Source organism: Sphaeramia orbicularis, chromosome 18, assembly GCF_902148855.1.
Source record: "Sphaeramia orbicularis chromosome 18, fSphaOr1.1, whole genome shotgun sequence".
In the NCBI taxonomy this organism is placed as follows: Eukaryota; Metazoa; Chordata; class Actinopteri; order Kurtiformes; family Apogonidae; genus Sphaeramia; species Sphaeramia orbicularis.
In genome coordinates, this window is record NC_043974.1 from 43917635 (window position 1) to 43989723 (window position 72089).

The following is a 72089-nucleotide window of genomic DNA, read 5'->3' on the forward strand; positions in this document are numbered from 1 at the left end:
AGAGAAGAAGAGAAAAGAGACGACTAAACTAAAATTAATACTAAAACTAAACTAAAATGAAGCATTTACAAAAAAAATGAAAACTAATAAATACTAGCAAACCTGCTCTAAAAACTAATTAAAACTAACTGAATTAGAGAAAAAAAGTCAAAACTAAATAAAACTAAACTAGAATGAAAAATCTAAAACTGTTCTACCTTTGGTCCACTGCGGTTGTTTTAAAGTTGCTTTACAAATAAAGTTGGATTGGATTTCCATGAGCTCATATTCTTTGTGTTGGAGTTGGTTTTTCTCTGCTGGGAGCTATGTCGTATATGTTAGCTAACTATTTCGAAGCTAACATTGACATTAGCCTTTATTTGTGCAAAGGGAATGTAAGATTGGCTTCAGGCTTTTTTTTTCAGTTTAAACATGGGCTTAAAGATGTTTTTGTTGAGAACAAATGAGAGTCCTTTTCTGAAATCTGTTCTTGGAGTTTGTTGTTTCAACATGATATCATGAATTACGTAAATATACACGCCACTTTTAAATGGCATGTTATCTGTACGCATTATAAACTTTCCATGTGCATGTTCATACTGCGTCAAATGCCACACAATTAACTGTTAGATTTAGGATTAGGATTAGGTTTAGGATTAGGTTTAGGTTTAGGTTTAGGATTAGGGTTAGGTTTAGGGTTAGGTTTAGGGTTAGCGGTTACGGATATGTACACCAGAGATTTTGGCGTAAATTGACACACAATCAAATGTCGTTGAATAACACATCAAAGGATGAAAATGCTTATGTATAAGACGCCAAATGCCATAAGAACTGGCGTGACATACAATGCGATTTCATGACATCAGCAAACTCCATTTCTAGCTAACTTTAGTTGTACACTGTCTTCGTAACTTTACTTATAAAGTTTCGATTACTGGTGAAACATTAGCAGTGCTCTTGGTATTTATAATTTCTAAATTAACAGCGGTTAATGTCACAATGTGGCTGCTGTAGAAGAGCAGAAACGGAGGATTAGGATTATCAAATAAAAATAACTCAAGTCTATGGACAACTAAGACTATCGTTGTCTTAAATAGATTTCACTAATATCAATAAACGATTCCCTCCGAGCACAAAGACGCTCAAAAACAAATTTTACATAAGCTAATGTTACGTAGCTTTACTGAACCTTGAAGAAGCGCTTTGTGACATTAAAATTATTATTTTCAAAAGCTCTGGGCCTGAAGCAGATGATTATATAAATAAAGTATGATGTAAATTTAGATCTGAAAAGCAAAGTAAATGTTCATTTTACAGGAAATGTGTATTACAAAGGATTTCATTGTATCTGTAATAATAAATTTGGTCACATAAGGACACCGTACAGAAAATAATAAAAACAGTGTCGATATGAAAAAAAAGAGAAATAGTATATACATAAAACAATTACATACTGTGACTAAAAGTTACGGGAATAAAGGATTTAAGTTGATTTATGGATCGTATCAATGGCCAGTGTTTATTTGTAATACTTTTATGTGTGAGTTAGTGATTATAAAATAAATTCAGCTCAGTTTATTGAAGTAATTTACAGAATGAGTGACAGTTTTACATGATATCTAGGTCAGAGTTCACCGTGTTCTTTTTTTTTTTATCATTTCATTGTTGGTAAAGGTTCCAGGGACATACTGGAATGATTTTTATTTTTATTTTTTTACTGGATTTCATAAATAAACTGGAACAAAGTCCATGTTGTAGAATTGTTACATCAGTAAATACCGATGACATCTGATTTACAGTGGTTTGGAAAAAGGGAAGTGTTTGGGCACGAATACTTCCGAGAATAGAAGCTCTTAAATATTAGTGGCATTTTTATTTCCTATATGTGTTTGTTCTGAGGTCAAAGGTCGTGGCTTTGTCGTTAAATCTGCTTCTGTGAGTCTTGGGTTCATTACAGTTAAAATAACGCTCCGGTCTGAGGCCTTTATTACTCATTGCTTTACTTTTTGCTGTGAAAACAAAGCTAATCTCATCTACAGACTCTTCATTGTCCTGTTGGGAGTATTTTCTTCACAGTTTGAGCCAAACTCTGTGATTTCATTCCCTAAAATCCCCAGAATCCCCCCCTCCTCCCACCCTGACCCGCTGTGATTATTGAAGGTTTTGTGATTCGCTGTTGGACTGTTCTTCATTCTTCAGCCGCTTGTTTTTCTTCAGTCCTTCTGCTCTCAACACCGCCTTTGTTTTCCCATAATGCCCTGTAATAACGTCCCCGTGGGTTTCAGTCGTACTCGGGTTAATGGACGCCGTTAGTTTGTGATGGTCATGGTGTGTTTCAGCCACGCCCACTGTTTATGTCATGGTCTGATTGTTTGTTTGTTTGTTAGAATAGAATAGAATAGAATAGAATAGAATAGAATAGAATAGAATAGAATAGAATAGAATAGAATAGAATGCCTTTATTGTCATTATACATACTGTATGTACAACGAAATTCAAAGAGACAACTCACTAGTGTTACGTAGCGCAAAACAGTTTAACAGAAAGAAAAGTGTAAATATATAAACAGAATAAAAACAAGCATGTCACTAACCAAGAAACACTACAGATAATATATATTGCACTTTGACCCTGTCTGGACACTGAGGATATACGTTAAATATAAGTTAGTTTCTTTATTTCAAATATAACATTAAAACCGAACAACAAAAAAGATTCATTTAAAAAGAAAGGAAAACATTCAAAAAGGAACGGGATGAAGTTTAATTTATAATCTCCCGCACCCTCCCCCCATCCTTCTACTTACCCTAATGCTGCGTTCAAGGCCACCTGTAACTCCTGTTTTTCCAACCTTCTACTGGTGAAAATGCACTGGAATGTCAGTCAAACCTGTGACTTCCCACCCCTGAACTTGTACTAGATCCATGTACTCCCAGTTCTGAGCTCTGACATTTCGTAGCCTATGGAACAACAATGGCAGCCTCCATGGATGTGGTGTTTACACCAATTATTTATTGTTACCTCCGCCAGGAGGTACTGTGATCACTTTGCTTTGTGTGTTTGTTTGTTTGTTTGTTAACAACTTTACACGAAAACTCTTCCACCCATCTTTCCCAAATCTTCCCCACAGATAGGCCTAGGCCCTGGGACCAACCCATTACATTTTGGGCCAAGTAGGCCAAAGTTCAAGGTCACAGCAAGGTCACAACATCTACAATTTTCCTATCTGTCATCATTGAGCAATTTTTGAAAATTCATAAAAAATTCAAAACAACTCCGATTAGCCTCCAATTTGATCCACCTGTGGCTTAGAACAATATCTTGTATCTGGAACTAAATTGTCCACATCCACTGTGGAATGTGGACTCTGTGGACATTTACATTTAACATTGAAAATCCCATTTATGACACATTTTTCATTAGAACTCAACAAATACTGATTGGAATTGAATCTAATTGGACAGACACATGACTGGTACCAAGCTTCAACTGTTTCTGCTGTGTGGAACAACCTGGAAACTGTTGAATTTAAAAGGAAATAGTCGATCCACACATGCAGACCGTTCGGGGTGCTTGGTGGAGGTTTGCGTTCTCTGAACACTTGTTATTATTATGGAAATATGCAAAGTTTTGTGCAGACAGCGAGTCATTTATTAATGTTAGCTAACACCAGTTTAAGCTAACAGGACTTTAGCGACTGTAAAAACATGAAAATACATCACACACACAGGAAAATTAAAGCAATTATGATACAGGGTGCAAATATTGTGCCCTGATGTGGTTGTATTGTTGCCCAAAATGGAAAAGGAACATTCTCAGTAAAGCCACTAGATGGCGCTAGGTCGTACTGGGTTTACAGGTAGTGCATCAGGTGATCACGTGATAGACAAAAACAGGAAGTGAAAGGTTTTTGCTCAGGTTGGTTCACCTGGTTGGTCTGTTTTGTAAATGCTGGAGTCAAGGGATGATTTGAATCTCGGAACGAAGTGAGTCGCGCATTTATCTGTCGGCCATCTTTTACGACTCGCTATGCTAACCTCGCTAGGACAAATCACTGTTGTATGAGTCAAATTATGTAGAAGTACAGAGACGTTAGCTGCAAGGAGTATCTTTCTAACAAGCAGATGTGATTTCAAGACTCTTTTTTTCAATTCTCTTTTTTTTTTTAGGATTTTCCGTGGTTCATATGTTTATTCACAGAACAATTCATCATTCTTATCCATTCATCTGAAAATTACAACTGAATCACACAGCGATACGACCATGACTCGTATACATGCGACATGTATGTATTGTATTTATAGAAACTACTAGTTGTGGGATATATTAAAAAAAACTATTGAGATAATCATATATGATATAACCTGTGTCCACTTGTATGTCGTGTTTATATGAGTTTATATTTAATACAGATGTAGCGGATTATGATGAAGAATTATATATATGATGAAATTATGAGACATTCAAGTCTGTTTTTTTTCTATAACACACTGTTTTTAGCATTTATTCCATATAATAATTAGAATTAATGGCCAGATATTGAAAGTTAAGTTCTTCCTCAAAAAAAAAAAAAAAAAAAAGGTGCAAAAGAAGTGCCCAAAAACCCATATTCGGACACTTTTATTGCAGAGACCACCTAAATAAAAGTGGTCCTGTATTAATGGTGGTGGTTAAAGGGTTAAATGTTTAATAATAGCTCCGTCTTTGCGTCATCTGCAGATGCTGGGCCTAAAAGTGCAGCGGCAGCATCTGTTCGCTGCTGACGCTGTTGTCGCCGGGGGCGGGGCCACGCCTCAGATGGTCCATGATGTCATCGGGGCCCAGAATAGTTCCAGTGTGTCTGAGGCGGCGCTGACGTTCACGACTTAACTGTTATTGGGCCGAACCCAGCAGAAACAGGGGCCCTACTGTTCCCCCCACGTCAGACCCACACCCACCCACATCCACACATGGAACCGTTTAAACGCCTTCCTGAAGCCCGCGGCGCCCTCGAGTACACGCTGGAGCCGATCTGGACCCAGAGCCCAGGTTTACAGATGGTTCTGATGGTTCTGATCCAGACCCAGCTGGTTTTACAGGTAGAACCAGGACACGGAGGCCAGTGTTGGAGCCAAAACACTGAGTCTGACGCAGGTTTATGTGGGTTTTTACAAACGCCCCAGATTTAGACGTTTGCAAATCAGGTCAAAACATTTGTCATTCTGCTCACAAACTCACATTGGATTGAATTAGATTAGGTTAGATTATAATAGATTGGACTGGACTGGACTGGACTGGACTGAACGGGACTCGATTGGATTGGACTGGACTGGACTGGACTGGTCTGCACTGGATTGGACTGGACTGGGCTGGATTGGACTGGATTAGACTGGACTGGATGAGATTGGACTGGATTGGACTGGATTGGACTGGATTGGACTGGATTAGATTGGACTGCACTGGATTGGACTGGACTGGACTGGACTGCACTGGATTGGACTGGACTGGACTGGACTGGATTGGATTGGATTGGACTGGATTGGACTGGACTGGATTGGATTGGACTGGATTGGACTGGACTGAACTGGATTGGACTGGACTGGATTGGACTGGATTTGACTGGACTGGATTGGACTGGACTGGAATGGACTGGACTCGACTGGAATGGACTAGACTGGACTGGACTGGATTTGACTGGACTGGACTGGACTAGACTGGACTAGACTGGACTGGACTAGACTGGACTGGACTGGACTAGACTGGACTGGACTGGATTTGACTGGACTGGATTGGACTGCAGTAGGTATAGGTATATGTATAGTTTAATTATCACAGGATAAAAATAAAGTGATAACAGTAATAGTAATCATAGCAACGTAATAATAATAGTAGTAATAATAATAATAATAATAATAATAATAATAATAATAAACTGTAGAAGAACTAAATTACAAGAATTACAAGAAAACAAACATGGCACAGTGGAATAAACAACATAAACAACATTGAACCATTTCTATCAGTGTAATTCTGTTGTACTGCAGTTTATTTAGTCTTATTTACAACCGTTCACTGTAAATCCCTCCAAATCACATCAGTTTTTCAATCATCATGTGCAGTTATATTATAAAAGTGTAAAAGACACTACAAGAGGAAAATGTCTGAAATGAAAAAGTTCTCAACAATTAAACAATTAAAATTTCAAATATTGAATGAAAATATATGAATATTGAATTGAATTGAATGGAACTGAATCGAATTGAACTGAATTGCATGAACTCAAATATGGAATAACGTCACAAATATTAATCTGATATTGACTCTTTCTGGTAAATACTGATGTTAGTGAGTCTATATATGGAAAACAATCCTCAAAACGAACATATTATATAATAATCATGATGTTCTCTGACAGATTTGATCAATATTTCCATCAGTTTTCAGTCAGTTTTAATGTTAAAACCATCTTGTATGTTTTCAGGTTGATTCATGTGTCATTAATGTGATTAAATTCATGAGCCTCAGGAATACAAATAAAATATTAAAGTCTGTTTTGAATCATTCACTATATGAATTTTGCTTTATTTAAAAATTAACAAAATGTCACCAAAAAAAAAAAGCTGGAAATTAAGTCTTAAAGGATCAAATTAGACATTGTTTACTCCAGTAGAAAATACTACAAAAGGAAAATGTCAGAAATGAAAAAGTTCTGGACAATTAAACCATTAAATTCTAAAGTATTAGATGAAAAATAATGACTATTGACTCCAATCCAAAGTTTTAGCACTTTAGGGACATGAAACGGAACATTTTTATTTTATATAACTCAGAAAACTGAATTACATGAACTCAGATATGAAATAACGTCAAAAATATCCATATTCTAATGACTCTTTTTGGTAAATGCTGATGTTAGTGAGTCTATATATAGAAAACAATCCTCAAAACGAACACATAATAATTGTGGCGTTCTGAATTTTGAGTTTTATTTAATATGTAACTAAAATGTCACAAAAACAGCAGGAAAATAAGTGTTAAAGGATCAAATTAGACATTTTTTACTCCAGTAGAAAATACAACAAAAGGAAAATGTTTGAAATGAAAAAAAAACTGGACAATTAAACCATTAAAATTTAAAATATTAGACTGAAAATAATGAATATTGAGTCCAATCCAATGTTTTAGTGCTTTAATGGACATGGAACAGAATATTTTTTATAGTTTAATATTATTATTATTATTATTATTATTATTATTATTATTATTATTTTAATGTCTTTTTAATCTATTCTTGTAGTTTTAGTCTATAATTTTGCTTTTAATCTTCTGTACGACACTGTTTTTAATTATACTGCTGCTTTATATCTTTAATCCATTCTTGTCTTTTAGTTTATTTTGTTTTATTTTTTATTATTATCATTTTTTTTTTTTTTTTTTTAATTTTGGTTTTCCCCTGTAAGTTGCTTTGGAAAATTATTATTGTTATTATTGTTATTATTATTATTATTATTATTATTATTATTATTATTCCAGATATCTGAAGACCCCCACCCACTCCCGTACCTGACTGTAAACTTTTCTTCTCCTGTGAACACCTCCCCCTCTTCTTCATCCTCCTCTTCATCCTCCTCATCCTCAGCCACCGCTCCGACGCCAATAATTGCGCGCGTCCCCGCCCCTGTCGAGCCCGCGCCCCCTCCGTTTATAACCGTCGTCCCACGGGTTGTGAATCAGTTCAGACCCACGCGTCACACGGATCCAGAGGAGCGTGAATCAGGCGGAGGAGGAGCCGCGCGTTGACGCACATCCACGGCGTATTTCCACAGGAGGAGACGCGGACGGAGCTGCGTGGACCGGCTCAGGGGTTTTACGCACGAACGCTTTTTATTAGAGGACGCGAAAAAGTCTCACCTGAGGTCCAAACGGCGGTCCAGCCTGTGGTCCAAAAGGAGGTCCAAAAGGAGGTCCGAAAAGGAGGTCCAAAAAGGAGGTCCAAAAAGGAGGTCCAAAAGGAGGTCCAAAAGGAGGTGCACGAGGAGGACGCCGGGTGCATGAGACAGGTAAGACGCACCGAATCACCGTCTAAAATGACCTTATTTAACATTTAATGCACTTTTATGTTTATTTTACTGGTTCCTCTGTATATTTTTTTACATATATTTATTCTTCGGTAGGTTTGGCAAAGAATTCGGCATCAAAAACCAACTGCATTTTTGCGTTTTTCATTCGACTTAAAATGCGTTTAATGTGACGCAAGAAGGGTCTACAACAGGTGAAACAAGTATCCGATTAAATTATGTTGGAATGAATCTTTCAGAGGTTAAAAAATAACCTGTTGGATGCAAACTTTATGGATTTTGACAAACATTGTGAATGAAAGTTGTGTCAGGAGACCTGTACTGTTGGACTATGTGCGGATCTGCACTCAAGAATGCACAAATTTAATCTTTATCTGGCTTCTTTAATATTTTATTCGTTGAAAAGCATATGTTTGAGGTATTGTTGGTGATGTCTAGTCTATGTTTGTGAATTCGGCTGGGAAAAAAAATTGCTGAGATGTTTTCAGACTGATAAATAGTACTGCAAAGTTGGTTGCGAATGCATTTTAATGTGATGCAAAAAGGTCTAGATCAGGTGACTCAAGTGTGTCTGGTTTAATTATGTTGGAATGAATCTTTCAGAGGCTAAAAATAACCTGTTGGATGCAAACTTTATGGATTTTTGACAAATATTGTGAATGAAAGTTGAGCCAGTGGACCTGTACTGTTTGACTATGTGCAGATCTGCACTCAAGAATGCACAAATTTAATCTTTATCTGGCTTCTTTAATATTTTATTTGTTGAAAAGCATATGTTTTAGGTATTGTTGGTGATCTCTAGTCTATGTTGTTAATTTGGCTTGGAAAAAAAAAAATGCTGAGATGTTTTCAAACTGATAAATAGTGCTGCAAAGTCGGTTGCAAATGTGTTTTACTGTGGCCCAAAAAGGTGTAGATCAGGTAAATCAAGTGTATCTGGTTTAATTATATGTTGGAATTAATCCCTTAAAGGCTAAAACAACTTATTAGATGCAAATTTTACAAATGTTTGACAAATATTGTGACTGAAACATGAGCCATAAGACCTCTAGTGTTTGACTGTGTGCGGATTTTCACTCAAGAAAGCGCAAATTTAATGTTTACTTTGCATTTTCGTTCATTTATTCGTTGACAATCATATGTTTGAGGTGTTATTAGTAATATGTAGTTTCTGCTTGTTAATTCGGCATCAAAAAATGAATGCTGAGGTGTTTCAAGACGGACAAATAATGCTGCAAAGTTGACCAGGAATGTGTTGGATGTGGTGCAAAGTGTCTGATTTCATTGTGTTGAAATTAAACCTTCAGAGGCTTAAATAACCCTTGAGTCGGCAAATTTAGAGCAGGTTTGGCAAATGTTGTGAACTAAATATGAACCAAAAATGCCTCTGTTGTCTTACATTATAGTGGGACGTCGTCTTAAATGATAAGTGAATCCTTCAAAAGTGAAAAAAACGTCACTTTATTGAGTTTTTCTTAAATATATGATGTTTTTTTAAGCGTCTTAATGATCTGATTCCCTCTAGTGTGAGTCTCTATGCTGATATTCAGTCTAAAGTGTGCTAATTTAATGTGAATTTCAGGGTTTTTTAATGTTATTTGTTGCATTGTGTGGTTTTGGTTATGATTTCTAGTTAGACTAGTTTTAAAGGAGTTTTAAAATAGACTAGAAATACATTTAATGTGTTTCCTTATTATTTGATGCTTTCTTTGATGAAATATTTTTAAAAAAGCTACAATCAAGCACTTTTTTTTTTAGCATTTTAACAAACATTTCAGTGAATTTTGTAACTGATTCTGTCTAAAGTATTAACATAATCCCAGTTTTTTCATCATCTCATGTTAATTTTTTAGTTTTCAATGGAATATGAGAATGTTTAATGCGGTGCAAACAGGACTAAAGCAGGTCAAGGCCTTTCTTTCGTTGTATGTGAGGCTTCTGTAAATGACAAATGCATCTGTCATAGATTAAAATAAGCAGTTGGTGGATTTTACTTGTGCTTTTCTACAAATTAACTGATTTAACCAAACAGATGAGACATTTAATCAGCGTTTCAGGACCACATTGAACAGAATGAACTGGATCTGAAGGGACTTTACACCAGTCAATGTTTAATCAGATGTCAGAGGGTGGAAAGTTTGACGGCGTACATAATGTTAGCCTCAGAGTATAATTACCCAAATCATGCACTATATGGACAAAAGTATGTGGACATGTTGAATTCAGGTGTTTGTTTTCTAACAGGGGTCTGGGATACAAAACAACAATGACAAATGACATAATGTAGTTTTATATTGAAATAAATATGATACTGATTATTAATATTGATGTTTCTGTGTCAAATCATCTTACAGTTGTAGACATGATGTGTCCCAATATTTTTGTCCATATAGTTTAGAAACATAAATATTTTTCATTGATTTGTTAATTTGGTGGATTATTTGGTTAATTTTTGTTAATTTATTGATTATTTTGGTCTTTTCACTCATTTTCTTGATTATGTTGTCCATTTTTGGTTCATTTTTTTGATTATCTTGTTCATTTTGTTAATTATTTTGGTTATTTTTGGTTATTAGGAAGAAAAACCTCCCAGTAAACTTTAAAGAAATATTGATGTATATATTTTGTATCTCAAATCCTCATGAACAGGACCTCTTACAGCTGTAGACATGATGTGTCCCAATAGTTTTGTCCAGATAGTTTAGAAACATCAATATTTTCATTGATCTGTTCATTTTGTTGATTATTTGTTTTTGTTTTTTTTGTTTTGTTTTGTTTTTTTTTTTAATTTATTGATTATTTTTGGTCTTTTCGCTCATTTTCTTGATTATTTTGTCCATTTGTGGTTAATTTTTTTGTTTTCTTGTTCATTTTGTTAATTATTTTGGTTATTTTTTATTATTAGGAAGAAAAACCTCCCATTAAACTTTAAGTATCTATCTATCGATCTATCTAAAAAACCTCCCATTAAACTTTAAAGAAATATTGATGTGTATGTCGAGGCCCAAAACGGAATCTGGCCCGATTCAGAATCGGGCCGGCCCAGAATGGAATCCTGCTGCTATAATGTTATTTTTATACCATGTTTAATGCAAATGATCTAAATTATGACAAAAATCAATACATGGAATTTGCAAATATGTGAAAACAAAATGAAACAAACAACATTTTAATTGTAAACTATAATACACTTTATTTACAAATAGAACCTAGTGGTACTCCCCACCAATATATGGTACAGTGAAATCGACTGAAATTGACAATAGTTACTCAAGGTATGTAAGACTGAAAATGTAAAATTATGACAAATTATGGAATTATGGATCATTTGCGTTAAACATGGTATAAAAATAACATTATAGCAGCAGGATTCCATTCTAGGCCGGCCTAGAATAGAATTCCATTCTGGGCCGGCCCGATTCTGAATGGGGCCAGATTCCGTTTTGGGCCTCGACATATATATTTTTGTATCTCAAATCCTCATGAACAGGACATTTTACAGCTGTAGACATGTGTCCCAGTATTTTTGTCCATTTAGTTTATAAACATCAATATTTCCCTAAAGTTTAATGGGAGATGTGAAGAAAGTAGATGTTAGTTGTGGTAGAAAATAATTTCAGTCAGAGCAGGAAAAATATTTTAGAAATTTAGAGGACGAACATTTAAAATCATAGTCATGGATTAAATAAAATGTTGAGAGAAAAAAAAACAAACATCTGAGGCATTTTGGAAGCAAAGATAACATTTTAAACCAAACTAACAATGCAGTGATGTTTATCTCAATATAAAACTATATTCTGACATTAGTCATTATTGTTTCTTATCTCAGACCCCTGTTAGAAAAGAAACATCTGAATTCAACGTGTCCACATACTTTTGTCCATTTGTGCATGAGTTAGGCACTTATGCTAGGAGGCTAATGTTTAAATTATTGAGTCAAATCTTGTGCTCATTGGCAGGAAATGGAAGGTTTGACAGTAACCCGGGCTGAAAATCCACCTGTTGGAAGTGAAAGTGGAGTGTTTGCATGTTTGTGGACCACACATGTGCTCTGTTGTGCATCTGTGCGATGTCACACACCGGTCAAAGAACGCCATTGTTTGAAGAAAAAATATTTTGGTGGGAATGCGAAGCTGCTTCCTGCGCTAACAATGGCCGACGACGCGGAACAGTCGGCGGTTCTGGGCTTCTGAGGAGGGATCGAGGATGTTGAAAGAATGGGCCAAAAAAAAGAGAAAGGGGGAAAAAATAAAGCGCGACACAATGGAGAACGGGCGCTAGTGAGGGTTCGGAGGATGGGACACAATGGGAGGCCAGAGGACGCCGTTGCATAAGAGGCCAGTTAACAAGGTCACAACGTTCTATAAAACTCCCAGAAAACCCGGTGATTAGAGGGCGACGTGGACCAAAAACACCCACATCAGCGTCTGAATCAGTGGATTTCTGCACAGATAAGAAACCACTGCGCGTCTGTGAGCTGTAGAGGGCAAAATGAAGGCGTCAACGTCCATTAAATGGGTCAAAAATGGAAGTAATTTCATGTAAAGTTAATCAAATACAACACGGCGACTTGTAACTTGTTCAGTGTGAACAGAAATGCAACAAACATCTTCATTGGATGCACTGATCTGCAATTTTTACAATGATTCATTGATGTCAACGATATTTAACAAGTGTTGCTATTGGCTCTGATGGTTGATATTCAGAAACAGAAGTACGTAAATGCATACAAGGATAAAATAGAAAATGTAAGAAAAAAGGAACTCTATACATATAAACTCTATTTATATAAGGACATGGTGTCTGTATAGTATAATAGTAGACTATAATGGCTCATTGAAACAATGATTAAAGGGCAACATGGACCAAAAACACCCACATTTAACTTTTAAATCAGTCAGTTTCTGCACAGAAAAAATGCACTTTAAGTAGATTTCATTCACTGTAAGTCTGTGAGCTGTAGATGTAAAAATAAAGGCGTAAACGTCCATTAAATGGGTCAAAAATGGAAGTAATTTCATGTGTAGTTAACCAAATGCAACACATCGACTTGTAAATTGTTCATTGTGAATATAAATGCGATAAACATCTCCGTTAGATGCATTGATCTGCAATTTTCATGTTGATTAATCGACATCAACGATATTTAACAAGTGTTGCTATTGGCTCCAATAGTTGATATTCAGAACCAGAACCATAAATACGTACAAGGAACTCTTTACCGGTCGATGTTGTGTCTGTAATACATTCTAAATACATGATTATAATAGAAAATATCAGAAAAAAATAAACCCTAAACTCTATTTCCAGAAGGACATGGTGTCAGTTTAATATAAAATTGGACTCACCAGATAAACCTTGCTGCTCAGTCCTGTATCTATGTTTGATATTCACACTTGTATTTATTTACCTGGTTTCATGGAAGTCCTGTTTTCAGCTCCTTTGTTCAGATATCTAAACCGATCACCAGCTCTAGTTACTGAGAACGTGTGCTGGTTTAAGTTTAAGGCTGACTTTGTTCCAGTTTATCGTCGTGTTCAGTGAAAGTTCACAGTAAATATTTAATGCCGGCGTCTGTAGTAAATGAATGTTCGTCACTGAAATGCGTCACTTTTGCAACTGATCCTGTTTGGAAGCATCTGTTCTTTTCCACGCTGCAGAACAAGCTGTGCTGACAGTGTTGTTTATGTTTTTTTTTTTCTTCAAGGACACACTGGTGGAACTGAATAAAAACTGGAACAACTACCTTTGATTCTTTGAAATCCAGGGTTTTCAGAGCAGTTTTATGAGACGACTAGGGCTGTGTGTTAGAAAGAATCTGGCAATACGATACAAATCACAATACTAGGATCACGATACGAGATATCACAATACTGTTAAAAAGGCTGTTTTTTATTTAAATGATTATTTCCTTGAAGAATTGAATTACACCAGTAATCTGCACAAATACTAAACACATTTTTATTTGATCGCAACAGGATCTAATGCCATATCACAAAATGTTCCGTGTTCAAACTGAAATTCTGTTTTACAGACATTACAGTTTCAGATCCTGTTCAAATGTTCTTTCTGTGATTACTCACCTGAATCTCTTGCATTACGGTGAACAATATCGACGTGCCATCCACCAGAAACAAACCATGTGTTTACGTTCAGAGCCGGGAGGGAACTCGGGCGTCTTTGGAATTTTTTGTCGCGACGTGAATTGTGGCAAACCTCCCTGCAGCCTTAAATGTGTAACAAATAATCATGTTTCATACAGACACACCGGCCTGTAACACAACAAATGTATTTAACTGTGTTCATTGATTAAAAATCGACACGTTTTAGAGCGTTTTGAAAGCTGTCCTATTAGCATGTTGGTAAGCAGGCTGTGACAATGGAATGCTAGCGGCTACCATGTTAGCTTGCCGCCAGCAAAGGCAGCGTGAGCCTCCATTTCCCACAATGCACATCGTGACAAAAAATTCTGAAGATGCCCGAGTTCCCTCCCGGCTCTGGATGTAAACACATGGGTTTGTTTCTGGTGGATGGCATGTTAAAATTGTTCACCGAAATGCAAGAGATTCAGGTGAGTAATCACAGGAAGACTTACAGATTCATGATACTGAGGATATGACTGAGGTTTGACAGATTTGATGAAAAATTGGTAAATGAAAGTGTCCCGCACCTTTTAATAAAAGTGTTAAATAATAAAAAAGAAAAAAAACAAAACAAAAATGAACCTCCACCATATCTGCATTTGAATAAATATCTAAAAATATTGATGCAGTACTTTTTAATATCGATACAGTATTGTGAAATGAAATATCGTGATATACTGCAGAACCGATATTTTCTTACACCCCTAGAGATGACTCCTTTGTCTTTGTTCGTCTGTTTCTTTGAATTATTGATGACTGTTCCTCTAACGTCAGCGTCCTTATCTTCGTTCTTTCAGATGCAACAGCGCTCCATTCCCAGAGGATCGGACTTCCATCCCAACATGTCTCTGGGAACCTTCCACCTCATGCAGACCCTTAAAAACTCACCGGCGGCATTTCGGCGTCGCTTCCGTCGCGACCGTACCGAGTCCCTATCCCACGGCGACCCACTGTTCAAGGTCCACTACCTGGGAACCGAGAAGATCTTCTCTCTGGACCGAGAACAGGCCCAGGACGCCATCAACCACCTCCTGGACGGTATCGCTAACGGGAAGAAGCTGAGCAAAGACCACGCCCTGGTGGTCCGGCCCAGGTACGTGGAGGTCAAGGAGCTGAGTACGGGTCGGCAGCTGACCAAGACCTACCTGCAGGACATCGCCTACTGCGCCGCCGATGCCAACCGGCCCAACGTCTTCCTGTACATCTGCAAACACCACGGGCAGCAGCTGCAGTGCCGGGTGTTCTGGTGCAGCCGGGCCGAACGGGCCAGGGACATGACGGCCTGTTTGGCGCATTCCTTCCAGAAGGCGTTGAGCGACTGGCAGCAGGACGGTTCGGCCACGCTGCAGCCCGACAACAAGAACAAACGGATGGACGAGTCCAACAACGGCCTGGCCAACGCCAAGAGTTCCACACTACCGGCAAGTCTGGGAAAAGGTGAGAAGAACCGACAGAACCGCTGAACCCATTACATTTACACCAGTACTGGGTTTCAATAACGGTTTTATTGAGATATTTTTTTTTAATTCGTGGAGACTGGGCTCTGTAGTTTGAACAGGATCATCTCCTGGTTTTTAGAGCTGCAACCAATTAATCGATTAGGTGCTTGAAGTGAATGCAAAAATTCACGATTCGATTAGTCGACTAGAAGTGATTGAAGGGAAATATTCTATTGCAGTTTTTCTGAATTGAAGCTTCTTTGTGCGTCACAATAAGCGTCCGTGTGAAACACAACAGTGGAACCAATGTTTAACAGCAGAGAAATGAAGGAAACAAAGCTTGGATTCAGGAGAATTGTGGTTGAATGATTGTTTTTGGATCACTTTGAGTCGATTAATCGGTTGCAGCTCTACTGGTTTTCATAGTTTTACACATGTCTCCACCTGTTGTATTTTTGTTAGGAGTCATTTCTTATTGTTTATTTGGATCTTAGGCCATCGCTATTCTTCCTGGTGTCCACACCCATCACAGATGTCTTTACACTGCAATACACAAATTATCAAAAACACCCACACACAAAACGACCAAACAACACAATTAACTAAAAACCATTCATTACAATTTCCAAACAAAAACCACATACATGCTATACAGGACCTAGCTCAATTAACAGTACCTCCCGATGTCTTCAGTGTTAAACTTATTTATTTAGTTCTGTTATGTCTGAACATGTGGAAAAACTGTTAAAATCGTAGAAAATATGAGGTGAAGACCATAGCAGGAAGTTTAATTCTGTCGTAACTACGTATCATGTACGATCTCTGAAATAAATCCGATAATGAACTGAAACCAGGGTTTATGGATTATCGTATTTCTGAAGTGCATGTAAACACATCAGATCTGATTATTACAATGATTTGATTATAACCGTTATTGGATTAGTATCGTCATGGAAACAGGCTCAGTATCTAATTTCTAGCATCATCGGGTTATTATTATTATTATTATTATTATTATTATTATTATTGCTGTGTCATTGTGTAGAACTGCAGCTCCTTATGTTTTCTCTTCCTCTGGATGCTTCATTTATTCACATACAACACACACTGTTCCCTTTATGCATGAAATATGTTATGAATAACCCATAAAAACCCAGTGGTACTTTTGTGGCAGTTCCCACACTGCAAATTTAACTCTTTAAGTGCCAGACAGTTAAGGGGCTAATAAGCCTTAAAAGTGCCACAGAATTTGGCCGTTTTTCAGTATTTCGCGTCGTTTTCATAATATTTGAAGAATCCTGCAGGAAACCACTCGGTAACATCCGACCGATTGCTGATTAGATCCAAAACGCACCGGACGCAGCCGATTCATTATTGATCGTAATTTGCATAATTAATAATAATAATAATAATAATAATAATCTTTATTTATATAGCACTTTTCATACATTAAAAACTGTAGCACAAAGTGCTTTACATATCAGTTTAAAAATCAGTACCGCCCCCCACCCACACCCACCCACTCACCCGCACACACACACACACACACATATACATGTAAACCCACAAGCTCACACATACTTAAGAAGACTGACTGAGCACGGGTAGACCAGAACAAAAATGTACAAGTAAAAGTAAAACATCAATTTAGGAGGCGCTGTCTCAGGGAGCCATCCGCACCAGGAGGCAGCCGCCGACCCCGGCACCAGCAACACAGCCCCGCATCCCAACTAGTGGGAGAGGGCCAACTGGGACCCTCACCCACCAGAAAGGAGCGGACCCCAGTGAGAGAAGGCGCCACAGCCCCCGGAGTCCACAGCCGCCCCCCGGCATGGAGGGCTCCCTCTGATGAAACACCAGAGAATAAGAAACATTAAAAAGATATAAAAATATTATTCGGTCGCGTGACCTCAAATTCCCGTCTGCTTGGTCTCAAAAGGGGGACACAGAAAGAACGTCATCGAAATGTGAGAAAGAAATGGGGGTGGATGGTTTGTTTGTACACAAATGTGGCGTGTTCTCCAAAGCCGATCTGATCGGCCCGTGGCACTTTACAGGTTGTTTTCGTAAAGCCGATTTAATCGGCCCATGGCACTGAAAGTGTTAAAAAACAAACAAACTTGGATATAGAAAGGTTAGATAATTTATCTTGTTTTAAGAGTTAATTTCTTATTTTAAGTGTTCTTACATCTGTAGACATGTTTATTTCTAGCTTTAACAATTTGAATTCAAAAAATCTTGTTTTCAGTACCTTTTTCCTCAGATTTAATATTTTATCTTGTTTTCAGACACCCCTTTTTTGCATTGCAAATGAATTTTCGCTCCATTTAACTTTTCTTAAGTTATTTATCACCATTTATTATAATATTATCCTCTGCATTTTGCATTTTTCAGGGTAAATCCTGTATTTTTCTATATTTAATTCACTTATCATGTAGATGTTCATTAAAGCTCAGAGTAAATTCAAAGTTTATTATATCAAAGCTGAAGAAAAAGTGACTTTCAGCCAAATATATCAATAATTACTAAAACTACCTTTTTACGCTGATGACGATGTCACTTATGTTCATATACATAAGTATTTATTTGTGTCATTTCCTTTTTCATTAGTCATATATGAATTGTATCCTTCAATTGCACTTATTTTTCTTAATAAATTTCAGGTTCTTAACATGTTTTCAAGGATAGTTTGTAGATGTAAATATTTTTATCGTGTAATTTTACTGTTTCACACTAAAACCAATCTGATCCATTACTGGTCTGAATGTGGAACCTGACCTAAAATGGTCTATATTTTTATGATTAGTTCCAGATTTATTCATTTATTATGTTGTACTCACTTCTTTTGCTGTTTCCTCCACAGTTCGCTGGAAGAAGAGGGGTTCGGTGTCTCGGAGCCCCCTCAGGACCGTCACCAGGAGGGGCTCATCCTCCGACAGCTGGAACTGAACCTCCGCCGGACCCCCGTTCATCCGACGACCAAACCTCGACGACTGCATTTGAGGAAGTGGAACCATGACGACCTGTGGGAGGGTGTGGACATGACCAGCGAGTGGCTGCGATTGGACGGTTTTTGGACGATGCCGGGTCGCGTTGACTTTTGCGATGGAAGTGTCCGATGCGGTGCGAGACCCCGCTGGTGACCAGTTCCAACCATATGAGGACTGGACTGGTTTAAACCCACGGCCAAGAGCTCGGTCTGACCGACTAAACGGACAAACAACTGGAAAAGTGTTGATTTTCAAAGGTCATTTTTATTTAACTGACATTTGCTAAAGCTCTTGATCATTTTTTTTACATTTTCTTTTAACCCTGTGGCACAAACATGTTTGTCGTTGCTGTTTTTTTTTTTTTTTTTTTTTTTTTTTACATGAATGGATATTTGTAATGTTTCCAGAACTTTATTGACATTGTACATGTTCTATCCTTAAGGTGCATGAATAGTTCCAAATAATACCAGCGCGTCTTTTCGGAAGTGAATTAAAATGGAAGTTGACCAATAATGGATTTTTACAGGCGGATCGTATCGATTGTTGGGTTCATTGAGCAATATCACCCAGAAAACTGTTGAAAGTTGACTATTGACATGTAAAACTGAACACCTAAGTCAACATAATAAATTAATTAATCAATAAATAAACAGCAGAAATCTGGGTGATTCTAGGTGCGAATTTTTTTTTTTTTTTTTTTTTTACAACTTTTAAGGCATAGTTCTGATGATGCTAATGGTTTTTATCATGAAGTCGACCTATTGTGGATTTTTACAGGCCGATCGTATCGATTGTTAGGTTCATTGAGCGATATCACCCAGAACACTGTTGAAAGTTGACTAGTAAAGTGTAAAAATGAACACTTAAGTCGACATCAAGTCAATCAGTAAATAAACAGCAAAAATCTGGGTGATTCTAGGTGCGAATTGTTGTTTTTTACTACTTTTAAGGCAAAGTTCTGGCGACGCTAATGGTTTTTATCATGAAGTTGACAAAAGGTGGATTTTTACAGGCGGATTGATTCCGATTGTTGGGTTCATTGAGCAATATCACCAAGAAAACTGTTGAAAGTTGACAATTGAAGTGTAAAACTGAACACCTAAGTCAACGTAATAAACTAATCAATCAAATCTGGGTGATTCTAAGTGCAAATTTTTTTGCAATTATTTTTTACTACTTTTAAGGCAAAGTTCTGGTGATGCTAATGGTTTTTATCATGAAGTCAACCAATAGTGGATTTTTACAGGCCGATTGTATGCGATTGTTGGGTTTATTGAGTGATATCACCCAGAAAACTGAAAGTTGACTATTGAGGTGTAAAAATGAACACTTAAGGCAACATTAAATCAGTCAATAAATAAACAGTAAAAATCTGGGTGCGATTTTTACTCCTTTCAATGCCAAGTTCTGCTGATGCTAACGGTTGTTTTTCGTTTCATCCTGGTGCTGAATCTGTAAAACTCAACATCTCAAAAGGTCATTTATGTCCATGAATTATAACCAACATGCGCCTGAATTAGAAATGAAAAAACCCAGTGTCAACAGAATCCCACCCCAGGAAAAACAACCCCCGACTGTCCACGGCGGCATTTGCATTTATGTGGAAAGCCTTTGGGGTGGGGGGTGGGAGTGTTTGCATCCGAACACTGGGAACGCTGTGTTCCCGTGCGGAGCCTCGATGTGGAATGTGTGTCCGTGCACCTGCATTCCGACCGGGGGGGAAATTTGAGCCCCAGACTGGTCTTAAAGGCCCCGAAACCGACCGTGACTCTGCATATTCAACAGCCTCGGCGCCAAATGATACGATGTGGTTGGACCCTGAGCCCGGCCTTCCCTCTGCGCCCTTTTTTCAACGTACCCTGGTGCATTAAAGTGACACTTCTAGGCTCAGATATGTGCAGTGTTGCATAACGCGCTCTCATGACGGCGATTAAGGTGTTAAGGTTTACACATGTTTCAGACAGAGGATGGTTCGGACCTTTTGCCTCTATGCACCATCACTCCTCAGTTAGTGTTTTTTTTTTTTTTTAATTTTTTAAATTTTTTTTGGACCAAAACTAAGCTAACAGTTGCCTGTGGTTTGGACTGATGTGCCACTAGGTTTTTATCTGTTCGTTTTGTCTTTTTTTTTTTTATGTTCGTGTCTTTCATCCCAAACTTCGATCTCAAAACGAGGTTTGCTCCGACATTTTATCACTGTACTGTTTCGTCATTATGTGCATATTTAATTATGTATTTTATGAACTATTAAAGCTTTTTCTATGACATGTTTGTTGGCTTTTCTCTGTATTTCAGACTCAGTCATGATAAATGGCTTTCATTTCCAGGTTTTCAGATGTTATATTTGGCCGGAGTGAACCAGCGACAGCGTCTCTGAACATGGAGTGGGAGTGGGAGTGGATTCGGGGGTGGCCCAGAGGTCCTGGGATTTTTTTAATCTGTCATGTGACTGGTTTCCCACAGCAGTTCTGCAGTGTCGTCACATTTTTAATGCATGTGACTCCAATAAAGTGTAGGAGGTAAGAGCTGTAGATGGTATGGACCAGGGGTGGACAACCTGGGGCTCAATGTGGCTTTGACAAAAAAATGTATGGAAATGAATTTTTTTTATTTTTTTTAAACCCATAAAGACCCAGTGTGACTTTTGTGGCAGTTCCCAAGTGAATTTTTGTCTATATTTAACCTTTCCTAGGTGATTTATCACCATTTATTATAATATTATCCTCTGCATTTATAATTTCAATCAATCAAACTTTATTTCTATTGAACTTTTCATGCATGGTACATGTAGCACAAAGTGCTTCACAACAAAACCCCCCACTGTTCTGCAGTTGTAAATAAAAATACAAGCAACAAAGTAAAGTTTATGGTAAGAGTTGAATTAGAAGCTAGACTAAACAGAAGTTTTGAGTTTACTTTTAAAAATATGAACACTGGCAGCGGACGTCAGGTCCTCAGGTCGACTGTTCCATAGTCTGGGGCCATAAAAGCTGAATGAGGCCTCACCCGGAGTCTTAGTGTGGACTCTAGGAACAGTTAAGAGATGAGGACCTGAGGGTCCGAGAGGGCTCATATGTTAAAAGCAAATCAGATAAATAAATAGGGCTAAGACCATTAAGACTTTTAAAAACCAATAAAAGCACTTTAAAATCTGGAAAAATTTAAATTTTTTCCAGTGACAGTCCTCTATTTCTCATATTTAATTGACTGACCATAAAGGTGTTCATAAAAGCTGAGAGTAAAGTCAGAAGATATTTGATCAAAACAATAAAGGTGACTTTTTCAGTAAAATATATCATTAACCCTATAATGCCAAATGTATCATATCTGATACATGAGATTTGAAGCCCTCTACATGATAAGTGTGATATTTTTTGTCATGAAAAACCTGATGTAAACAATTAAAAACATGCAATACACAGATAATCCACCAGAGGCCTTTCCAGTGACACTACAAGACTGTCATTAATGAGGAGGGAGGAAGAACTGGGACCATTTAGAAAAAGAATTAACTATTTGTTAAACATGTTTGTGTTATTATGTTTTTGTTTGTTCAGAAATAATATCTGAGCACTGAGACCTGATGGATCAAATATGATAGAAAATTGAAACTCATACATAGAAGTTGATATTTGAAAAAAAATTTGAGTTGGTTGTTCAGAAGGACCAATAACGGCTCCAGTTTCAAAGAACTGGAATTTTCTGTCAATGATTTAATGGCTCAGGCTTTACCGGGTTAATAAATAAATAAATAAATAAATAAATAACTCATTGGCTCTGGTCAGATTGGCTTTTAGAACCATAATTAACCCTGTTAAACCTGACCCATCAAAAACTACCCTCAAAATTATTTTGGGGGGAATTGAGATGTTTATTCGACCTTTTAACAATATCCAAACAAAACATTTTGCGACACTGGGCGTTTTTATAAAGCACCTTATATACCCGCAGTATCAAATTTGATACACACGTTTTTAACACAATATAATTGTACTATAAAGAATCAGTTAAAACTCAGAGCAGTGAGTGAGACCGGCTCGCGATAAAAATAGACAGTTTGGGTTTTTTTTCATTGTTTTCATTTTTTTTATTGTTCTGACACATTTAAGATCATACTGAGCTAAACTGACTTTATCACTGTTGACGTTCCTGAACTCATCCCAGGCCCCAGGGGTCGGTTGGACCCTTTGGTGGTCGGTTTTGGTCCACGGGCCGTATGTTTGACCCCCTGGTGTAGACTGTGTGTTCAGTCTGTGCATGAACACTCATGAAAACTCAGGTTTTACTTTAAAACACATGAACAACTCATTAAAATACAGGCTGTTCACTGTGTTTTTCCCATAATGCACCAGTCCAGGTGGGTGTGGTCATTCCTCTCCGGCCGAGTCCTGGTCAGCTGGACTCGTGGTCAGTCTGGACGTTTCTCTGCCTCGCTGAAGCTCCAGGAGCGACCGGACATGGAGACGGCGCAGAGGCTTCAGCTCCTCCACCACTGAAACAACAACATAAACAAAAACAATCAGAAACAGAAGCTGATTCTGATTCTAATTCAGGATCTGGTTCTGGTTCTGGTTCTTATTCTGGTTCTGATTGGAGGCTGGAGCTTCCACATGTGTCCAAACAGCGCCCCCTGCTGGACTAACCCTGGTCTCCCTCTGGGTTCAGGTGAATTAATCAGATCCAGATGAGGAACATGTGTGAGTCTGAAGGATCTGCAGGATCTGCAGGTTCAGTGTTGGATCAGATCTACGTTTTTAACAGTGTTTGACTGGAATATGACCAGAGTCAACGATGGGTGAGTAGTTTATGTTTAAAAACCTAAAAACTGTTCAGATGGTTCATGGTTTCAGCTGAGGTTTATATGGAGTATCTGGGTTATGTGGTCCATGTGGTTTCTGTGGTCCATGTGGTTTCTGTGGTTTATCTGGTTTCTGTGGTCCATGTGGTTTCTGTGGTCCATGTGGTTTCTGTGGTTGATGTGGTTTCTGTGGTCCATGTGGTTTCTGTGGTCTATGTGGTTTCTGTGGTCCATGTGGTTTCTGTGGTCCATGTGGTTTCTGTGGTCCATGTGGTTTCTGTGGTCCATGTGGTTTCTGTGGTCTATGTGGTTTCTGTGGTCCATGTGGTTTCTGTGGTCCATGTGGTTTATCTGGTTGATGTGGTCTATGTGGTTTCTGTGGTCTATGTGGTTTCTGTGGTCCATGTGGTTTCTGTGGTTTATCTGGTTTCTGTGGTCCATGTGGTTTCTGTGGTCTATGTGGTTTCTGTGGTCCATGTGGTTTATCTGGTTGATGTGGTCTATGTGGTTTCTGTGGTCTATGTGGTTTCTGTGGTCCATGTGGTTTCTGTGGTTTATCTGGTTTCTGTGGTCCATGTGGTTTATCTGGTTGATGTGGTCCATGTGGTTTCTGTGGTCCATGTGGTTTCTGTGGTCCATGTGGTTTCTGTGGTCCATGTGGTTTATCTGGTTGATGTGGTCTATGTGGTTTCTGTGGTCCATGTGGTTTCTGTGGTTTATCTGGTTTCTGTGGTCCATGTGGTTTCTGTGGTCCATGTGGTTTCTGTGGTCTATGTGGTTTCTGTGGTCCATGTGGTTTCTGTGGTCCATGTGGTTTATCTGGTTGATGTGGTCCATGTGGTTTCTGTGGTCCATGTGGTTTCTGTGGTCCATGTGGTTTCTGTGGTTTATCTGGTTTCTGTGGTCCATGTGGTTTATCTGGTTGATGTGGTCCATGTGGTTTCTGTGGTCCATGTGGTTTCTGTGGTTTATCTGGTTTCTGTGGTCTATGTGGTTTCTGTGGTCTATGTGGTTTCTGTGGTCCATGTGGTTTCTGTGGTCCATGTGGTTTCTGTGGTTTATCTGGTTTCTGTGGTCCATGTGGTTTATCTGGTTGATGTGGTCTATGTGGTTTCTGTGGTCCATGTGGTTTCTGTGGTCCATGTGGTTTCTGTGGTCCATGTGGTTTATCTGGTTGATGTGGTCCATGTGGTTTCTGTGGTCCATGTGGTTTCTGTGGTCCATGTGGTTTCTGTGGTTTATCTGGTTTCTGTGGTCCATGTGGTTTCTGTGGTTTATCTGGTTTCTGTGGTCCATGTGGTTTATCTGGTTTCTGTGGTCTATGTGGTTTCTGTGGTCTATGTGGTTTCTGTGGTCCATGTGGTTTCTGTGGTCCATGTGGTTTCTGTGGTCTATGTGGTTTCTGTGGTCCATGTGGTTTCTGTGGTCTATGTGGTTTCTGTGGTCTATGTGGTTTCTGTGGTCCATGTGGTTTCTGTGGTCCATGTGGTTTCTGTGGTCCATGTGGTTTCCTTGGTCCATGTGGTTTCTGTGGTTTATCTGGTTTCTGTGGTCTATGTGGTTTCTGTGGTCTATGTGGTTTCTGTGGTCCATGTGGTTTCTGTGGTCCATGTGGTTTCTGTGGTCCATGTGGTTTCTGTGGTCCATGTGGTTTCTGTGGTTTATCTGGTTTCTGTGGTCCATGTGGTTTATCTGGTTGATGTGGTCCATGTGGTTTCTGTGGTCCATGTGGTTTCTGTGGTCCATGTGGTTTCTGTGGTCCATGTGGTTTGTGAGCCCCTCCTGTGGGCTGTTGTGGGTTCATTCAGGTCTTTTGTGGTTGTTTGGAATCACACTGGACAGATTTAAACCTTATTTACTGAACATACTGTATATAACTTATGAAGGCAGTTCACATTATTTATTTTCATTTTTACTCAGTTTATTTCTAATATATTTTGTGATTTAAAAACAACTTTATGCTTCACATGTTTCAGTGAACATGTGTGAATGTAACTGTTGTGTAAATATGAGGAAAAAATCTGGAAAAAACACACATGCACAAAAATGTAATTTTAAAATAAAGGGTTTTGACTGATTTAGTGAAGGCTAGTTTGTAGATGTAAACATTTTCATCATGTAATTTTACTTTTTTCACTTTAAAACATGAAGAAACATTTGTAGTTGTTATTTATAGGTTATTATGTTATTATTTTACTTTAAATCATATTGGTCTAAATGTGGAACCTGAATTAAAATAATTTTAACATCATTTATTGTTCATATATAAAGTGCCATTTTTCATTCTATGGACTGGATTGCAGGGCCGTCTTAACAGTATTATGGGCCCCTGGGCAAAGCAGTCTACGGGGCCCCACCTACTGACAGGAATAAAAATGTAGAGGGTCGATAAAATCAAACATGTTTATTTGATATTTTATGGTTAATGCAAGTATGATTGTTTTCATGTAAATAATTGAATCGATAATTTAGATTAGGTAAATTAAACATATGTTAGTTACTAAACTTAATTAAAATATAATGTTTAAGTAAAAATTATAGATTGTTTGGAAAAACTCTGGTACAAAATAAAAAAAATCTGAAGAGTGACTGAAAAATTTCTTACAAAATAATTGTAAAATGATTGAAAAATTATAGTGCAAAATAAAACAAATCTATATTTAAAAAAAACATGGAAAAATTGGAGTACAGAATAAATTAAAAAAAAAAATCGGAAAATAATCGGAAAAAGCAGGAAAGAACTTAAATGAGCAACTAGTGAAGTAGCTGTGTGCCTTTAATGGGTATGTATCATATATGATACAAGCGTCACTGAAGGGTTAAATACACAGATTAGCCTGGGGCCCTTTTGGTGGTTTTCAGTTTTCATTTGTTTGACACCATTGCTGTTATGGTTTAGTTTGTTCATTCTTGATCTTATTCTCCATTCACATCATTAACTGAAAACTCGTCTAATATTTTAGAATTCGACACATGATCAGTTAAAATTCCAGGAATATTTTTAAGGTAAATCCACGACATGAACCTTTAATTCACTTCTGTTTAGTTTGATTCCACCTGTGCCCTAGCGTACCTTTGTCGTAGTGCATCTCGTCGCGGTTTCCGTAAACCACGTACGTCTCCAGGAAGTTGAGCAGCGCCCCGGTGACCAGGAAGCGGTCTGGGAGGGGAAGACTTTTAACGTAACGCATGTCCAGGGCGAAGGGGTTGGACGGCGAGGGGACGGTGCAGAGACACACCAGCTCACTGACCACGTCCCAAACACGGATCCCTGCGAAAAACCAGGGGGGTCAGTAGTGTGGTTCAGAAAATCCAGCTTCATTGTAGTAACCGAGGCACCTTCTCAATTTGTTTGTTTCAATGAAACGTGTATCTACGCAAAATTTCTAAGTGATAGGGTGAAAAGGAGGCAGTGCTGAAGATGTCATCTTTCCTCTAACCATCCTACCTCGTCTTCTCCACAGTTCTTGAGTTTAGATCATTCACTACGGCATCCACACGACAAACTAATGACATTTATTTGATTGGCTATGCTGACAGAGAGACTATTACAAGATACAATTACCGACTGTAAAGTAAGTACTGCAGCGTTTCCACACCATTTGAAGGAGAGCAAATCCATCCGAAGTGCCAGTGATGAGACAGTTGACGAGCTCTTGGCTGTGTGGCAAAATGCATCTATTCCGACAACTCTGAAGAAACATGCCACTGAAAAGCTGGAGAAAGTACATGACAACTGGCTGAAAAACAAACATCTGTCAGTATGAGTGTACGCATTGTCGGTTTAGCCCTCTAAATATAAATATTTTATTTTAATTGTTTCCTTTTTTGTTTTGGATAATACAACTTAGCAAATGGTTATTTAATGTAGTTTGAGTCAGATTGAGGCTCTTAGTTAATCATCTGAGAGAAAAGTTCTCTAAAATTGTGATTATTTTTTATCACAATATGACAATATTGAAAATACATTGTGAGGTTGACCTATCTTGAGCACTGCCATTCACTGAATATATCAACCTAAAACTTTGCAAAATAAAATAAAGTGACATTTGGAACAATTTGGGAAGGTGCCTAGACTTCTTTCATTGAATTTATTTTTTTCTCAAATTATTGGACCACCCTAGTTATGATGTTATTTCATGTTTCCCATAATGTTGGAATATTTATTTCTGCTCTTTATATTTTTTACACTAAAGCAGACACATCTGTGGTTGTTTCCTCATGTTGTTATTATTACAGTATTTGACTTCAGATCGTACGTCTGAACCTGCCATCGTGGTGCGTTCAGGTCCAGTTCCCCTCAGGGTGTTTCCATGGCGACTAAAGCCCGTCCACATCTGCGTCTGATTGAACTGATGGAAAACTGTGTCGTTGCATAACCGGAGCGCGTCCCGTTTGGATTCCGTGCGTCGTTTCCGTACCTCGCGTTTGCCAGTCGGAGATGGACTTGAGTTTCATGGGCGTGTCCTTCACCAGCGAATCAGTGCCTCCGATGTTGACCAGACGCTCGTGGTTGGAGCGAATCCAGGCGTAGGGACGTCCATATTTAACGTATCCGGCCAATAGGAACAGAGTACAGTTCACCTCCTGAGGTCAGAGGTCACATGGAGGGGGTTAGTTTAAAGGTACAATGTGTATTCTTTGTTTATATTTTTGTTTTGTTTTATTTCTTTTGTCTTTCTTTATGCTAATGCTGTAATGAGGTGAGATTTATTTAATTTAATTTATTTTATTTTTTTCTATTTTCATTGTGCATCTCCAAAAGTACAATACAAAAAAAAAGAAAGAAATTCACATTTTATGATTCAAGATTTTGTGACACAAAGTATAAACACCCCCCCCCAGAACCAGTGGTGACCCCCCCCCCCCCCCCCATACCAACCCAACCTGGATCTGAAAATATGAAAACCACTAATAAAAACAAATACACACATAAAAACAAATACACACATAAAAACAAATACACACATATAGATGAGAGAGAACATAATTTACAGATGAGTTTAATTTTATAAGCACCATGAGGTTTTCTAATTATCACCTGCACAAGTAGTTTCTTTACTGATCCTACTGTTGGATTTGTTGTTGTGTGCAAAATAAATAAATAAATAAATAAATAAATAAATAAAGGTTAAAGGTCAAGAAGTAACTCCTACTGTCAGTTTCACCTTTTTCAATCAGTTTTAATTGATTAACCCTTTAACCCCTGATGTGTCTGTGGTGAGCGTTCTGAGTGTAGGATTTGTTTTAAATATTCCTACAAATTCAACTGTTTACTTCAGTTTACTGGTAACGTTTCCAGTTGTGCTGATAGAATAGACCTGGTTCTTTCTATAGACATCTGAGCATGCTCAGTTCACCCCCCACCACCTGTGGAATGGGGGGCAAAACACAGAGTTTTTCTTTTTTTTGTTTTTAACACCGGTTTCCTTGTGGTTTTTTGTTGTTACTGTTGTTTCCAATGTTGTGGTGATTTTTTTTCCTTCATTTATCTTTTTTTTTTTTTTTTTTTTTTTACTGTGTTTCAACCATGGAACTACAACTGTAAACTTTTGTGACCATAAAGAGGCAAATTTTTGGGGAAACACAAAATTTATGAGATTATAAAATCATACATTTCAGATAATTTTCACAGTGTTGTAAATTAATTGTAATGGGTAAATTTATGAAGAAAAAACATACAAACATATGTTATAAAAGGCAAAATTTAAGTGGAAAAAAAGGGTTATTTCTTAACATGTTGTGAATTTCAAATTTACATGAAAAACCTTGAGGTCGAGAAAATGACAAATATGAGAATCAGAAACTGGGAAGAAAAACTCTATGACTTTGAACCTGATCAGTCACAGGTGAAACCTTTGACTGCTCACGTCTGTAACTTCTGTCTGAGCTGAACCCTGAAACGCTGTCGCACACAAACACGTTCACTCATATTTTCTGTTACTTCTATAGTTTTACTGGGTTTAAGGTCTTACTGGGACGGCGATCTCTCGTTCACTGGGAGACGCTGGGAGGAGGTGGTCCTCAGTACTGGACTGCCTGAAACCAGACACAGAACCAGGTCAGAGGGTTTAACAGACCTGTGTGGACCCACATAGACCCACATGGACCCACGTAGACCCTGATACCACTGAACTCCACACTGACTGACCCCCCAGACCAGTGCAGACCCACATGGACCCATGTAGACTCACCTGGGAGGCTGGGGCTGGGTCTTGCTGGAGGTCTGGTTCTTCCTGGGGCTCGGGGGCTCTTGTCGGGCCGGGTCTGGGCCTGGGTCTGGGCCTGGGTCTGGGCCTGGGTCTGGGCCGGGGTCTGGGACGGGGTCTGGGTCTCCGGGCAGGGGGGAGCTGCGCTGGCTGCCCAGGCTGGGGGAGCTACTGCTGGGGGAGACGTCACTGCTGTTACAGCTGCTGGAGGACGAGTAGGAGGAGGCTCTGGAGACCAGGAAGCCTGGAGAGCACCAACCCTGGGGGGGGCAGAGGGGAGGGGCCGTAGTGACTATGATGATTCTATGGATACTAGAGTTACTGTTACTCTACTGTTACTTTACTGTTACTTTTACTACACTGTTACTCTACTGTTACTATTACTCTACTGTTATTGTTACCCTACTGTTACTCTTCTGTTTCTGTTACTATTACTCTACTGTTACTCTACTGTTTGTTACTCTTCTGTTACTGTTACTCTTCGGTTACTATTACTCTACTATTACTCTTCTGTTACTGTTACTCTGTTACTGTTCCTGTTAGTGAGTCCAGTACAGTCCAGTTGACACAGACCAGGTCTTCGTTGACCACCGTCAGCAGCAGTTCTTCTTTTCCTCGAAGCCAAGGCTGAAAATATTTAAAACCCTGCAAATGAAAACAGGACAGAGCTTCAGCTTCAGCTGTTCACATAAACACCAGACAGACCTTCAGCTTCAGCTTCAGCTGTTCACATAAACACCAGACAGACCTTCAGCTTCAGCTGTTCACATAAACACCAGACAGAGCTTCAGCTTCAGCTGTTCACATAAACACCAGACAGACCTTCAGCTTCAGCTGTTCACATAAACACCAGACAGACCTTCAGCTTCAGCTTCAGCTGTTCACATAAACACCAGACAGACCTTCAGCTTCAGCTGTTCACATAAACACCAGACAGACCTTCAGCTTCAGCTGTTCACATAAACACCAGACAGAGCTTCAGCTTCAGCTGTTCACATAAACACCAGACAGACCTTCAGCTTCAGCTGTTCACATAAACACCAGACAGACCTTCAGCTTCAGCTGTTCACATAAACACCAGACAGACCTTCAGCTTCAGCTGTTCACATAAACACCAGACAGAGCTTCAGCTTCAGCTTCAGCTGTTCACATAAACACCAGACAGACCTTCAGCTTCAGCTGTTCACATAAACACCAGACAGACCTTCAGCTTCAGCTTCAGCTGTTCACATAAACACCAGACAGAGCTTCAGCTTCAGCTGTTCACATAAACACCAGACAGAGCTTCAGCTTCAGCTGTTCACATAAACACCAGACAGAGCTTCAGCTTCAGCTGTTCACATAAACACCAGACAGACCTTCAGCTTCAGCTGTTCACATAAACACCAGACAGAGCTTCAGCTTCAGCTGTTCACATAAACACCAGACAGACCTTCAGCTTCAGCTTCAGCTGTTCACATAAACACCAGAGGACGTGGGTTCATGTCAGAACACTCCACCCTTAAAAACCGTCTGAAAGTCAGTCTGTGTTTTATGTTGTTTTCCTCTTATAGATCAGTTTCATTTTATTGTATCTTGGTGCAACATGTTACAACTTGTTGCCGACATGCGTCTGGTTGCAGGTTGTCTTGTTACATCTCTTATCTTGTTGCATCCTATTGTAAGTGGTTGCATCTGTTTGCAACTTGTTACATCTTATTACCACTTATTGCTTCTTGTTCCATCCTATTGCATTGTGTTGCATCTTGTTGCTGATATGTCGTGTTGCAACTTCTTGCGTTTTTGCATCTGTTGGCATCATGTGACTACTTGTTGCACAGATGTGTGTTGGTGTGTTTTGTTGCATATTTTTCTTGTTGCTTCTTGCTGTGACTTATTGTGTTGTTGCATCTTGTTGCCGGTTGTCTTGTTACATCTTTTAACTTGTTGCATCTGTTTGCAACTTGTTACATCTTGTGTTGTTGCTTCTTGCTCTGACTTATTGTGTTGTTACATATGGTTGCATCTTATTGCTGATATATCTTGTTGCATCTTGTTGCAAATTGTTGTGCATTGCATCTTATTACTTCTTGTTGCACAGATGTGTGTTGGCGTGTCTTGTTGCAACTTGTTGCATCTTTTCCTCTTGCTTCCTGCTGTGACTTATTGTCTTGCATCTTGTCTTGTTGCTGTGACTTATTGTGTTGCATCTTGTTGCCGGTTGTCTTGTTACATGTTGTATCTTATTGCATCTTGTCTCGTTGCGTGTTATTGTGTAGTGTGTGTGTGTGGTTGTATCTGTTTGCAACTTGTTGCTTCTTGTTGCTGAGTTATCTGTTGGTGTGTCCTGTTACATCTTGTGCTGTTGCTTATTGTGTTGGATTTTTCTTTGCACTGAAATTAAGTATCTGAACTGTTTGTCTCTGAGTTCAACTATGTTCATACACTTAGAATTAAAAACATTCAGATTCTTAATTTCAGTGCAAAAAAAAAACCAGCGCTGGAAATTCCGTGGTTTGTAGAATTCCAAATCTGATGACAGATGGACTTCCATAATGTTCTCATGTGATAAGTGGACGTTTGCAGCTTACCTCCTCCTTTTGCATCTGTTTGACATTTACTGTTTATTGTGCATCCATGTCCCTGTCCTCCTGTTCTAAACCTCTGCCCTGGGCTTTTCCCTCCCTGTTATTACCCATAATCCTCTGTTTCTGCGCCTACCTGTAGTGATCCCAGTAAAGCCAGGTCATTCAGGAAGTGTTGCAGTTTCCTCTTCTGCTCGCGCTCTCTTTTCTGTCATGAAAACACAGAAAAACGTGAAAAATTACGTGGCACCCCCCCCCCCCCCCCCCCCCCCCCCCCACACACACACACACACACACACACACACACCCCTTAAAAAAAAACACCCATCGTCTTCAGGTGATGCGCTGTGCTCGTGAGCCCCCTCCCTGTCCTGTATCCTAGCAACACGCACGCCTCCTCAGCATCCGCGGCGGTAAAATAAATAAATAAAAAATCACGCCTTTAGTGGATTTTACAGACGGATCCACGGAACGTCGGGGTTTTCCGTGGCCGTGGGTGACATGCACGAGGCGGCTCTTACACTCAGACCGCTCATCCTGGTCCGATGGAGGCTGGTTCTGCTTCCGGAACAGACGTGGATCAGATCAGGGGTCTGTGGTCCTGATGCTGCTCCGGTCCTGGATCCCACCTCCTCCTCCTCCTCCTCCTCTTCCTCCTCTTCCTCTTCGGGTTAAATCCTCCTGGCAGTCATTTGTTGTTGGCTCTTCTCGGGTGGTGCCTTCACGGTCCGATGCAGCATCAAGTCAGTGTGAGGCTGAGGATGGAGGACAGGACGCCCCCTAGTGGTTCTGAGGACAGATGGAGGCAGTGCAGGGTCCACATTCAGACCAGTACTGTGGAAGGAAATCTGTCTCATCAGGTTCTGAATTATGAAATTATTCTAAAGATTAATTATTGTAAAAGCCTAATTTCTAGCACTTAAGTTAAGTATCTGAATTTATTGCATCTGAATTTTTTTTTTTATTCTAAATTTATAAACATAGTTGAATTCAGACACAATTCAGATACTTAATTTTAGTGCAAAAGAAAAAAAAAAATCAGATACTTAATTTTAGTGCAAAAAAAAAAAAAACAGATGCTTAATTTCAGTGGAAGAAAAAAAAATCCAGATACTTAATTTTAGTGCAAAAAAAAAAAAAATCAGATACTTAATTTCAGTGCAAAAAAAAAAAAAAAAATCATTCTTAATTTCAGTGAAAAAAATTCAGTGCTACAAATTCAATGTCTTTTATAATTCCAAATCTGATGAGACAGATTTACTTCCATACAATATGATCTTAAATGGGTCACATAGTAAAATAATAATAACACAATAACCTGTACAGAATGATAACTCCAAATATGTCTTTGTTTTAGTGCAAAAAAACCCAAACATTAAATTAAGAAAATATTTAAAATTACAAACTAGATATGAATAACCTGAGAAAAACGGAAATTCTGAAGATTAATAAAGATGATTAAAGATGAAAATAAAGATAAATAAATTACATGTAAAAAAAAAAAAAAAAAAGCAGTGTAATTGTAACTATTCTTTGTGTACATTACAACACACAGATCACAGTGGATCTACAAACACACAAAATATTTAATAACAGGCAGAATATCAGATTTGAATTATTTTTATTCCATTTTTCCGTATTGTTTTCTTAACTTTTCTGTTAAATTCTTTCATTATCTTCATTAAATTCTTTCTTTTTTAGTTGGTTTTCTCATTATTCATTTTTGGTCATTTTCTTCATTATTTTCATCACTGTTTTTAGTATTATGAGTTTGTTTATTTTTTTATCATTATTTTATCATGTTTTTCTAAATTTTTTATAGTTGTATAAAACTACCTATTTTTCTACAAACACACACTGTTTTTATTCCATTTTTCCATATTTTTTTTAATTTTTCTGTTAAATTCTTTCCTTTTAGTTTGTTTTCTCATTCATTTTTGGTCATTTTCTTTCATTATTTTCATCATTGTTTTTAGTATTATGAGTTTATTTGTTTATTTTTTAATCATTTTTTTCTCATGTTTTTCTACATTTTCCCCCCATATTTTTTATAAAAACTACTTATTTTTCTAAAAACACACAGTTTTTATTCCATTTTTCCATATTATTTTCTTCATTTTTCTGTTAGATTCTTTCATTTTCTTCATTAAATTCTTTCCTCTTTAGTTTGTTTTCTCATTATTCGTTTTTGGTCATTTTCTTCATTATTTTCATCATTTTTAGTATTATTAGTTCTTTTTTTTTTTTTGCATTATTTTGTCATGTTTTATAAATTTTTTTCCCCCTATATTTGTATAAAACTACTTATTTTTCTAAAGATATTTCATGTTCATGTTTGCTCATGTTTTCCACATCTTTGAAAGGATAGTTTGCAAATGTAAATATTTTCATGTAATTTACTTTTACACTAAAACAAAGTGACAAATGTGTAGTTGTCATTATTTATAGGATATTCTGTTGTTATTATTATTATTATTATTATTAATAATAAACTGGTCTGATCCACATTAGATCACATTGGTCTGAATGTGGAACCTGAACTAAAATAATTCATTATTAATATCTTCAGTGTAATTTTTGTATTTTATAAATTCCTCCCATGGTCCAGACTGGACCCTTTGGCGGCGGGTTTAGGCCCACGGACCGTATGTTTGACACCTCTGACCAAAGGCAGCTGCTACTGGAAAAAACAACAACCATTTAATCTGGAAATAACAGACAACATGTAAAAATCGTCTGGTTTTTGAGTCAAATCAGACACGAAACAGACAAACGTGATAAAAATCTGATTTTATTCAGTGGTGACTCACTGGGGAAACTCACCAGTGAGTTACAAAATCACCATAAAGTGCAGAAACAGCGTCGATCAGTGATGAGTGAGACTCTTAAAAGCAGGACAGTGTCTCATGCTGCCTTCATGTGCTATGGGAATTATGGTAAATACTAGTAATGAACTCGAAAATTGCACTTGAACGCCCCCTCATGTCATATTTTCCACTGTAGAACTGGGAAAAAAACTTACATCCATGAGCTGCTGAGTTTGTAACCAGTATTTACCATAATTCCCCATGGCACATGAAGGCAGCATAAGTCTCCAAATAATGACTCTGATGCCAATTAGTTTTTTTGACTCAAGTCCTCATTTTTAACTAATTAATGACTAAATTTTGATTCATTTGAGACTTCGAGGATTTTTTTTCTTGTTATGCTGCCTTCATGTGCTATAGGAATTATAGTAAACACTTGTTACGGATTCAAAAATTGCACTTGAATGCCCCCTCATTGTGTATTTTCCACTGGAGAACTGGGAAAATGTTTTCACTACGACAACAAAAGCACTTGAACACAACATTAAGGTAATTTCAATTTCACTACCAGAAAGGCTCATCTTCTTGATAGCACCTGAAGGCAGCATTAGACTCAAAATAATGGAAAACCTTCAAGTAATTAGTATTTAATCAGTTGTTTTGACTCATTAAGTTATATTTTTTAACTAATTAATGATTCATTTCTGATTCTTTTGCAAAAGTATCTGAGTATTTGTAGATACTAACTCGTTACTTTGACGTCCAGGATTTTTTCTTCATGTTATGCTGCCTTCATGTGCTACATAAATTATGGTAAATACTAGTAACAAACTTGAAAATGGCACTTGAACTTGTATTTTCCACTGGAAAACTGTGATTTTTTTTCTTTTTTTTTTGCTACAACAACAAAAGTACTGGTAATTCTGAATTCACAAGTGGAAAGGCTCATCTTCCCGACAGCCCCTGAAGGCAGCATTAGACTAGGTTTAAGACTAGCATCTTCACAGAAGACATCGACGGTCGGGTTCAGAAATGGACGAAGAACGTCCTGATCTGCTTGGGCCAGACGGTGACGCTGAAGGTCCGGGTTCCACGGGTCCGACACCTCCTCCGCTCTGGGACACAGAACCACAAACCCCGGTCAGACCCGGTTTACGACAGCGAGTCCGGGTCTCACATGTGAAACTCACCGGTTCTGGTCTGGGTGGTGTTCCACGTCCACCTCTGCAGACGGTCCAGGGCCCAGGTCCCCGTCAGGGAACGCTCCTCCACTGATGTCACCTCCCCAAAGCCCCGCAGAACCTCCTGTTGACCGACAGAACCACACAACAGGGGGTCAAACATACGGCCCGTGGACCAGAACCTGCCGCCAAAGGGTCTGATCCGGTCCACGAGATGAAAAATGACACTGAAGATACTAACAGTCAAACCCGTTTGTAACTAAATCTGAGACAGTTTGGTTTAATTCCAGATTATTTGGCTGATTTGGTTTTGCAGAGTAGAAAATTTGAGAAGGAAATTTGAAATGAAATAAGTAGAAAAGTTAAAAAAAAAAAAAAGCACCTTATTTCTTTGACTTTTTTTTCTAAAAAGAGAAATAATGTTATTTGATTTCATAAATGACAGTGGGTGGAAACACTTTTATTAAATAGAAATTAATAGAAAATTACAAAATAAGAAACAAAATGAACAAAACCAGCCAAAGTGATCCCTAAAATGAACAAAACTAAAAAATAAATCAACAAAATAAGTAACATGAACAAAATAAGCCACAAACGGAACAAAATTGAAATATAGAATACGCGACAAAATGAACAAAAACAAAATACCAAGTAAAATAAATAAAACCCATGGAGTAGAATAAATGACACTTGGTTTATGTTCAGTTAATGACAGATTTTGCTGAAAAAGTCCATTTTTTCATCAGTTTTCTCTGTTTTTATAAAATAACTTTTGAATTTCCTCTGAGCTTTAATGAACATCTACATAATCAATGAATTAATGATTTACACTGAAAAAAAACACAAAATACAAAGAATAATATGATAATAAACGGTGACAAATGACTTGGTTTTGGTTAAATGAACTGAACGTGTGTGTGTGTGTGTGTGTGTGTGTGTGTTAAAGGTCAAAGGTCACCTTCATGTCGATGGTGACTGGTTTGGACAGTTCTGGATCTTCTCCGTCCTCAAACAGATGCAGGATTCTCAGCAGAACCCGGTTGTAGTTCACCTCGGAGCGTAAATCCTCCCCTAGATTTCCACAGAGAACAAGGTTTAATGAGTTGGCCCCGCCCACCGCGCCCTACCTGTTGTGTGATTGGACGGACGGGCCGACCTGCGTCCAGGCGTCGGAGGTGGCGCTCGTGGTCGGAGCTGTAGTTCCACCCGGGGATGCTGAGGCTGAGCAGGTGGAGGTTTGGAGGCAGAACCACGGACGGAACCGGGCCGGCGCCTCTGGGCTCCAAGTTCCACGGCTTCTCTGAAAGTCGGAACCAGAACGGATCAGACCGAGGACGGGACCAGACCGAGGTGGTCTCGTGTTTTCAGAACCAGACTGAGGCGCTGGTGGGTCCAGAATTCAGACCAGTTCAGGACCACCTACTGAAGGTCCTGATGTTCAATGAGGACTCAGGACTTTATTTCAGAGCTCTAGGTTCCGGTTCGGTTTTGAGATTCTGGTCTGGGTTAAAGATTCCAGTCTGGGTTAATGGTTCCAATCTGGGTTAACAGGTCTGGACCAGTTTAACAGTTCTGGTCTGGTTTAAAGGTTCCAGTCTGGGTTAACGGTTCCAGTCTGGGTTAATAGGTCTGGACCAGTTTAACAGTTCTGGTCTGGTTTAAAGGTTCCAGTCTGGGTTAACGGTTCCAGTCTGGGTTAATGGTTCTGGTCTGGTTTAAAGGTTCCAGTCTGGGTTAACGGTTCCAGTCTGGGTTAACAGGTCTGGACCGGTTTAACAGTTCCGGTCTGGTTTAAAGGTTCCAGTCTGGGTTAATGGTTCCAGTCTGGGTTAATAGGTCTGGACCAGTTTAACAGTTCTGGTCTGGTTTAAAGGTTCCAGTCTGGGTTAACGGTTCCAGTCTGGGTTAATGGTTCTGGTCTGGTTTAAAGGTTCCAGTCTGGGTTAACGGTTCCAGTCTGGGTTAACAGGTCTGGACCGGTTTAACAGTTCCGGTCTGGTTTAAAGGTTCCAGTCTGGGTTAACGGTTCTGGTCTGGTTTAACGGTTCCAGTCTGGTTTAAAGGTTCTGGTCTGGGTTAACAGGTCTGGACTGGTTTAAAGGTTCTGGTCTGGTTTAAAGGTTCTGGTCTGGGTTAACAGGTCTGGACTGGTTTAACGGTTCCAGTCTGGTTTAAAGGTTCCGATCTAGGTTAACAGGTCTGGACTGGTTTAACGGTTCTGGTCTGGGTTAATGGTTCTGGTCTGGGTTAATGGTTCTGGTCTGATTTAACGGTTCCAGTCTGGGTTAATGGTTCTGGTCTGGGTTAATGCTTCTGGTCCGCTTTAACAGCTAACCGTTACTTGTGTTCTGATGTGCTGTCCCGTTGGGCGGGGCTTGAGGTTTCTATGGTGACATATTGACTCACGTGGTTGGTCGATTGCCATGACGACGGGCCGGTGCTGCATCTCCACCGCCTCCCGGTGGTGGAGCCTGGAGGCGGTTTCCACGGAGCCCAGCATCATCCACAGAGTGGGCGTGGCCACCGAGCTGTCGTTGAGCGTCAGGTTGTATCCGAGGTTCCACGGAAGGTTGTTCCACAGACGGCGATGCAGCATCACCTGACGTCAACAAACGCACAGGAGGTCAGAGAGTGTGTGTGTGTAAGTGTGTGTAAGTGTGTGTGTGTGTGTGTGTGTGTGTTTACAGACCTCTAGTTGTCCGTTGGATTGGCTGGACACGCCGTGGGCGCGGTCACTGACCACCACCAACCTGCTGAGGTCGTCCTGGATGAACGCAGCACGGACCATCGGGAAATAGTTCTACACATACAAAATAAAACAAAAAATAATCACAGAATAACCTATAATAATAACTAAAAACTTTTATCTTTGTTTTAGTGTAAAAAAAGTCAAATTACCTGAAAATATTTACATTTACAAACTATCCTTTAAAAAAATGTGAATAACATGATCAAATACGAACATGAAACGTCTAAAGAGAAAAAGTTTTAAGGAAATGAAGGAAAAAAAATGTATAAAAACATGAAAAACACATGAGAAAATATGATAAAAAGTATAATAAAACTCGTAAAACTTAAAAAAAAAAACATGAAAAAAATGGACAAAAAAAATGAATAAAGTAATGAGAAAACAACCTTTAAAAGAACAAATTAAGAAAATAATGAAGAAAATGAAAGAATTTAACAGATAATTGAAGAAAACGACATGGAAAATGAAATAAAAATAAAAATAAAATATTCCGCCTGTTACTAAATGTTTTGTGTATTTGTAGATCCACTGTCATCTGCACACTGGTAAACTATAAATAATGACAAAAACAAACATTTATCTTTTGTTTTAGTGAAAAAAGTCTAGTTACATGATGGAAATGTTCACATTTACAAACTTCTCTTTGAAAATGTGAAGAACATGAACAACCTACAGAGAAAGGCGAGTAATTACCTCCGCCAAGGAGGTTATGTTTTTGCCAGGGTTTGTTTGTCTGTCCGTTAGTGTGCAACATAACTCAAAAACTTATGGACAGATTTGGATGAAATTTTCAGGGTTTGTTGGAAATGGGATAAGGAAGAAATGATTAAATTTTGGTGGTGATCGGGGGTGGGGGGGCCCACGGGGGGGGGGGGCACTGATCAGCCTTGGCGGAGGTCTGCGCTCTCCGAGTGCTTCTAGTTTATTATTAATATTCAGTGTTGTTTTTCATCCTATGGACTGGATCGGACCCTTTAGCGGCCTGTTTTGGACCCCGGGCCTTATGTTTGACCCCCCCCACTATGTGTGTATGTGAGTGGGCGTGGTCTTACTCTGGCCACAGTGTTATTCCTGAACGTCCTGAACGGCCTCTTCATCATCTGGTATCCGTTGTCGTCGCTGTACAGGGTCCGGTTGTTGGTCAGGGAGGTTCTGGTTCTGAGGACCACCTCGGTGTTGACGTCCAGCGGACCCACAGAATACGTCTGCTCCAGTCTGTGGCACCCAACCCTGCTCCCATAGCATTCTGGGACACGGGTGATGATGGAGTAGGCGTAGTCCTTATCGCCCTCCGATCTACAAAACCAAAGACACGACGACACGATAGAAAAGTCCAACTACAACCATCACATGACCCTGGTCTGATGATGCATTCAGGTGCGGTCGGAAAGATCAGCCTTTCCATTAGCGAATTTGAAAATATATTTATGTTGTGTTCAAGTGCTTTTGTTGTCGTAGTGAAATGAAAAATGGCTGGAACGCATTTTATTGTGGCCTGATATTTGGGTAAAACGGGTTAATTCCTGCACATTATGTATCTTATAAAAGTGTAAAATCATCCACTAACAGCAGCAGAACGTTAATAAAACCACTGTTTATCATCGGCCATGAACTCCAAAATTTTAAAGTTTTTAAAGTATAATTTTTTTTTAATAATCTTTTTATTGGTTTTTCAAATTTTATGAACAAGAACAACAGCAAGAGCTTAAAGTAAAATTTTAAGTGCAGATTTTGTTGAGGTCTGACCTAATTATTATCAAATACTGATTGATTTGTAAAAAATTTTAACCCTTTAAATTCCAGATTTAGTCCTGATGTTACTGTGTTTTTAGACTAAATATAAATATGAATTATTTTCATTACGTTACTAATAAAGTTGAATTCTTCCAGCCTGTTCTGTCGAACACTGGTTTTTACACGTTCTTATTTTTCTCACTCAGTGTCTTTCATTTCCTGTTTTCCTCACCTGTAGAAGTACTGTCTGATCTCCGTTATGATTTTCCCGGGGATGATCTCCATCTCCACGGCCTCGTAGGCTTTCACAGCCGAACCGTTGGGGCTGAACATGTAATTATCAGATATGGGTCCGGCTTTGACGTCTCCGTTGGCGTGGTACTGCCAGAAATCCTGCGTTATCCTCACTCTGCGTTTGTCTGGACTGTAACGGATCAGAAGAGTGAGTTACACTGATCTTGTAGAATCTACAAGTGGGTCGGACCCTTGGGTGTCCGGTTTTGGCCCACAGGCCGTATGTTTGACCCCCCCCCGCCCCCCACTGTAGACTCTTACAGGTATGTGATGCTGTGCAGGAGGTTGGTGTCCTGGTCCAACATGATCTTGTAGCACTCGTTCAGGACCGGCAGAAGCCTCCTCCCGGTCCTGGTCCGGTCCCGGGTGCGTCGTCTGTCGAACCGGACCCCTTCGGCTTCGTATGTCCAGCCGCCGTCAGCCGTCGCAGACCCCGCCTTCCCCGTGAACTTTATGACATACTTCCTGTGCTGGAGGCCCCCCAGCTCTGCCACCATGAAAAGGTCAAAGGTCAGGTTGGACTGGGCCGACCTCTGGATCTGGAACAAAGACACGGGTTTGGAGCTTGTTAGTACCGGTGTAACAGGTCAAAGTATAGCCCCCCCAGGTAAGAATATAACCCCCTAAACCTGTAATATACCCCCCAGGTAAGAATATAACCCCCTAAACCTGTAATATACCCCCCAGGTAAGAAGATACCCCCCCTAAACCTGTAATATACCCCCCAGGCCAGAATATACCCCCCCCCTAAACCTGTAATATACCCCCCAGGTAAGAATATAACCCCCTAAACCTGTAATATACCCCCCAGGTAAGAAGATACCCCCCCTAAACCTGTAATATACCCCCCAGGCCAGAATATACCCCCCCCCTAAACCTGTAATATACCCCCCAGGCCAGAATATACCCCCCCCTAAACCTGTAATATACCCCCCAGGTAAGAATATACCCCCCCTAAACCTGTAATATACCCCCCAGGCCAGAATATACCCCCCCTAAACCTGTAATATACCCCCCAGGCCAGAATATACCCCCCCCTAAACCTGTAATATACCCCCCAGGTAAGAATATACCCCCCCTAAACCTGTAATATACCCCCCAGGTAAGAATATACCCCCCCTAAACCTGTAATATACCCCCCAGGCCAGAATATACCCCCCCTAAACCTGTAATATACCCCCCAGGTAAGAATATACCCCCCCTAAACCTGTAATATACCCCCCAGGCCAGAATATACCCCCCCTAAACCTGTAATATACCCCCCAGGCCAGAATATACCCCCCCCTAAACCTGTAATATACCCCCCAGGTAAGAATATACCCCCCCCTAAACCTGTAATATACCCCCCAGGCCAGAATATATGGAAGTAAATCTGTCTCATCAGATTTTGAATTCTAAAAGACATTGAATTTGTAGCACTGACATTTTTTTTTGCACTGAAATTAAGTATCTGAATTGTTTGTCTCTGAAGTCAACTATGTTCATAAATTTAGAATTAAAAAATTCAGATGCAATAAATTCAGATACCGAATTTCAGTGCAAAAAAAAAAAAAAATCAGCGCTAGAAATTCAGTGTCTTTTATCATTCAAAATCTGATGACACACATTTACTTCCATAAGAATATACCCCCCCAGGCCAGACTATACCCCCCAGGCTGGAATATACACCCCACCCCCCCAACCCCATCAAAAATTTACCCTCCAGGTCAAAATATACCCCCCCGGACAGAATCTACCCCTCCAGGCAAGAATATACCCCCCAGGCTGGAATATACCCCCTAGGCCAGGTTATACCCCCTCCCCCCCAGTCAAGAATATACCCCCTCCCCCCCAGTCAAGAATATACCCCTCCAGACGGAATCTACCCCCAAGGCCAGAATATACCTCCCGGCCTTGTTTAGTTTTAATACTACAAACAGTGTTTTATATCATTCTTAGATTAGACAAGAGGAAAGAAAATAGTAACAATAACTATAAAAAAAGGCAACTGCACATAGAGGAATAATAATAATAATAATAATAATAATTAATAATAATAAACAAAAAAAATTACATTATAATAATGTTCACAAAATATATAGTTTAATAATAGCACAACTAATAATAACTCTAATAAAGTGATAAAAGTGATAATAATAATAGTAGTTGTACCAACAATATATAAGTAAGCGATGATGATGATGATGATGAATGTATAATGGTTGATAACTGACGTTGAGCTTCTGCAGGATCCAGTGAATTTAAAATAAGTTTGTATACGAGTGTTTTAAAGGAAATCCAGAACATGAAACGGAGCTGAACTGTGAAACGTTCTGATTGGTGGTTCAGTTCAGTACCTGTGAAGGGACGGGCTGCCCGTCGTCGTCATACACCGTTGCCATGGCGATCGCCACGGTGACGTTGATGATGGAGGTGACGTTCCAGGCTAAGGGGTTGTAGACGATGACGTGCTGCTCCAGATCCTCGTCCACGCCTGGTTTGAGGAGAATGGAACCCGTTGAACTTCAGTTTTCAGACGTTCATACATGAGTTTTCATCTACATTTGGAGTTTTTCAGTTTCCGTCCTCATTTTTGACAGAAAACTGTAAATGTTTAGCGTTGTGGATTAAAAATACAGCATTTTAGGAAACATTATTTTGACATTTGTGTGCAGCCGGTTTAACCCTCTGGTATCCAGGTGAACATAATATGCACACTTTGACCTTCATGTCATAAAAGCTCATATTGTTTTTGACAATTTGTTTTAGGTCAGAATTCAAAATTTGTTTTGCATGATTTTTAAAATTCTGATCCATTCACTAAAATCAGCAGATTATAAACAGTGTTACATTAAAACACTAACACCCTTCTACACTGACACATTTAAGTATTTAACATTTGACCGAGCACAAAAAATAATAATGCATAATAACCAATGTTAGTGTTGATCATTGACATAGGACTGGATGAAAAAAACCACAATCCAATTTTTGTTGAATATTGAAAAAAAATGTTTTTTGCGTCAAAAAATATGGTTTGTTTACATTACAAATATGGTATTTAAAGGGTAAAATACACGAAAATTATAGAGTATTTGGTATTTTTGTTTAAGGCTCAAGTTGATGAAATACAAAAAATGTAAAAAGTTACAAACAAACTGTATGAATAAATGTGGGACATTCAGATAACGTGCTTTAGGTGGTTGAAGGACCTTTATGGGCGGATACCAGAGGGTTAATTCAACACAAGCCACGCCTCCATCCACATCGGGTCTTTGGTGTATACTGGGTTAACCCGACTACCTGCTGTGTGGTGGTGGCTGCGGTAGGTGGCGCTGTGGATGTCCAGGTTGTGTGGAAGCAGGAAAAGTGCAGCTAGAAGTTCATCCACCCCCATCATGGCCTGGGTCAGGTGGTCCATGTACATTTCAGCCACTTTAGGAGACTCAGTACCTGTGATACCGTCATGATGTTGCACCTAAAAGAAAGAACATCTACCTGTGAAGACCTACAACTAGTACTGAAAATGGTAATATAAAGAGACTAGTAACTCTCAAACCTCAGTAGTGACTTTACATGTTTTTTAAATGCTTTCTTACTTAAATATTAGAAACATTTCAAGTAAGAAAGCATTTAAAAAACATGTAAAGTCACTCCTGACGTTTGAGAGTGACTAGTCTCTTTATGTTACCATTCTGGGAATTGTTTTTTTTTTTGTTTTGGGTTTTTTTGTTTGTTTTTTTCTCTCTCCTTTCTTTTTACTGTAACTAGATCTGTGTATTGTGATTTTGCATCCTGAACCTTTTTATTTTTTAGAGGACCCCAGGAAGATTAGCCTGGCGTTTGTGCGTCGGCTAATGGGGATCCTCAATAATGAGTAAACAAATAAGGAAGAATAAATATTACTGTGATGGCATTTAACTTTTCCTAAGGGATTTAACACTATTTATTGATACTGAACTCAAGAAATCACGTATGTCACGCCAGTTCTAATGGCATTTGGCGTGCTATACGTATACATTTTCAACCTTTTGCGTGTGATTTAATGCCATTTTATCGCATGTCAATTTACGCCAACATCTCCAGTTTACACAACCCTAACCCTCAGTGCGTGGGATTTGACGTAGCGTGAACATACATGTGCAAAGCTTATAATGCGTATCGATAACACACCAATTAAAAGTGGCGTGTATATCTATGCGAGTCATGATATCACGTTGATTTATTGTTATTGTCCTCTGCATTCTGCATTTTTCAGTGTAAATCCTGTATTTTTCTACATTTAATTCACTGATCATATAAATGTTCAAAGGTTACATTCAAAGGGTTTTATATAAAAACAGAAAACTGAAGAAAAAGTGACTTTCAGTATAATATATCAATAACTACCCTTTTACGCTGATGATACTGTCACTTATGGTATAATACCTTAGCATTTATTTGTATTCATTTCCTTTTGTAATAGTCTTACACTTAATGTTTTCTTCATTTTGTTTGACATTTTCCAAACAGGTTTAAGTTTTAAAGCATTTCAGGTAAATTCTCCATTATTTAGATTTTGTATAATTGTACGTTTTCACAACATTAAGACCCTTAAAGATCTAGATCTATTATGTGGCAACTTCTAAATACCTGTCTCTCTACATTATTCTTTTACTAAGTGAATTATGACCATTTTTTGTAACATTATTCTCTGTATTTGACATTTTTCAGTGTAAATCGTGCATTTTTCTATATTTAATTCACTGATTGTGTAGATGTTCGTTAAAGCTCAGAGTAAATTCATAAGGTTTTTATATCAAAACAGAGAAAACTGAAGAAATTGGGACTTTTTCAGTAAAATATCATTAATTACTAAAACTACCCTTTCACACCAATGATACTGTCACTTATGTTATAATACGTTAGCATTTATTTGTGTTCATTTCCTTTTGTATTAGTTATATATTTAATGTTTTCCTCATTTTGTTTGACATTTTCCAAACAGGTTTAAGTTTTAATGCATTTCAGGTGAATTATCCATTATTTAGATTTTGTATAATTGTACATCTTCACAATATTAAGACCCTTAAAGATCTAGATCTATTATGTAGCAACTTCCAAATACATGTCTAAGAGAATTATGACCATTTATTATAATACTATTCTCTATATTTGACATTTTTAAGTGTAAATTCTGTATTTTTCTGTATTTAATTCACTGATCATGTAGATGTTGATTACACTGATAATGAAAAAGGTGTAAAAAAAAAAAAAAAAAGTTTATTTTTATAGTGAGTCGGTGCTCTGGGTTTTACCCCCCATTCCACAGGCGGTGGGGGGGGGGTGAACTGAGCATGCTCAGATGTCCATGGAAATAACAAGGTCTATTCTATCAACAAGTTGGGAAATGTTTCCTATTGAGCAAACGGTTGAATTTGTATGAATATTTAAATAATTCCTACATTCAGACTGTTCACCACAGACACGTCAGGGGTTAAAGGGTTAAAAGTCGTTATAATGGAGTCCCGTGTGTTGACCTCTGACCTCAGAGACGGCCCATCGTAGCGCCTTCAGCTTGTCCAGGGCCCAGTCTTTAGCCACCGGTCCGTCAGGGAAGCTGATCCGGTACCGGGCAAACAGGGTCTCAGCCGCGTGAAGCTGCGAACTGGCCCGTCGCGCCACGCCTTTCAGGACGTTTCTGGAGGCGTAGAAGCCCGTCCACGCCTGGTACGACTCTAGAACATAGAACACAGTATACAGCCGGGGAGATCACAGATGCATTATGGGAGGGCTGTTAAAGTCATGTTAGTTCAGGTTCCACATTCAAACCAGTATGATCTAAAGTGGGTCCGACCAGTAAAAGAATTAGAAGAACTTAAAAATAACGACAGCTACAACATTTTCTATTTGTTTTAGTGAAAAAAAAGTTACATTGTAGTATTAAAATGTTTACATTTACAAACTTTAAAAAGCTACTGAAGGAAACCTGTTTATTTTGTTCATTTTTGTTCAATTTGTTGATTACTTTGTTTGATACGTAAATTTTTGTTCCATTTGTTCATTTTGTTTATTTTGGTCATTTTTGTGCAATTAGTTTTTTATTGAATTCATCTCATGATTAATTTGTTCAATATGTTAATTATTTTGGTCAAATTTACTCAATTTGTTTATTTTATTTATCTTGTGATTAATTTGTTCATTGTTTTCATTTTGTTAAATTTGTTGATTTTTTTTTTTTTCATTTCAGTCATTTATGTTGATTATTTTGTTTGATATGTTAATTGTTTTTGTTCCATTTGTTCATTTTGTTTATTTTGGTCATTTTTTTATTCAATTTGTTGATTATTTTATTCATCCAATGATTAATTTGTTCAGTGTGTTAATTATTTTGGTCATTTTTACTGTTTGTTTATTTTAGTCATCTTGTGATTAATTTGTTCATTGTGTTTATTTTGTTCATTTTGTTGATTATTTTGTTTGACATGTAAATTGTTTTGTTCAGTTTGTTCATTTTTGTCATTTTTCCTCAATTTTTTGATTACTGTATTCATTTTGTGGTTGATTTGTTCAGTTGCTTGATTGTTTTGGTCATTTTTACTCAATTTGTTTACTTTATTCATCTTGTGATTAATTTGTTCCTTCTGTCTATTTTGTTAATTTTGTTAATTTTGGTGGTTTTTCCTCAATTTTTTGTTTATTTTATTCATTTTGTTGATTATTTCATTAGCTACATTAATTTTTTGGTTCAATTTGTTGATTTTGTTGATTATTTACAAACTATCCTTAAACAAATAATGTGAACAATCCTTCAATATTGTAAGAAAAAGAGAAATTTTATCAGTATTCTGCCTCAGTTTATCATTTATACCTGTTTATTATAACTTACAGATCACAGTGGATCTATAAATACACTAAACATTTAATAACAGACATGTAGAATTGAAACAAATAGAATTTAACTTTCTGATCACTACAGATCCTGGGGGCCGGACCGGACCCTTTGGAGGGCTGGTTTTGGGCCGTGGGCCTTATGTTTGTTACCTGTGGAATAAGGCAGGAAGTCCTGGTTCCCGCGGACGTCCCACAGCAGATCTGATTGGTGGACGGCCTGGAAGTACTGACTGAGGGTGGCGTACTGCACCGTCACCCCCAGCTCTGCACTGTTCTGGTTAATGTAGTTCATTAACGGGTCCATGTTCCTGAACTGGACCGACGAGTTGTAGAACTGTTTGTCGCAGCCCTGAAAAACAAAAAAACACAAATAAAAACCATTTCCACTTGAACTCACTTTAGTTCAGGGGCCACATACAGTCCAATATATAAAATAATAACCTATGAAAAGTAACTCAATATTTTTCTTGTTTAAGTGGAAAAATTATGGAAAAAAATCTGCTTAAAAATAAAAGTTAATGTTAAAATGCATTTCACTGTCAATATGTCGTTGTATTTATGACTACACATAAGTGCCTCACATTCACGTAAAAAACATTGAAGAAAAATTCAGAACTGGAACAATTTCACGGCAAATAATGAGTGAAAATAACAAAATAACATGATTTTTTTTGGTCCAGAAGCAGCATCTAAAAAAAATCTAAACCGAGGATTTTAAAACTGTTTTAGTTCAGGTTCCACATTCAGACTAATATGATCTAAAGTGGATCAGAACCAGTAAAATAAGAACAGAATAACCTAGAAATAATGACGACAGACTTTTCTCTATGTTTTAGTGTAAAAAAGTAAAATTACATGATGAAAATGTTTACATTTACAAACTATCCTTTACAACGATCTGAATAACATTAAAAAAATGAAATTTCTTAAGAAAAATAAGTGCAATTTTATTAATATTCTGCTTCAGTTTATCATTTACACATGTTCATTATAACGTACAGATCACAGTGGATCTACAAATACACAAAACATTTAATAACAGACAGAATATTGTATTTGAATTATTTGTTTTTAATTTTTCCACATTATTTTCTTCATTTTTCCATAAAATTCTTTTAATTTTTTATGGTTATCTTCATTATTTTTTAAATTGTATTAGTTTCTTAAAGTTTGTTTAATCGTTTCTCATGTATTTTACATTTTTGTATTCATATTTTCTCTATTTCTCTTTTTTTGTTAAAATTATATTTATTTTTTGTGGAAATTTCAAGATTGTTCATATTTGTTTAAATTATTTGCATTTTTTGTGAAAGGATAGTTTGTAAATGTAAACATTTTCCTCTAATTTTACTTTTCAATCTAAAAAAATAAAAATGTGCAGTTGTCATTAGTTACAGGTTATTTTACAGGGTATGTGTGACCCTTGAACTAAAATCATTTTAACACTATTAATTGTTGATGTCTTCACTGTCATTTTTCATCCCATGGACCGGATCGGACCCTTTGGCGGCCGGTTTCGGTCCACAGGCCGTATGTTTGACCCCCTGGTCTGGACTTTTCCTCACCCACGGCCAGAGCACATGGTTGGTGCGAAACCACGCCGCCCTCTGCTTGATGTTGTCCACCATGGTCTGGGCGTAGGCGTGGACCGTCTCCTTGGTAACGGGCAGGCTCATGTTGGGGTAGACTCCATCTTTAGGGGGGTCTGGGAACAGGGCGACCCCGTTCCAGTAAAAACCAGAACTAAAAAAGACCAAGACACATTCCAGTTTAATGGAAAGACCTTTAACCCTTAAAGACCCAGAGTGACTTTAGTGGCAGTTCACAATTAACTTTACTGTAAACAACTTTATTTAGTTAGTATTTTGTTTTTGTTCATTCTGTTGCTTATTTTACAGTTTTTCTTCAAATTTGTTCAGTTTGTGATTAATTTTGTTCATGTTACTGTTGGAGGGTTAATGGGGTTTAATGGGTGGAGTAAAGGTGGACCTGTTGGAGGTTTAATGGTGGAGTAAAGGTGGACCTGTTGGAGGTTTAATGGGTGGAGTAAAGGTGGACCTGTTGGAGGTTCAATGGTTTTTAATGGGTGGAGTAAAGGTGGACCTGTTGGAGGTTTAATGGTGGAGTAAAGGTGGACCTGTTGGAGGTTTAATGGGTGGAGTAAAGGTGGACCTGTTGGAGGTTCAATGGTTTTAATGGGTGGAGTAAAGGTGGACCTGTTGGAGGTTTAATGGGTGGAGTAAAGGTGGACCTGTTGGAGGTTCAATGGTTTTAATGGGTGGAGTAAAGGTGGACCTGTTGGAGGTTTAATGGGGTTTAATGGGTGGAGTAAAGGTGGACCTGTTGGAGGGTTAATGGTGGAGTAAAGGTGGACCTGTTGGAGGTTCAATGGTTTTAATGGGTGGAGTAAAGGTGGACCTGTTGGAGGGTTAATGGGGTTTAATGGGTGGAGTAAAGATGGACCTGTTGGAGGTTTAATGGTTTTAATGGGTGGAGTAAAGGTGGACCTGTTGGAGGTTTAATGGATTTAATGGGTGGAGTAAAGGTGGACCTGTTGGAGGTTTAATGGTTTTAATGGGTGGAGTAAAGGTGGACCTGTTGGAGGTTTAATGGGTGGAGTAAAGGTGGACCTGTTGGAGGTTTAATGGGGTTTAATGGGTGGAGTAAAGGTGGACCTGTTGGAGGGTTAATGGTGGAGTAAAGGTGGACCTGTTGGAGGGTTAATGGTGGAGTAAAGGTGGACCTGTTGGAGGTTTAATGGATTTAATGGGTGGAGTACAGGTGGACCTGTTGGAGGTTTAATGGTTTTAATGGGTGGAGTAAAGGTGGACCTGTTGGAGGTTTAATGGGTGGAGTAAAGGTGGACCTGTTGGAGGTTTAATTGGGTTTAATGGGTGGAGTAAAGGTGGACCTGTTGGAGGGTTAATGGGTGGAGTAAAGGTGGACCTGTTGGAGGTTTAATGGGGTTTAATGGGTGGAGTAAAGGTGGACCTGTTGGAGGGTTAATGGTGGAGTAAAGGTGGACCTGTTGGAGGGTTAATGGTGGAGTAAAGGTGGACCTGTTGGAGGTTTAATGGATTTAATGGGTGGAGTAAAGGTGGACCTGTTGGAGGTTTAATGGTTTTAATGGGTGGAGTAAAGGTGGACCTGTTGGAGGTTTAATGGGTGGAGTAAAGGTGGACCTGTTGGAGGTTTAATTGGGTTTAATGGGTGGAGTAAAGGTGGACCTGTTGGAGGTTTAATGGGTGGAGTAAAGGTGGACCTGTTGGAGGTTTAATGGGGTTTAATGGGTGGAGTAAAGGTGGACCTGTTGGAGGGTTAATGGTGGAGTAAAGGTGGACCTGTTGGAGGGTTAATGGTGGAGTAAAGGCGGACCTGTTGGAGGTTTAATGGGGTTTAATGGGTGGAGTAAAGGTGGACCTGTTGGAGGGTTAATGGTGGAGTAAAGGTGGACCTGTTGGAGGGTTAATGGTGGAGTAAAGGTGGACCTGTTGGAGGTTTAATGGATTTAATGGGTGGAGTAAAGGTGGACCTGTTGGAGGTTTAATGGTTTTAATGGGTGGAGTAAAGGTGGACCTGTTGGAGGTTTAATGGGTGGAGTAAAGGTGGACCTGTTGGAGGTTCAATGGTTTTTAATGGGTGGAGTAAAGGTGGACCTGTTGGAGGTTTAATGGTGGAGTAAAGGTGGACCTGTTGGAGGTTTAATGGGTGGAGTAAAGGTGGACCTGTTGGAGGTTCAATGGTTTTAATGGGTGGAGTAAAGGTGGACCTGTTGGAGGTTTAATGGGTGGAGTAAAGGTGGACCTGTTGGAGGTTCAATGGTTTTAATGGGTGGAGTAAAGGTGGACCTGTTGGAGGTTTAATGGGGTTTAATGGGTGGAGTAAAGGTGGACCTGTTGGAGGGTTAATGGTGGAGTAAAGGTGGACCTGTTGGAGGTTCAATGGTTTTAATGGGTGGAGTAAAGGTGGACCTGTTGGAGGGTTAATGGGGTTTAATGGGTGGAGTAAAGATGGACCTGTTGGACGTTTAATGGTTTTAATGGGTGGAGTAAAGGTGGACCTGTTGGAGGTTTAATGGATTTAATGGGTGGAGTAAAGGTGGACCTGTTGGAGGTTTAATGGTTTTAATGGGTGGAGTAAAGGTGGACCTGTTGGAGGTTTAATGGGTGGAGTAAAGGTGGACCTGTTGGAGGTTTAATGGGGTTTAATGGGTGGAGTAAAGGTGGACCTGTTGGAGGGTTAATGGTGGAGTAAAGGTGGACCTGTTGGAGGGTTAATGGTGGAGTAAAGGTGGACCTGTTGGAGGTTTAATGGATTTAATGGGTGGAGTACAGGTGGACCTGTTGGAGGTTTAATGGTTTAATGGGTGGAGTAAAGGTGGACCTGTTGGAGGTTTAATGGGTGGAGTAAAGGTGGACCTGTTGGAGGTTTAATTGGGTTTAATGGGTGGAGTAAAGGTGGACCTGTTGGAGGGTTAATGGGTGGAGTAAAGGTGGACCTGTTGGAGGTTTAATGGGGTTTAATGGGTGGAGTAAAGGTGGACCTGTTGGAGGGTTAATGGTGGAGTAAAGGTGGACCTGTTGGAGGGTTAATGGTGGAGTAAAGGTGGACCTGTTGGAGGTTTAATGGATTTAATGGGTGGAGTAAAGGTGGACCTGTTGGAGGTTTAATGGTTTTAATGGGTGGAGTAAAGGTGGACCTGTTGGAGGTTTAATGGGTGGAGTAAAGGTGGACCTGTTGGAGGTTTAATTGGGTTTAATGGGTGGAGTAAAGGTGGACCTGTTGGAGGTTTAATGGGTGGAGTAAAGGTGGACCTGTTGGAGGTTTAATGGGGTTTAATGGGTGGAGTAAAGGTGGACCTGTTGGAGGGTTAATGGTGGAGTAAAGGTGGACCTGTTGGAGGGTTAATGGTGGAGTAAAGGCGGACCTGTTGGAGGTTTAATGGGGTTTAATGGGTGGAGTAAAGGTGGACCTGTTGGAGGGTTAATGGTGGAGTAAAGGTGGACCTGTTGGAGGGTTAATGGTGGAGTAAAGGTGGACCTGTTGGAGGTTTAATGGATTTAATGGGTGGAGTAAAGGTGGACCTGTTGGAGGTTTAATGGTTTTAATGGGTGGAGTAAAGGTGGACCTGTTGGAGGTTTAATGGGTGGAGTAAAGGTGGACCTGTTGGAGGTTTAATGGGGTTTAATGGGTGGAGTAAAGGTGGACCTGTTGGAGGGTTAATGGTGGAGTAAAGGTGGACCTGTTGGAGGTTTAATGGGTGGAGTAAAGGTGGACCTGTTGGAGGTTTAATGGGGTTTAATGGGTGGAGTAAAGGTGGACCTGTTGGAGGGTTAATGGTGGAGTAAAGGTGGACCTGTTGGAGAAGGGCAGCTGGGACGGGGTGCAGTAGCTGAACTGGTCCATGACGTGGGTGAAGATCTGCTGCTGTTTCAGTGAAGGTGAACCGCTCCAGACAAACTGCAGATTCTGTTTCAAACACAAACAAAAAAATCTGAGGATGAATCCGTGGACGTTCTTTCCACTCTTCCACTTCAGGTGAGGTTTCTGTGGGCGTGTCCTCAGGTCAGCGTCTACCTTGTTCTTCTGCATGGCGTCTTTCAGGTCGTAGTCGATGCGTGAGACGACGTGGGCGTCGAACCCGGCCAGAGCGAACAGGACCGGCGTGGTGGCGGAGGCGCCGAACGGGTCCACGTGCCAGGAGAACCGGGGCCGGACCCCGAAGGTCTGGTACAGGAACCCGTGTCCCTCTGAAACACAGAGCCGCAAATGAAGGCGTGTCCTCTGAAAGCCACGCCCCCTCCCTCTGCCACGGCGGTGCGCTTCACTCACCCGTCATCTGCAGGATGTCGTCGTTCAGGTCAGTCACAGCTTCGTCGTGCATCACCTGACCCCCGATGACGAACTCCAGTCGACCCTCTTTGACCAGCTGTCGAAGCTAGAACAGAAAAAACTAGAGTCTGTCACAGAAACAGTCAGCAGGTCTAATTTAAGTCAAGCCCCGCCTCTTTCATCAGAACCAACATAAGAACCTCATGACTCACAGCCTGAATTTCCTCCAAAACGTTCTCGTGAATAAAATCTTGTGAATAATAGATTTAAAATGAAAAGAGATTTGGAGCAACTTAAGAATTTTGCTTCTATCCATCACAGATCTATCTATCATAGATTTATCAATTATAGATCTATTATAGATCTATCTTTTAACCCTTTCATGCATGAATTATGAAAACCTTAAGATTTTTTTCCTCAGTGTTTTCCTTCCTCGTTGGGCATTAAAAAATAATGCGATTGAAATTCTTTTATGAACCTATTTTTCATGGAGTTGCAAAAACGTTCACTCAGCTGGACACTATGCATTTAATTTTTGAAGCAAAGAAAGATGTATTTACTAATACACTGTGTGAAAAGTATGAAATAAAGACATTTTTAATGCTGCTAATCTGATGTTTTCTCACATTTTAACATACTCTAATTCTAGTCATTACTCACTTCATGGAGATAATATGAAAAAAAAAAACATTTTTGTTGTTAATTACAATCAAATAAAAATAACAAGCAATTTCTTTACATTCAAACATGTTTGTGCAGATCAGGTTTATCAAGAACAGAGTTACACTAATGGTATGAATGTCAGTGTATGGGATGATGCATGAGGGCCCCATATGTTAGATGATATGGAACTAAAACAACCAAACCCATGAATATACAAGAGAACAGCTGGAGAAGAACTGTCCACTGGAGTGACCACTGTGCACAAAAGGGTTAAACATCTATTTGTTATAGATCTGTCTTCTTTTTGTTCGTTGTGGTATTTATTTATGTTTATTTTTTGTCCATTTTCTTGTCTATTTTGTTCAGTTCCTATATTTAGTTAATTTTTTTTTTTAAATCAATTTTGCTGCTTATTTTTGGTCTTTACTCATTTTGATGTGTATGTTTGGCCATTTTCCCCCTGTTTTGTAACTTTTTAGACTCATTTTTATTCAGCTTTGTTAGATATCCATCAGTCTGACATTTTCCCATCTATCTATAAATCTATGTATCTATAAAAAGTTGTAGATTATATTTGAGTGTCTATAGAAGAACCCCTGTATATCTAGTTTAAACAGGACCAAACATGCATTTATCTGTAAAATACTGATGATCTGATGTTAATTGACTCTGTAATGGAGTTCATCCTGGTGTGGTCAGTGTTTCCAGACATGTGCTGGTCTGTGGAGGGTCTTACTTGTTTCTTATGCCAGTCTGAGGCCACATGATCCCACCACAGTCTGAAGAACTCCTGCTCCACAGAGATGAACCTGCGCCCCTTATCCTTCGACAGTTCCTCCGTTACACTGTTGTACACGTTGGCTGCGTAGGCATGCATACTCTCCTACAGAAAACACGCACTGATCAGGATTTAAAGTGTTTCTCCACAAAAAACAGTCTGGAAGTATTCTAAGTTACCTGCACAGTGTAAACCCATCCTACGTCCATGTGACTGTGAGGAATAACAAACGTCTGAATTGTCGCGTTCTTCGCTGCTTGTCCAGACGAGCAACAAAAGCCAAATAAATACACAAATACGACTAAAACTTTCATTTTAGCCGCTTTTTAGAGCCGACTTTCCAAAATCTCAGCCACTTCCGTATTATTGTTGTGCCGCCGCATGTGACTCTGACGTTTTAATGTATTCAGTACGGAAGCCTGGGAAGATCAAACTCCGCGCCCGCTAATTTAAGCGGACCGTAAAGAAGTAGATTCCAAATTTTTGACACACTTCAAACGTCTACTTTTAATCCTAAATCAATATTAAATCGCTATAAAAATACAGAGAAAATAAATTTAATTTAAGTCTTGGGTAAAAGTACGCAATCTTGTATTCATGCGTCAGTTCTGACCGGTCCAATATGGCGGACGCATCGTAGAACTGTGACTACTGACGTCACATATGCGCCGGAAGTAACGTCCGTAAACACTGTACGTTTGGAGGTGAGCGTCCAGTTACGCATGTAACAGAAAAATGTCTAAAAACCAGAGGATAGCGCTCATTTTTGGAGGTTTTATGACGGCGGTAGCGGCTGCGTTTTACCCCATATTTTTCTACCCGCTCACACACAAGGATGAATACAGTAAGTAACATTTAATTCATTATGTTAGCTAACATTGAGCTTTAGCCGCTGTGTTAGTTTAATAGGCAGATGTTAGCTGTGTATTCTGTTAGAAGAGAATGTTAATGTATTGTTAATGAAACTGAGCTGTTTCAAATATATAAAGTGCATCAGCAGCAGTTATGTTAACCTGCTAGCTAAACATGGCAAAAATATGAAGTAGGCACAAGATGAAATAAAGCCAGAAAATATCATTAAAAGAGATGTATGTATTTTACAGAGAAGATGATGTTAAATGAACCTTTCATTTGTTCATTAATTAGCTTTTTAATACCTTGTGTCAACAGTAAATGTGGCAGCCATATCTAATGTATAGTTTACTGTGTGGTTTAATCATAATCTAAGTCATTCAGTAATGTGGAAATCATATGCATAATTTAAAAATGCATGTAAATAAACTGTCATGTTCTTTTCCTTCCAGGAGATGTTCAGAGGATGAATCGAGCAGGAATCAACCAGGCAGACGTCCAACCTGTAGGTAAGAAAGCATGGAGGATCAGAAAGAAACGATCAACAACTTGAAGAGTTTTTTTGTCTTTAATTCCTGTTACATGTTACTCATTGAACCCAGTGGTTTCGTTCTGCTGTCCTGTTTCTGTCTGACTGTGCTGATTTCTCTCTGGGTTTAAGGTGTGAAGATCTGGTCTGATCCGTTCAAACCTTCAGACAAATGATGAACATCGAACGTGGTCTTCGTCCTCATGAAGATTCTGAGCCTTTTTTGACAAACGCCTGATGTGTGAATGAATGTGATGTTTATTGAGTGTAAATATGAATAAAGTTTGAAATTATTAAGTTACAAATGTGAGCATTTGGAGGCTTATCACTGTAGTGTCTCTTTTTACAAACTCTACTTTCGCAAAACAAGTTTTAAAAAATGGCTGACATATGAATGATCAGAAAAGTCAGTGATGAGTTAGAATTGATCGACTCTATAAAAAAAAATTAAAATTTTCCATTAAAACACTAATTTAAAACAGAAGAAGTTTTAATATCCAATAATAAAAGGTTTCATTTGTCCAGTGTCGTAGTGACGCAACATAGACTCACCCTTTATTTCTATTTACCTCCGCCAAGGGGGTTAGGTTTTTGTCGGCTTTGGTTTGTCTGTGTGTCCATGTGCAAGATAACTCAAAAAGTTATGGATGGATTTGGATGAAAATTACAGGAAATGTTGATACTGGCACAAGGAACAAATGATTAAAATTGGTGGTGATCGGGGGGGGGGGGTGTTGGCGGAGTTCTGCGCTCTCCGAGTGCTTTTCTAGTGTTATTATTATTATTACAGTGTCAAGCAAGGATGTTAAACTCATTTTAGTTCGGGTTCCAATATGATCTAAAGTGGATCAGACCAATAAAATAATGACAGAATAACCTAGAAATAATGACAACTCAGTCTTCTTCGTTTTAGTGTCAAAAAATTTAAATGACATGAAAATTTCTTTATATCTATTTCTTTATCTATTCTTTATATTTGTATTTCTTACATTTTTACTATTTTAACTGTATTTTAATTGCATTTTAAATTGTATTTTAAACTGTATTTTAATTGTCTTGCACTGTAAAGCACTTTGTGACTCCCTGTGAAAAGTGCTCTATAAATAAATAAAAAAAATATAAATAAATTTACTAAACAAAAAATGTGAATAAACTTAACAAATATGAATAACCTAAAATGTGTAATTTTACCAATATTCTACCTGTTATTAAATGTTTTGTGTATTTAGATTCTCTGTGACCTGTAAATTATAATGTACATGTGTAAATGATAAACTGAGGCAGAATATTGATAAAAATTATGCTTATTTTTTTTAAGAACTTTCAGGTTTTTCATGTTATTCAGACCGTTGTAAAGGATAGTTTGTAAATGTAAAGATTTTCATCATGTAATTTTACTTTTTTACACTAAAACATAGAGAAATGTTTGTTGTCGTCATTATTTCTAGGTTATTCTGTTCTTATTTTACTGGTTCTGATCCACTTTAGATTATATGAGGACTAAAGTGGAACCTGAAATAAAATAGTTTCAACATCATCAGTTTAAATCTTTTTTAGATGCTGCTTTTGGACCAAATCAAATCATCTTATTTCATTATTTTCACTCGTTAATTGCCCTGAAATTGTTTCAGTAAGTTATAATGTACATGTGTAAATGATAAACTGAGGCAGAATATTGTTAAAATTATACTTATTTTTCTAAGGATTTTTTTCCTTTTTTTTTCAGTTGTTTGTTATTCATGTTTTTCCTAAAGAATAGTTTGTAAATGTAAAGTTTTTCATAATGTAATTTTACTTTTTCACTCTAAAACATAGAGAAAAGTTTGTAGTTGTCATTATTTCCATGTAATTCTGTAATTTATCTATTTTTAATTTTTTGTAATTCTGTTATTATTGTACTCAAAGGTGTCAAACATGTGGCCCGGGGCCCAAATCTGACCCGCCAAAGGTTCCAATCAGGCCCGCAGGATGAATTTGAAAAGTGCAAGTTAGAGCGTCGAACTCCAAAATAATATCATAATAACCTATAAATAATGACAACACCAATTTTTTCTCTTTGATTTAGTGCAAAAAACATGAAATTATGAAAATGTTTACATTTACAAACTATCCTGTAACAATAAAATGTGAATAACCTGAACAAATATGAACAACCTGGAATGTCTAATGAAAATTCAGTGCAATTTGAGCTCTTTTCTGCCTGTGGTTAAATGTTTCGTGTCTTTGTAGATCTGCTCTGTAATGCACGTGTGTGAATGAGAAGTGGAGGCAGAAAACTGATAAAATTGTACTTATATTTCTAAACAAATTCCATTTTTCCCAGGTTATTCACATCCTTTTTGTCTGGATAGTTTGTAAATGTAAATACTGGCGTAACTGAATGTTATTTTTTTTGCACTAAAACAATTTGGAGTTGTCATTATTTATTGGCTGTCATGCTATTACTGTACAGGTCCGACCACTGCAGATTAAACTGGGCTGAATGTGACCCCCGGAAGAAAATGAGTTTTTGGGTTTTTTTTTTTTTATTTTGAATATGGATTAGATTTTATGTAGTGCTTTTCTAGACACTCAAAGTGCTTTACATTATTGATCCATTGTTCATTCGCTCTCACACTCCCCCTCTGGTGGTGGTAAACTACACCTGTACCCACAGCTGCCCTGGGGGGGGGGCAGACTGACAGGAGTGTGGCCCCTCCCACTACCAAACATTCATACACCAGTGTGGGTGGCACTGGAGGGGGAAGTGTCTTGCCCAAGGACACAACAGCACATGGACAGAGAGGGATTTGAACCGCCAACCCTTCGGTTATTGGACGACCCGCTCTACCACCTGAGCCATGGCCGCCCCATGATACAGGCTTCCTGATTACTACTGTCTGACTTCTTTGCACAACATAATATAGAAATGAAAATTCAAGGAAGCATAAAGTAATGATACACGAAAAAGAAAAGAAAAAAAAAAGGTCATGTTCGAAAAGGAGAAGAAGCACAGCTTATTAGCTCTCACCCCTTTGTCTAAACCAACAATATGTACATATATACAAACATATACACACATATACATACATATACACACATATACATACATATACACACATATACGTACACATCTATCCATCTATACACATTTACATATATACACACATACATATATACACACATACATATACACACATACATATATACACACATACATATATACACACATACATATACACACATACATATATACACACATACATATATACACACATACATATATACACACATACATATACACACATACATATATACACACATACATATACACACATACATATACACACATACATATATACACACATACATATATACACACATACATATACACACATACATATATACACACATACATATACACACATACATATATACGCACATACATATACATTCCCACAGGCTTCTCTGCTTTGTGTGTTTGGAGTTGCACACCCCTGTTTGTACTGGTCTGGTCCACTGCTGTGGTGGGTCTGGTTGGGTCCACTAGGGGGCACTGCAGACCTGGGTCCAGCCTCCTGTTCTGTTTGTGTGTCTCATATGTTGGGGTTTGTGTTTCCAAAAAGCTCGCCGTTGGAATGCAGGCGTTCAGAAATAATTTGAAAACACGGCGGTGGTTTTGTTTATCCTTTCCCATTCACAAGAATCTGCTCTGACATTTGATTTGGATGTGGCTGATGTTGGAGCGGTCAGAACGGTGGAGCAGATGGAGGCCAGTGTCCAGTAAAGACTGGGATCATCTTCCAGAATGGAAACAGTAGAGACAGAGTTATTCCAGGACACATCACTCTGCATTATCATTTCCCTGTCTCACACACACACACACACACACACACACACACACACACACACACACACACACACACACACACACACACACACACACACACACACACAGGCTAATGCTGCCTTCAGGTGCAATCGAGAAGATGATACTTTCCACTTGTTAATTCAAAATTACCAGTGTGTTGCGTTCAAGTGTTTTTGTTGTCATAGCCAAAATATTCCACCCAGTTCTCCAGTGGAAAATACAACATGAGGGGGCGTTCAAATGCAATTTTAAAGTTTGTAATTAGTATTTACCATAATTCCCATAGCACATCAAGGCACCATAACATGAAAAAAAAAATCTGGAAGTTAACTCTTTCATGCACAAATTATGAGGACCTTAATCAAAAATTTTTTTCCTGAGTGTTTTTATTCCTCTTTAGGCATGAAAAAAACAATGCGATTGAAAATTTTCTTCTGAAAAATAAATTCGAAAAAATAAATAAATTAAAAAGTTATAATAAAAAAAAACACACACACATAAAAAAAATAGTGGAAAAAAAAAAAAATTCATATGAACCTATTTTTCATGAAGTTCCAAAAATGTCCACTCAGCTGGACACCACACGTTTGATTTTTGACGCACAGAAACATGTATTTACTGATACATTGTGTGAAAACTATGGGGGGGGCTTGTGATTCTGGGGTTTATCTACATAATGTTACTAATTCATGTCAGAAAAGATGTGTAGTGTCTTAAAACTTTAATAAAGACATGTGTAAAAAAAAAAAAAAGAAGAAAAGAACACGATCCATGAATATACAAGAGAACAGCTGCAGAACAGCTGTCCACTGGAGTGACCGCTGTGCATGAAAGGGTTAAAGTAACGAGTCAGTATCTGCAAATACTCGGATACTCTAACAAAATGATCAGAAATGAGTCATTAATTATTTAAAAACAATAACTTATTGAGTCAAAACGTCTAATTAGTATCAGAGTCATTATTTTGAATCTAATGCTGCCTTCAGGTGCTATTGGAAAGATGAGCCTTTCTGCTTGTAAATTCGAAATTATCTTTATGTTGTGTTCAAGTGCTTTTGTTGTTACAGTTAAATTAAAAATGTCTGAAAAACCATTTTTCATGCCCTGATACTTGGGTAATATAGTTGTTTTTTAATGTAATTTTTTTTGTTTCTGTAAATTCTGTTTTATAAATGCACAAAATCATGAGCTAACAGCAGCAGAATGTTTTGGCAAAAGTGGAAAATATGACAAGGGGGCGTTCATGTCCGGTTTTCAAAGTCATGACTAGTATTCACCATAATTCCCATACCACATGAAGGTAGCATAATGTGGAAAAAAAATCCTGGAAGTTACAGTAACAAGTCAGTGTCTACAAATACTCGGATACTTTAACAAAAGAACCAAGAATTTATCATTAATTAGTTAAAATTATGACTTAATGAGTCAAAATAACTGATTATTATCAGTCATTATTCTGAGAAGGTTTTCCATTATGTTGAGTCTAATGGTGCCTTCAGGTGCTATCGGGAAGATGAGCCTTTCCAACTGTGAATTTGAAATTGCATTTATGTTGTGTTCACATGCTTTTGTTGTCATAGTTTAATGCAAAATGGCTGACACACTTTATGACCTGAGACTTGGTTAAAACAGTTCTGAATGTGTTCATTCATCTGAAACAGCATTTTTATTTTTCAAGTAGTTCTTTTGTTTTTTTAAATTCTCTGTGCTATAAATGTGTAAAATCTTCAGCTCACAGCAGCAGAAGGTTATGGAAAATATGACAAATATGACGTGAGGGGGCGTTCATGTCCAGTTTTCTAGTTCGTAGCATAGTGTTTACCATAACTCCCATAGCACGTGAAGGCAGCATCACATGGAAAAAAAAAATTCTGGAAGTTAAAAATAATGACTTAACAAGTCAAAATGTCTAATTAGCATGATACTTGGCTAAAACATCTGATACAATTTTTTTTTTTTTTTTTTTTTTTGTAATTTTATTGTTTTTGTAAATTTTGTATATTATAAATGCACAAAATCATCTGCAGAATGTTATGGAAAATATGACATGAGGGGGCATTTGGGTCCAATTTTCAAGTATTTCCTACAATTCTCATAGCGCTTGAAGGCATCATTAATACTCGTCTCTTCTTAAGTCACGTTATCACGACTGGAGCTGCAGGTCTTTTTTGTTGATGAGGTCGATCTCCACGGTTCAATTGGTTGAAAATCCTTTTTTGTAATTTTTTTACAACTATTATGGTAACTAGTATTTACCATAATTCCCATAGTACATGAAGGCAGCATAACACACTCAAAAAAATAAAATCCTGGAAGTAACCAGTCAGTGTAGACAAATACTCAAAAGAATCAGAAATAAGTCATTCATTAGTTAAAAAATGATAACTTAATGAGTCGAAACAACTCATTAGTGTCAGAGTCATTATTTTGAGACTTATGGTGCCTTCAGGTGCTATGGGGAAGACGAACCTTTCCAACTGTGAACTCAAAATTACGTTTACATTGTGTTCAAGTGCTTTTGTCGTTATAGTTAAGTGAAAAATGGTTGACACGATTTATCGTGACCTAATACTTGTCTAAAACATGTGATACAGCACCTTTTTTTGGTCATTTTTTTGTTTTTGTAAATTTTTTTATGCTATAAACGTACAAAATCAGCAGCAGAATGTTATGGAAAATATGACATGAGGGGGCATTTGTGTCCAATTTATAAGTATTTTCCATAATTCCCGTAGCGCTTGAAGGCATCATTAGTACTCGTCTCTTCTAAAGTCACATTATCGTGACTGAAGCTGCAGATTTTTTGTTGGTGAGGCTGAGGCCGATCTCCACAGTTTGACTGGTTGAAAATCCTTTTTGTAATTTTTTTTTTATTTTTGTAAGTTTTGTGTATTATAAATGCACAAAATCATCAGCTAACAGTGGCAGAATTATATGGAAAATATGACGTGAGGGGACGTTCGTGTCCAATTTTCAAGTTCGTAACTAGTATTTACCATAATTCTCTAAGAACTTGAAGGCAGCATAACACACACAAAAAAAATGTGGAAGTTAAAGTACTGAGTTAGCATCTAGAAATACTCAGATACTTTAACAAAAGAATCACAAATGAGTCATTAATTACTTAAAACTGATGACTTATTGAATAAACAACTAATTATTGTCAGGGAGTCATTATTTTAAGAAGGTTTTCCATTAGTTTGAGTCTAATGGTGCCTTCAGGTGCTATCGGGAAGATGAGCCTTTCCAACTGTGAATTTGAAATTGCATTTATGTTGTGTTCACATGCTTTTGTCTAAATCTGATATAACATTTTTATGTCTTTATTTATATTTTGTTTTTTTTTTTTTTGTTTTTGTAAATTTTTTTATGCTATAAACGTACAAAATCAGCAGCAGAATGTTATGGAAAATATGACATGAGGGGTCATTTGTGTCCAATTTTCCAGTATTTCCCACAATTCCCATAGCACTTGAAGGCATCATTAGTAGTCATCTCTTCTTAAGTCACGTTATCGCGACTGGAGCTGCAGTTTTTTTTGTGGACGAGGTCGATCTCCACGGTTGGACTGGTTGAAAATCCTCCTCGATGCGATCCAGACTCCCTTTACGAGCCCTGGGCTGCTGTAAAAGCCCAGTATTCCAAAACTACCCCTTTTTTTTTTTTTTTTTTTCCCTGTACTTTTGTGGTTTCCTGACATTCACCAGCATCCCCTTTCAGAGTTGGGTCCATCAAAGTCCTTGTGGATGAAGGATAGATTAAGAAAGAACTAAAGCATGTGTTTATGGTGCTTCAGAGATGCAGCGCTTTTTTTTTTTTTTTTTTTTTTTTTTGAAAGTCGCCCTTAAATCTTTCCCAGTCCTTCCAAATGCGGCCTGTACTTTTGGACTTTCAGGACCACTCAAGCGGGCCTGTCGCCAGTTTAAAAAAAAAACAGTGCACGGGCCAGTCAACCCCCCAATCAGCAAGCCCCATTGTTTATGAGAGGTTGTTATTGTTGGGCTGCATTCAGAAACAAGAGAAAAGTCCAAAAGCCCGACGGTGCAGAGGCGTCCAAAGTAAAGAGAGCGAGGGGTGAGGGGGTGTTCAGGGAAGAAAAAAAAAACACACACACACAAAAAAAACCAAAAGCACAAATTCCTCTCATTCCCTGCTGGTGTTTTCCAGATTCCTCAAGCGACAGTGAAGTCAGAAACCAGAGGGAAAGTGAAGCCAACGGGGAGAGGAAGACCAGCACATTCTTTAGGCCACGCGTCACCTTCAGCCAGAGTCCAAACACTGAGTTCAGGCTGTTCGAGGAGCAGCAGGTTCCACTGCACACGCTCACAACACACCAGGACGCAACGCACTACTAGTACTAGGGTACTAGTACACCATACTGCAGTACACAGACACAAGTATCTGGACTTTAGACTTCTGTTATCGGACTGACTGAGGCATCGTTCAGACTGTAGGCTAATGCGGCACCAATCCGATTTTCTGACCTGTATCTGATTTTTAAAGACACTTTGAACAGCGCAAACCCGATTTTTTTATTTTTTATTTTTGCTTATACGGGACATGTATCCGATTTTTAAAGACAGTTCGAACAGCACAAATCCGATTTTTTTTTTTTTTTGATCATATGTGACCTGTGTCCGATCTTTTAAAGACAGTTTGAACAGCAAAAATCCGATTTTCTTGCCCATATGTGACCTGTATCCGATTTGTTAAAGACAGTTCGAACAGCACAAATCCGATTTTTTTTCACACAGAATAAGAACACATTCAGTCTGTTTGAGAAGCAACAGGTTCCACTGCACACGCTCACAACGGACCCACACGGAATGCAGTACTAGTACCACCATCGGATACTGCAGTATATGCAGTACTAGTACCACCATCGGATACTGCAGTACACACAGTACTAGTACCACCATCGGATACTGCAGTATATGCAGTACTAGTACCACCATCGGATACTGCAGTATATGCAGTACTAGTACCACTATCGGATACTGCAGTATATGCAGTACTAGTACCACCATCGGATACTGCAGTACACACAGTACTAGTACCACCATCGGATACTGCAGTATACGCAGTACTAGTACCACCATCGGATACTGCAGTATACGCAGTACTAGTACCACCATCAGATACTGCAGTATACGCAGTACTAGTACTACGGTCGGAAACTGCTGTACACCCAGTACTAGTACCACAGTCAGATACTGCAGTACACACAGTACTAGTACCACCGTCAGATACTGCAGTACCACTGTTGGATACTGCAGTACACACAGTACTAGTACCACAGTCAGATACTGCAGTGCATGCAGTACTAGTACTATGGTCCGATACTGCAGTACACACAGTACTAGTACCACTGTTGGATACTGCAGTACACACAGTACTAGTACCACGGGTGGATACTGCAGTACACACAGTACTACTACCCCCGTTGGATACTGCAGTACACACAGTACTAGTACCACTGTCAGATACTGCAGTACATGCAATGTAGTACTAGTACTAAGGTCAGATACTGCAGTACACACAGTACTAGTACTACGGTCGGATACTGCAGTACATGCAATGCAGTACTAGTACTAAGGTCAGATACTGCAGTACACACAGTACTAGTACCACTGTCAGATACTGCAGTACATGCAATGCAGTACTAGTACTAAGGTCAGATACTGCAGTACACACAGTACTAGTACAACAGTCGGATACTGCAGTACATGCAATGCAGTACTAGTACTAAGGTCAGATACTGCAGTACACACAGTACTAGTACCACTGTCAGATACTGCAGTACATGCAATGCAGTACTAGTACCACAGTCCAATACTGCAGTACACGCAATGCAGTACTAGCACTACGGTTGGATACTGCAGTACACACAGTACTAGTACCACGGTCCGATACTGCAGTACATGCAGTAATAGTACCAAAAAATGTAAACGTAAAACATGAATGTGATGTAAACAACATAAGACAAAACAATGTAAACGATTATTGGATCAAGGTAGTAATGAAACAAAAAGAAAGAAAAAAGTAAATAAAAATAATGGAAAAGATGTAAAAGATAAAAGCAACATAAACAAAACAGAACAAAGGCATTAAAGAAAAAAAGTAATAATACAACATAAAATGAAAACAATAAATAGGACTGAAGGTTTCAGAAACAATAAAGAAAATGAGTAAAAACAACATAAAAGAAGTAACAGAATGTAACAGAATGTACACATTTTTGAGTTTATTTTTGTATTTAAGAAACAGTTTTAATAGTTTTCTCAGATGTGTCTGTCTAAGGCAGATGTTTTTCTTTCTCTGCCATAAATAATCAGTACTTTTACTCCAGTATTTGTACTTGTACTGGACTAAATACTTCCTCTTGTGTGTTTTTTTACTGCGCTGTCGTCTTTTCTTTGCTGGTTTTGTTCTCGTTTAGTTGAATTCGTGAACAGACTCCAGTCGCCGTAAAACCCTGAACAGGTCACACGGCGTCGTAAACCGTCATGAACTGGACTACGTGGTCTTCGTCTTCGTCTTCCTCTCCTCCCGTTAAACCGTCACACAAACCTTCGCCGTCTATCGAGGCTTCGCTGAGCGTCGGCGGTTTGTGTTCCAGAGCGGCGCATAATTGGCTGAGGTTTGCAGCTAATTGCCACGGTGATAAGGGTTGACAGACAGGCCGCAGGGTTGGAGAAACGGCGTCTGGGGGAAGGGGGCGGGGCTTAGGACAAAACAAAAACAAACATTAGGCGAGTTGGAAGCGGCTGGTGATGACACACTGGGTAATTGAAGACAGACGACAGTGGAGACGTTAAAGGTACAGTTAGTAAAGATTCGACTGTAAAACACAGAGGAAATGACGTCTGTGTGTTTATACAGATATCTACGTCAGCTAGCACGCTAACTAGCATGCTAACTAGCACGCTAACGGACATAAGGTATAAAACATCCTCTGGAATGTGATGTTTAACCCTTTGGTTCCTGCTCATAGAGTCCTGTAAACACTTAAATCTGGACAGTTCAGGAGGAACACCAAACATGTTCCACACAGTTTTTAATTTTTTTTTTTATTTTTATTTTTTTACATTTTTTTCTATTTCATCAACTTGAGCCATAAACAAAAACACCAATCCTCAATAACTGTTGCATATTTAACCCTTTAAATGTCATGTTTAGAATGGAAACAAAACAGATTTTTTTTGATGCAAAAAACACCAAAAACTTTTATTTATATTCTACATAAAAATGGATTTTTTTTTTTTTGCAGTCTGACATATTATGTCCTCCTCTTTCTCCCTCTCCTCACACAGATGTGCAGTACTACAGTGTGTGTGTGTGTGTGTGTATGTATATATATATATATATATATATATATATATATATATATATATATATATATACTGTATATGTGTGTATGTGTGTATATCTGTGTGTATCTGTGTGTATGTGTGTGTGTATCTGTGTGTATGTGTGTGTGTATCTGTGTGTATGTGTGTGTGTGTATCTGTGTGTGTATGTGTGTGTGTGTATGTGTATTTATCTGTGTGTGTGTGTGTATATATGTTTGTGTATGTGTGTATGTATGTGTGTGTGTGTGTATCTGTGTGTATGTGTATTTATCAGTGCGTGTGTGTATCTGTGTGTGTGTGTGTGTATCTCTGTATCTGTGTGTGTGTGTGTGTATCTGTGTGTATGTGTGTTTATCAGTGTGTGTGTATCTGTGTGTGTGTATCTCTATCTGTGTGTGTGTGTATGTGTGTGTATCTGTGTATGTGTGTGTGTGTATCTGTGTGTATGTGTATTTATCAGTGTGTGTGTGTGTGTATCTGTGTGTGTATCTCTGTATCTCTGTGTGTGTATCTGTGTGTGTATCTGTGTATGTGTGTGTGTGTGTGTGTGTATGTGTGTGTGTGTATCTGTGTGTATGTGTATTTATCAGTGTGTGTGTATCTGTGTGTGTATCTGTGTATCTCTGTGTGTGTATCTGTGTGTGTGTGTGTGTGTATGTATGTGTGTGTGTGTGCTCCAGATGGAGGTGTCGAGTTTCCTCACTCTTGTTTTCCTGACTTGGCCGTTGTGTAAAAGCCTTGGTCCACTTCCCCTCCACCTCTGGTCCAATCACAGCCCATATCGCTGCAGATAGAGCCGCTGCGTCCCCTCGGGCTATTCCCACCGCCGCTCTCCGGTTTCACCTCCACGTTCCACAGCGCTGCTCCTCGCCGTCGGGCTGAGTTTACTTAGGCAGACGCCTCCATCCTCCCAGAACACTTCATCTGTGTTATTGGAACTCTGCTCCTATCAGTCCCCTTCCATCTAAATATTAGTGGAGGCAGAGATAATAAAAGTTGCAATAAATATGTGAAATAACACTGTGGGTGCACAGCGAGTCCACTTCCTCAGTGGTTTACGTCTGAGATGGATGTGTTAATATGTGAAGCACGCACCAGTAACACCGGCCTTACACGCATTTATTACATAATGGATGTTTTTGTCGTGTACGTTTAGAAAAGTTCAGTCAGTGCCAATAATACGTGATTAGACTGAAATAGAAAAACAAAACGTCCACAGTGAAAGATTTAACCCTTTAACCCCTTACAGCAGTGTTCCAGCCTTTTTTGTCTCCTGACCTCATTTTAACATCACAAATTTCTGGCGACCCCAGACATTCAAAACAGAGACTTTTTTTTGCCTAAATTAATTTGTTTTGATCATGTAATAGTTTTCTGTACTATGTTTCAAACACAGGTTAATTTTAGACACATTTAGTCTATATAATGTGTATTATTATGGATGGAGGCAGTAAATCCAGGTGTAGATTACTGCTCAAAGGGAGAATTGGATTTTCCTTGGTCAGGATATGAACAATGTTCAATATTTGTCTCTTTGTGTCTTCATCCAAACTCAACCAAAGTTCAGGACTTTTCCTACTTTATTTTGTTGATTTTTTAGAAAACATTCATGTAGAAGCTTATTTTAAGTTCATAGGATCTTGCAGAAACCCTGCGCTCTTCTACAAGTACTTTTTTAGACATGAATGTTTGGCTCTTTTTGTCATTTTTGCACAAACTCCAAACCACAGCTGTTTATTTAGAACTGGACTGAGCTGATGTTTGCACTGAACATCATAGAAACACAAAGAATAATGTCCAACGCTCTTTAAAACTCATCGAGTTTCATTTGACCAGTCTATTCTCAAAAGAAAAGCCCCACTTATTTTCATTTTCTTGCAACAAAAACATGAATTTATGTTATTTTACTGTGGTTCTATTTGGAGAAGATACTGTATCTGCATAAAGTCACAGTGAAAGTGAAACTACAGACTCTTTACTAATTCCTCTACTGCCACATTTCCACTACGTGGAACTGGTTCCACTCTGCTCGTCTCCTGTTGTTGTGCACCTCATTTGCTTTCCTTACCTTCAGAAACTTGAGTTTGAGGGGGTACGACGTTTGTTGCCCGAACCGGAACTGGGTCCAGATAACAGTCTGGTGTTCACTCTGCCACTAGATTCAGAAGCTCCGCTAAGTATCGTATCAACTACGCAGCATTCCTGTAAATGAATCACATGCTGTGGACAAATGTTTGAGCAGACTGGAGGGATTCCACCCTTCAGAAGAAATGGAAGCTTTGACAGAGTTCAACTGGACCTGGTGTGGTCTGTTTGGACCTGGTGTGGTCTGTTTGGACCTGGTGTGGTCTGTTTGGACCTGGTGTGGTCTGTTTAGACCTGGTGTGGTCTGTTTGGACCTGGTGTGGTCTGTTTAGACCTGGTGTGGTCTGTTTGGACCTGGTGTGGTCTGTTTGGACCTGGTGTGGTCTGTTTAGACCTGGTGTGGTCTGTTTGGACCTGGTGTGGTCTGTTTAGACCTGGTGTGGTCTGTTGGACCTGGTGTGGTCTGTTTGGACCTGGTGTGGTCTGTTTAGACCTGGTGTGGTCTGTTTGGACCTGGTGTGGTCTGTTTGGACCTGGTGTGGTCTGTTTGAACCTGGTGTGGTCTGTTTGGACCTGGTGTGGTCTGTTTGGACCTGGTGTGGTCTGTTTAGACCTGGTGTGGTCTGTTTGGACCTGGTGTGGTCTGTTTGGACCTGGTGTGGTCTGTTTGGACCTGGTGTGGTCTGTTTAGACCTGGTGTGGTCTGTTTGGACCTGGTGTGGTCTGTTTAGACCTGGTGTGGTCTGTTTGGACCTGGTGTGGTCTGTTTGGACCTGGTGTGGTCTGTTTGGACCTGGTGTGGTCTGTTTGGACCTGGTGTGGTCTGTTTGGACCTGGTGTGGTCTGTTTGGACCTGGTGTGGTCTGTTTAGACCTGGTGTGGTCTGTTTGGACCTGGTGTGGTCTGTTTAGACCTGGTGTGGTCTGTTTGGACCTGGTGTGGTCTGTTTAGACCTGGTGTGGTCTGTTTGGACCTGGTGTGGTCTGTTTAGACCTGGTGTGGTCTGTTTGGACCTGGTGTGGTCTGTTTGGACCTGGTGTGGTCTGTTTGAACCTGGTGTGGTCTGTTTGGACCTGGTGTGGTCTGTTTGGACCTGGTGTGGTCTGTTTAGACCTGGTGTGGTCTGTTTGGACCTGGTGTGGTCTGTTTGGACCTGGTGTGGTCTGTTTGGACCTGGTGTGGTCTGTTTAGACCTGGTGTGGTCTGTTTGGACCTGGTGTGGTCTGTTTAGACCTGGTGTGGTCTGTTTGGACCTGGTGTGGTCTGTTTGGACCTGGTGTGGTCTGTTTAGACCTGGTGTGGTCTGTTTGGACCTGGTGTGGTCTGTTTGGACCTGGTGTGGTCTGTTTGGACCGTTTCTGCCTCAACGCCATGTTGGCTACGTTCCCACCAAAACAATGCAGCGTACACATGACGTCATCGCACATGTGATGACATCAGAAGGTGGAATCGATAAGCAGAATCGTTAAGCAGGCAGGCAAACGATTCCAAGGAATCGAGCTACTGGGATCCGGTTCTCAAAAAGAGCTGGTTCTCGATTCCCATCCCTAGCCTGAAAGTCAGACAGAGGTTATAAGTAGGCTACATTCAGAATCCAATTTTTTGTGTGTTTGTTCATATTCCACATTAAATGCGACTTCTATCAGTTTTCAGTAAAAAACTGAATGCGACCCTGAAGTGACCCACATACGCAAAAGAGGTCCTGATGTAATACGAGACCACGAAAGAACGCACTGTCTTTATGGAAGTATGTTTTTCCCATCACTTCTCCTCCTGGGAGGCAGAATTGTTACGTTTGTCACATGTCAATAACGTAAAGGTCGGATAAATGTGACCAGGCCATTCCGATTGAAGTCGCATTGCAAAATATCAGATACGTATCGGATTCAGGACCACATATAAAAGTGGCCTGGGTCAGATTTGAAAAAAATCAGATTAGTGCTGTTCAAAGTGATTTCTACAGATCGGATACTGGTCACGTACAGGCAAAGAAATCAGAATTGTGCTGTTCAAACTCTTGTTAACAGATCGGATACAGGTCACGTATGGGCAAAAAAAAATCGGATTTGTCCTGTTCAAACTGTCTGTTACAGATTGGATACTGGTCACATGTTCTTCTTCTACGTAATTCAGTCAGAATGTGTTTGACCAGCATCGTTATCTATAAGATTCTGATTAATAATTATTACACGTCTAGTTTTCCAAAGTTTGACCAAAACAATGTAAATTATTACCTGGAAGTCTTTGTTGATTTGATAGTATTTTTTCTTCTGGCCCGTTTTGGTTCACGGGCCATATGTTTAAATACTGTCAGGTCCAATGCTAATGTCTGATAAACGCTGAAGGTGTTAC

At 38.8% G+C, this 72089-nt stretch overlaps 3 protein-coding genes and 1 long non-coding RNA gene across 4 annotated transcripts; 2 read left to right on the top strand and 2 right to left on the bottom strand.

The window, feature by feature from the left end:
• The first annotated feature begins 7706 nt into the window (after window positions 1–7706).
• On the top strand, window positions 7707–20875 carry LOC115439062 (low density lipoprotein receptor adapter protein 1-like). Its single transcript, XM_030162958.1, has 3 exons — window positions 7707–8018; window positions 14977–15616; window positions 18482–20875. Exons 1-3 carry the CDS (start codon window positions 8010–8012, stop codon window positions 18565–18567), a joined length of 735 nt encoding a protein of 244 aa, XP_030018818.1. The 5' UTR covers window positions 7707–8009; the 3' UTR covers window positions 18568–20875.
• Window positions 20876–30107: 9232 nt separating this feature from the next.
• LOC115439077 (uncharacterized) lies at window positions 30108–32943 on the bottom strand. Its single transcript, XR_003938185.1, has 3 exons — window positions 32701–32943; window positions 32316–32387; window positions 30108–30260 (listed from the first exon to the last, which is right to left on the bottom strand). It is a non-coding gene; the product is annotated as an uncharacterized LOC115439077 (long non-coding RNA).
• Window positions 32944–35900: 2957 nt separating this feature from the next.
• LOC115439050 (epididymis-specific alpha-mannosidase-like) lies at window positions 35901–55448 on the bottom strand. The gene is made up of 19 exons (XM_030162946.1): window positions 55249–55448; window positions 55028–55174; window positions 53629–53734; window positions 53374–53546; window positions 53153–53265; window positions 49362–49539; window positions 47947–48145; window positions 46450–46640; window positions 44227–44401; window positions 43281–43417; window positions 41206–41483; window positions 40883–41074; window positions 39969–40212; window positions 38857–38967; window positions 38574–38766; window positions 37324–37467; window positions 37126–37238; window positions 36177–36291; window positions 35901–36101 (listed from the first exon to the last, which is right to left on the bottom strand). The coding sequence occupies exons 1-19, from the start codon at window positions 55381–55383 to the stop codon at window positions 36013–36015; spliced, it is 3033 nt and encodes a 1010-aa protein (XP_030018806.1). The 5' UTR covers window positions 55384–55448; the 3' UTR covers window positions 35901–36012.
• Window positions 55449–55749: 301 nt separating this feature from the next.
• LOC115439074 (small integral membrane protein 20-like) lies at window positions 55750–56765 on the top strand. The gene is made up of 3 exons (XM_030162971.1): window positions 55750–55913; window positions 56374–56430; window positions 56583–56765. The coding sequence occupies exons 1-3, from the start codon at window positions 55805–55807 to the stop codon at window positions 56624–56626; spliced, it is 210 nt and encodes a 69-aa protein (XP_030018831.1). The 5' UTR covers window positions 55750–55804; the 3' UTR covers window positions 56627–56765.
• Window positions 56766–72089: the final 15324 nt, after the last annotated feature.

What these genes read in the sequence shown, in the direction of transcription:
- LOC115439050 (XM_030162946.1), bottom strand. Translation starts at nt 55,383, where the DNA reads ATGAAAGTTTTAGTCGTATTTGTGTATTTATTTGGCTTTTGTTGCTCG. An exon ending in GATGGGTTTACACTGTGCAG is followed by an intron (nt 55,175 to 55,248) that starts GTAACTTAGAAT and finishes TGTTTTCTGTAG; the next exon opens with GAGAGTATGCATGCCTACGC. An exon ending in GGAATAACACTGTGGCCAGA is followed by an intron (nt 38,968 to 39,968) that starts GTAAGACCACGC and finishes TTGTATGTGTAG; the next exon opens with AACTATTTCCCGATGGTCCG.
- LOC115439074 (XM_030162971.1), top strand. Translation starts at nt 55,805, where the DNA reads ATGTCTAAAAACCAGAGGATAGCGCTCATTTTTGGAGGTTTTATGACG. An exon ending in CACACACAAGGATGAATACA is followed by an intron (nt 55,914 to 56,373) that starts GTAAGTAACATT and finishes TTTTCCTTCCAG; the next exon opens with GAGATGTTCAGAGGATGAAT. An exon ending in GGCAGACGTCCAACCTGTAG is followed by an intron (nt 56,431 to 56,582) that starts GTAAGAAAGCAT and finishes TCTGGGTTTAAG; the next exon opens with GTGTGAAGATCTGGTCTGAT.
- LOC115439062 (XM_030162958.1), top strand. An exon ending in ACCGGCAAGTCTGGGAAAAG is followed by an intron (nt 15,617 to 18,481) that starts GTGAGAAGAACC and finishes TTTCCTCCACAG; the next exon opens with TTCGCTGGAAGAAGAGGGGT.